Source organism: Acartia tonsa, chromosome 5 (assembly GCF_053477335.1).
Source record: "Acartia tonsa isolate MP-2025a chromosome 5, ASM5347733v1, whole genome shotgun sequence".
NCBI classification, from domain to species: Eukaryota; Metazoa; Arthropoda; class Copepoda; order Calanoida; family Acartiidae; genus Acartia; species Acartia tonsa.
The window spans coordinates 53765557-53827411 of record NC_137264.1 but is presented as its reverse complement, the minus strand read 5'-3'; the positions used below and the strand labels follow the sequence as shown (position 1 = coordinate 53827411).

Sequence of the window (61855 nt, the reverse complement as noted above, 5' to 3'; positions counted from 1 at the left end):
ACATACATATAGACAGACAGATAGACAAATGACAGATAGACAGACAGGCTGAAAAAGAGACATAATTACAGACAAACATATAGACAAAAAGACAGACAGAAAGTCAAGAAAATCTAAAAGGACAGACAGGCTGACAGACTGACTGAAAGACAATTAAATTGAGAGACAGACATCCTATCACTTTTATATAAAGATTATAATATTATTAATTTAAGGTTTGCATGGAGGGTGTTGGTATTCTGTTTGCTACTTCAAAGGTATTTATAAAGCTTTCTCGTATTCATTCGAATCCGGTGGATAGGAACCGGTTCTCATCCATACGAAAAAACTATGTCTAGCATCGTATATTTTCCAGCTTTCTACGAATATAAAAATGTACAATCATAAGATTAAAACAAGTTTTTTTAGCCCGTGCCTACGGCACCTAGGGGCTAAAAAACTGGTTTTAATCTTATAATTGTACATTCTATATCCGCGGAAAGCCGTTTATAATACGATGAAAGAAATAACTATTAAAATTTTTAGAGAAATTTTCTTGAAATTTATATTTGTCCAATAGATCTATAATCTATAGTATAGATGTATATACAGATAACTACCTGCCCCTAATTTCCAAGGACCTTTTTCGCCTGCTAGCAAATTATTTTCTGCTCCTTTGCTGTAAAAATATTTCCGACACTATTGTTTTTTTTTAAAGACCTAATTGGGAGTCAGCATAAGGTCCTTAGGGACATACAGTTATTTAATCCCCCTTCCCCCTTTAGTGTTTACTTTTAATATTTGTCCTGAACGGTTTAGAACATGCTTTATTTCCGCAAAATACGAACCGTTTTTGTTCACGAAAATTATAAAACATATATTTGTGTTTCCGTGGTCAATTGTTCGCAAAACAAAACTAAAATATATATCAATTCAAGGCTTTCTGCTATATTTCCTATGGGATAAAACCAGTTTTAAAACATGAAAGAAAAATGCTATTTTTCAACCACAACAAAGCTATTAATATCATTTTGTTTTGATCAAGAGAATGTAGTTCAGTGAGAACGTCTGATTAGAGTCACTTTGATATTAGAGTAGCATTTGACTCAAATTAATTATATTCCAGTATACTTCGAAACCAATTAATATCCTCTTAGCCGTACAGAAAAATTATGTGTAGCATAGTATTACTGACAATTTACCACGAATGTTAAAATAAAAAACATAAAAATAATACCAACTTGTTTTAGTCCTTATCCGCGGAAAGTTGTCTATAATACGATGCAATAAATAACTATTATTGCCTTCTAGTGGCTACGTATCAATTCTGACGTCATAAAAATGAGGGGTGAGGAGAGGAGAAGTGGGTGTGAAAACCCCTAAAAAGAGATGGAATCAATCATTTTTATGACTCCACATTGAGCTACTTTCTTCGTCTTCATTTTTCCTTTTTTTTAGTTTTTCATTCGATTGGACCATATTCGCAAGTGCTTCACCCAAAAGGACGGAATCTTTATTTTGGAAGAATTCAGTAAGTATTGTTAAAAGCGAAGATTTTCTATAATTAGGGTCGGTCTGTCCGTCCATCCGTAACGGTTAGATCTTTTTGTTAATTTGGGCATGTTAGAATTGTTCTGTGTCCCTATTCATATAATTTTTAAAAGCGAAGCTTTTCTATAATTAGGGTCGGTCCGTCCGTCCGTCCGTACGTCCGTCACAGAGAGTTAGCTCTTTTCGTTAATTTAAACAGGTTAGAATTGTCCTATCGATTCCAAACTTTTCATGGTAACTCCTATAGTAGTTAGGTACAATTTAGAAAGCGTAGCAACTCTATAAACAATACCAGAATGTCCGGCCGTACGTCAATTTTAAACATGTCGATTTTTAGCTTTTTTGACAACAAATTTTTGTATGTTAAAAAAGATACTTCTGATTTTTTGAAAACTGATTCTGTTATAAGCGATGCAATTATAGCTATAATCAAATCCTAAAAATTATAGTATGCCTTTTTCTCGTATTCTTTCGAATACGATGGATAGGAACCGGTTTTCATCCATACGAAAAAACTATGTCTAGCATCGTATTATATCCAGCTTTCTACGAATATAGAAATGTACAATCATAAGATTAAAACTAGTTTTTTTAGCCCCGAGCCGTTTATAATACGATGCGAGAAATAACTATTACAGTATCCTATACTTATGCAGTTTTGTCACAAATTTATGTACATCTTCGTTTATACTTACAAATTAATGTTCTGCTTATTAAGTTCTAACACTCTACAAGAGTTATTGTTCGTTTGTCCTTCCTTTTGATTTTAGAGTTTCGCTTTTATGGATGTTGTCATCTTTGTTCTAGTTATTTATAGTAGCGACGCTACTTTATACATCACTTTGGTCTTTGATTATACAAAAGAAACGTTTCTCCACTCCTAATTCAGATAGGGGAAATATTACAAGTCCAATTATATTTCTGTAGGCAAAATAAGATCAAATTGACTGCTAAATCCCGAATGACGTCATTTTAGAATAATGGACTATTCTAATATGACGTCATTCGTGATACTTCGACCAAAAGCTTTTTGTCCCCTTTTTTATAGACACTATAAAATAGATTTTTTAGATCCAAAAACAAGAAAAATTTTCCAACGAAAGTACAAATCTCCAATGGTAAGTTAAATAAAATAGAAAATCTTTATTTTAATAGAATAGTTGTGTTTTATTTCATTTATTGGGTAATTTTTAATAATTTAAGTAAGGTTTTTTTTAGTAATTAGTAATTTAAATGATAAATCGTTTTACATCCCCAATAATGAGAAACATAATTACCCCTTAAATAAATTCAAATTATTGGTTGAAAAGTTTGGATATTGCTTTAGTTTGAACCATCCAATCAAGATGAAATAAAAGTGCCCAAAGTTTTTAATCCATGAAATGTTTATGAAACTTTGGTACCATATAATTTACAGTCCAATGTTCACTCCCTCCTCTCGTTTAAGTATTGGGTTATGTATGGCTAGTTCCCCGTATGGTTAAAGATTCTCACAGGGGCTGAAGACGAAGAAAGTCGCTCAATGTGACGTCATAAAAATGAGGAATTATCCATTTCTTTTTCGGGGGTTTTCTTTCCCACTACACCTCTCCTCATCCCTAATTTTTATGACGTCAGAATTTTTTTTAAGCGACTTGCTTCGTATTCCAGGGGCTATACTAATAATTTAGGAGGTTGGGGAAGGGGTAGAAATTCAAAGACGTCCAAGGGGGGGGGGTAAAGAGGTGATTACCCCCCCCCCCCCCCCCCAAGGAATTTTTAATCCTCCCCCAAATAAAAAAATGCCTCTATGCTATAATAATGATGTGCCGTTGGCACCCCCAAAATTTTTATTTTCAAATTTTTACCCCCTCCCCCCCCCAAATGAAAAAGCTTGGACGCCCCTGGGTAGAATCTTATTTGATATTGCCCAATAACTGAAATTTAAACAGTTAGGGAGTTGAATCCATTTTTATAAAAGCAGAAACATAATCTATGATTATGGTTTTGACCCTGTAAAACTGTAATCTACCCTTCCACTTTCCCCTCTCTTGGTGAAAATATCTTCAACGCCTATACGATTTTTGAAATGTAAGATTCCAATTTTGCCTCTCTTGGTGAAGATATCTTCAACGCCGATACGATTTTTGAAATGTAAGATTCCACTTTCAATAGGGGCGAAACTGGAATCATGGTTTACATTTTTAATATCTATGTTTCTGTAATCTTCAATTACTTTTTTAACATCGACATAATAGAAATGTACTATACTATTTTAAAATTATGTCAATTGTGAAAAAAGCATAGATTTTATATATAATTTAAACATTGTTGTATATTCTTAATTAAATAAATGAAACATACAAAGAGCGTATATAAAAGATGTTTTGTTTATTTTAAAAAAGTACTTTAAAAATCCTATCAAATGAGTATTCAAAATTATTTTAAGAAAGTTGTTTATTAATTAATTCAATTGTATATATTTGTAATTTTTTTGTTCATTTTTTTTTCATCTTAATATTTCCCTAGTAAGCACTAAGAGGTTAATTGCTTATCTAATTGTGCATTTTTGTGGTAAGTTACTGATCAATTACTGAACAATTTGGTCTGATTTGTGAGTTAAAAGTGGATGGAGTAAATAAATCCTCAGACATTTATAGTAAAAGTTGCTTGTATCAGTTGAAGTGAAGAAAAAGAAGGAGGAGTAATAAGGGAGGGGGGGGGGAAGTTCTGACACATCTGCTTAATCCTGGTGTATAGGCTTTATCTTTGGACTGAGAGAATAGGTTATTAGATTTTATGTTAAATTTCTTATAAGCAATTGATGAAAATTTTTGCATATTTAGATTATATTGGCCAAATCTTCAACTTTCGTCATAAACTGCTTACAGGAAAGAAGGGATTATGGGGGGGGGGGGGAGAGTTCTGACACATTTGCATAAACCTGGTGTATAGGCTTTATCTTTGGACTGAGAGGATAGGTTATTAGGGATAAAATCATTTTTATATGATGAATTTCCTCCAGATTAAAAATTTTTTGGATAGGCCTCCAGGTTCCGGAGCTCCAGGCCTCCAGGTGGTCTCTGTATAGGTAAAGATTAAAAATAAGATTTTTTTTGAAGAGTTAGAGGTTAACTTATAAAACAAAATATGCTTCTTTTTGATTGTTATTCACATATTTTGTCTCATAAGCTGACAGCTAACTCTTAAAAAAAATTTTTTTTTCATTTTTACCTGTAGAGAGACCACCTGGAGGCCTGGAGCTCCAGAACCTGGAGGCCTATCCAAAAAATCTTAAATCTGGGATAATCCCTCTAACAAAACCGGTAATTTTTTCAGTTTTTTGAAGAAAATAAATTGGGAAAATATTAATATTTTCTAATAAAACCAAGATCCTTAGAAAGCTTATGGAAAAGACTAACAGGTTATCCTAGGCCTTTTAGAAGTTTGATATAATTGGACTCAAAGTCGACAGACATTTTCTTTAAAAATAAAATTCTAATTTTTTCATAAAAAAAACACTGTCCTACCCACTTTTTGGCCTAGTTCTTAAAAAGCCCATATTGAATTTTGGAAAACCTAAAAATTAACCTTAGAATCAAATTCAAATTTTTTTTCAAAAATGAAAATGCCCCGCCACAAACTCTGGTTATTTTTGAAAAAACTATTAACTCTTTTTTAAAGCTCTTAACCGATTTGAAAAGTATGGAGAATTCTTAGTTAAAAAGATTTTTACGGATTAAAAAAATATTTTTTTGTCAAACGTTGAGACCCTAAAACTACCCTTAAAGGAGGCCTGCAAGAAATACCACGCCTTATTTGCTAAAAGACTACCACAAGTAGACCCAATACCCCAAATTTAAAGTCTTCAGCTTCAATAACAAAAAAGTTCTAGGCATTTCAAAATAGCATATTATGTACAATGAAAATTTTGAAAGATTTCCAATGCTCATAAAAGAAAAAAACAATATTCAATTATGTCGCCTAGACATAAAATTATAACTTTATCTTTGTCAGAAACTTAGATTGCCGGTAACTGATTACATTTTTAAAATAAAAACCCCAAATTTCATAGTCAAAATCTATGAAAAAAATTCGATTTAAATTGCATTTGTAAACAAAAATCATAGTGGAAACAAAGGGGTAAACTAATACAAGCTCAGCTGTGATTGGTTGCTTAGCTGATTCAGCCTTCTGATTGGCTACAGTACACTCGGTACAACCCAAGTTAAACTTATTTTTTTTTAATGATTTTGACTATAAAAATGGGTATTTTTATTGTAAAAATATAATTAGTTACTGGCAATCTAAATTTATGACAAAAATAAGCTTATAATTTTGTTTCTAGGCCACATAGTTCAATTTCAAAATATCTACATTAGCACTGAAATTCTTTCAAAAGTTTCGTAGTACATAAAATGTCATTTTAAAATGCCTAGAACTTTTTTGTTATAGAAGCTGAAGGCTTAAAATTTGGGGTATTGGGTGTACTTGTGGCAGTCTTTCAGCAGTTAAAGCGTGGTATTTCTTGCAGGCTTCCTTTAAAATTAAACTCACAAAATTTTCATTAATTTAATAACAAACAAATTTGTTTTGTTGTTGTTGTCAAAAAAGATCTATTAGTAAAACGGGGTAATAAAAATATCAGACTCCTGACTCCCATGCCGAACCAGGCTTATATAGGGCGTAAAAAAACGATAAAAAAATCATATAAAAAATAATAATTTAAATAAAACGAATTCACAAATAGATGTACTTGTCAATAAACTTTAGATTTCACGAAAAAAATCAGTGACTTTACTATAAAAACAAAAAAGTTAGATGGGGTATTTTGAATTTTCATGATTTTCAAACTTTGTTGAGCTATACCGGCAAACGGAAGTAAGCAAAACTGCCTGCTCCAGGGGGAAATGAAAGCCAGGGTAGTAGAGGGGGGATTCATACTGAGAATGATGCAATTATGAAGCTGGAAACCGTTTTTTTTTACATTTTATGTAACCGGGTTTTAATACCCGGTTTGTCACTAATGGGTTAATGTGAAATCAATGCAGCAGTTGTGATTTGACTTGAATTTGGTTAACTTTTTTTGTGTTTTATTTGTTTTCCTTTTGATCTTAAACATTAAACTGTTTTTAACCTAGTTTTGAATGGGAGGTCAAAAATTTACTAGGACACCTATAGAATCAGACTGCAGAGCCCAAATTTGAATTAAGTCCCCAATAAACTTTTTTTGGGGGATTTAAAAATTAATTTTTAGTGTTGCTCTAGTCATTTTGACCGGAGCAAAAGTTCTTTTTTTACTTCGGGTAATATTGTGGCTTACAGAACATTTTTATATAATTCACTTTATGTTAATACAATAAAAAAACATTACTCTGTTCATTAGAAATAATTTTTTTTCCAAAACAATTAATTTCATTGAAAAATCTAACATTTACAATAAAACAAATAATTCTGAAGTCTAACCAATAAGAAGTCTTGTTTTATTTCAATTCTTTACAATTCAAAAAAAGAGTGTTTTCACAAAGTGACTCATTTCCAATGTAGTTAATAATTTTTATTCAATTAAAATGAAAAGAATGAAAACCATACACATAAAAGTTACATACTTTTTAAAATTATTTTAAAAAATAAGTTTGAATAATCTTATTTTATATCACATTTGTATATGTGACAAAAATAAATTTGTTGTATTGCATAAACGTTTGTTGTCATTTAACCCTTTACAGCCATTTTTTATGTTTTTAATATACATGTTAATGTTAATTCATTGATATATTATAAAGAATTAATTTTTTAATTAATTAATTTAGATGAAATCAAAAGGCCTAATTTTACTCTATACCAGAATACAAGATTTATGAAGCAAAACACTCTAAAAGCTACGAATTTTACCCCAATAAAAAAAAGACCTTTTGCTCTGGTCAAAAATTTTTAAATCCCCCCAAAAAAGTTTATTGGGGACTTAATTCAAATTTAGGCTCTGCAGTCCGATTCTACTGTTGTCATAGTATATTTTTATATATGTTTTAAAAATAGGTTAAAAACAGTTTAAAGGGCAAATTTAGGTTGAATATGATATGGGCTCAAAAAAACCGTGCCATTCCATAGATTATAAATAACTTAAAGATATTTACATATTTAATTGTATAAGTCTGTTATAGCTTAAAACCTGGACATGTAATTTTATCTAATTAGTATGGTTCCCTAAGAACTCCAAACATCCTAGCATCACAAAAGGATTCTTAGGAAGGTTGAATTAAAAAGCTTTTGTTAAATGAAATGTGGAAACGAGTTATCAATGTATTTTTTTGTAACTTGGATTTTACTTCCTTAACAATATTCCCCACCAAAGTATAAAGTATATGATTTTTTTTATAAAAAAACCTTTAAGAGAAAAATTTTATTTCATGTCAGTATGAAAATTATATTGTAATTGTTATAATTAATTTAAAGGGGACAAAAATGATAGGTGAACATTGTTTCTTTTTTCTTATATTTTTTCTGGAGAAATTGTGCAACCGATTTATGTGTCTTCGTTTGTGTGTGTGTTGAAAAATGCGTACTTTAGGGTATTTATATCATCCAGAATTAATCAATGATCTTTGTACAGAAAAGAAACTTTAAAACGTATTATTTACCCTAGTCAATACTCCTGACGCACAAATATGCAAAATATTTTTACGCTTTTTAAAAATTGAATAAAATAGTATGTAATCTAAAAAAATAAACATTTAAATTGTCATTTAAGATGCATGCCAATGTAATAGTCAATCAAACTTAAGCAAAATAGTCAAAAAAAAGTCTTAGAAAAGATAAAAAAGCCAATTTTGTTGTTCATTTTTATATGTTGAAGTGAACACAAAAATTGCAATATCTACTTAATTTTTTTTTTAATATTAAAATTTGGCATAGATATTCTAAAAGTATAGAATTGCACCTAAATTGTAAGCCCATATCATATTCAACCTATATTTGCCCTTTAATGTATAGAATTCTTTACTTATTAAGAATTGAGAAAATTTAGAGACACCATCTCTAAATCAGCCAATAGAATAACTGCAGAAGAATAATAAGGCTAAGTTATTGGTAGAAATGTGTAAAAATTTTGACAGGAAAAAGATAAAATTTGCATTTCTTAAGACAAAGATAGCTTTTAGAAAGCATATGGTTGAAAAATTCCTTTGCTGTATTACTGGAATGATTCATAAATAACAAAAAATAAACAAAGGTGTTTATCTGCTAGAATTTCTCTTTTCAGTTGATGGATTATAGGACCAGTTTGACCAAATCGATATCCTTTTTCAATTGTGCTAATATATGACTCTACAGGTTATCTGATTCTTGACTGTAGGATAGATATTTCTATAATTTTCTATATATTTCTAATAAACTGCTAAGTAACAAATTGTAATTAATCTGTTTCAATGAGAATTTTTGAATTAAATTCATTAATAAATGGAAGACCAACTATTAAAGGAACCCTGCAAGAAATACCTCTCTTTAACTGCTGAAAGCCTGCCATAAGTAGACCCAATACAAAAAATTTGAAGCCTCTAGCTTCAAAAACAAAAAAGTTAAAGAAATTTCAAAATGATTATTTTAGTACAATGAAAATTTTGAAAGTTTTTCATTGCTAATAATAAAATTTTAATTATTAAAATACGTCATCTGGAAGCAAAATTAATAGCTTATCTTTGTCAAAAACTTAGACTGCCAGTAACTGATAATATTTTTACAATAAAAATACCCTTTTTTATAGTCAAAATGTCTTTTAAAAAATTATGTTTAAATTGCGTTTGAAAGCATAAAATCATAGCGGGAAAAAATAAAACTAATGCAAGTAATACAGATACTCAGCTGTGATTGGTTGTTCAGCGGACTTAGCATGGACTCAGACTTCTGATTGGCTAGAAATCCTAAAGGCTGGCATTCTCACACTACATTACTCTCAATAAAATGCAAATTAAACTGAATGTTTTTTAATGATTTTGACTATAAAAAAAAGTGTTTTTATTGTAAAAATGTTATCAGTTACTGGCATCCTAATTTTCTGCCAAAAATAAGCTTATAATTTTTTAGGCGACGTATTTTAATAATGAAAATTTTATTATAAGCAATAAAAAACTTTCAAAATTTTCATTGAACTTAAAATAATATTTTGAAATGTCTATAACTTTTTTCTTTTTGAAGCTTGAGGCTTCAAATTTTTTGTACTGGGTCTACTTGTGACAGTCTTGCAGGCTTCCTACAAAATTAAACTCACAAAATTTTCATTAATTTAATAACAAACAAATTTGCTTCTATGTTTTTTTCTGTCATTGAAAGGAACATGGAGATTTTTTTTTATTATCTTTTCTGCCTCCCCCTTTACACTCAATCCCCCCCTACTATTACCCTTGCCACTGTATATCTGGATGGGGCAAGGGAGGATAGGTTAAAGGGAGTGTGAACGTAAAAATTTCTCTTCTGATTATCAAATCTTAACATTTACTAAGCACATTTCACTACACTGATCAACCAAAATTGTCCTATTCACAAAAATAACCAGAAATAATGCCTTGATTTTATGGTATTTTGAGAAGGAAAAAGGAAAAAACAGGGAAAATCTGAACGTTTTTGTTTCTTATAATGTTTGTAGGGATATTTAACTTGTCATATATAGTTGAAACAATTTACTTACTGTTAAGGATTTATTTTATGCTATAAAATTGCCAATTCGTTTTTTTATAACGTAGTAATTAGGTAATAAAGACATATTTTAAATTGGTATTATTGACAAAAAAAATACCTCACTGTCTACAAAGGGTTGAATCTCATAGGTTATATAAAATAATAATATCCTTTTTTATTGTGTTGAACAATAAATAACCCACTTTGGAGAATTAGTTTACACTTTTGTCAGACTGTTTATAAAGAAATATTGCATCTTTATTATTTACAAATTTGTAATTAAAGGTGGGCGAGAGATGGGCCATTTAAAGTTAATTGGATACTAATAAAAAACCTGTTTCTGGCTTTGTTATTGTATTTGGTTTTCAATAAAAAAATATTGCTTATTTTATCAATTTCTAAGTAACTATACATTGGATTAAAGCAAGGATTATGTTAAAAGTCATCTTAACTGTTAGGAAAAATCTAGAACTATGTGAAAAAGTTTAATTTTAGCTATAATGGGAGAAAAAAGCAATTTAATGCACATTTTATATAATACGGAAAATTTCTTCCTTTCCCGTACCTTATAAAAATTGTCGGAAAAAGCCGTTTTTTAAGCAAACAAAAGCGCGTTTTGCTCTATCTGTGAGATATTATGAATGAGATAATGTTAAGATTTGATATTAAGATGAGAAAAATTTTTGAGAAAATTAGATTTTAAAACTTCAAGTTCAATTTTCACCCCCTAGGAGTTGCCGCATAATCATGTCAAGAAAAGCAAATATTATTTATTTTAAATTTTGAACAACTTTGCTTTTATGAAGTTCTTCTTAAAACCTCTCTATATATGATTTATTTTAGGCTGAATTTTCGTGACCTTTGCAAAGCAAGTGATAAAAATGGCCATTTATTAACTCCCTTTAGGAGTGGTTTTATGAAGAACTTTATAAAAGCAAAGTTGTTCAAAATTTAGAATAAATAATATTTGCTTTTCTTGTCATGATTATGCGGCAACTCCTAGGGGGTGAAAATTGAACTTGAAATTTTCAAATCTAATTTTCTCAAAAAGCCCCCGCTGAAATATTTTGGTTTTACCTGAAATCATCATGGTTTTATGTCTATTTTCAACATGCATAGGTCACAGGGCTCGGCACTTACTTTTGTCTTGATTTAATTCTAGCCCACAGTGAAAACTTAATGTAATGAAAAGCTTTCACTTAAGCAAAGCTAACAAATAAAATTATGAAACATATCAGGGTTCTAAAGAGATAAGACAATGGCCGATAGATTAATGCACATCCATAATGATGACGCACTAAATGACCCCTTCTGTAGATAAAAATTAGTGGTTCCAACGTTTATAAATACAATTTAATCAACCAATCAAAGCCAATGAATAAGAAAACGTTATTGTAAAACTTTGAGTACTATTGTAATAAGCAGTCAATTGTCTCCTTCCTCTCTGGATACAAATATACTAACTAAGAAAGAATAAAATGCGATTGTACTCTAAAATTCACTTTTCTACCTGTCCGTCATTCTGTCCATGATTTTTTTTGATTTTACAGTATGGCTACGAAACCAATTAATATCCGCTGGATCAGACCCGTCTAATCCATACTTGAAACCATGTATTGTAATGTATTATAGACATTTTTCTACAAATTGTAAAGTAAAAAGTTGTAATATGAACACCAGTTTTGTTAGACTGGACCTTCGCCCCTTAGGGACTAACAAAACTGGAAAAACAGATGCAATAAACAACTAATCTTGGCTGTTTAGTTTTGACAATGCCAGTTTTCATCAACCAATTAAGATTAAATAAAAGTAAACAAATTTATAAATCCAACAAATGTTTATAAACCTTTGGGTACTACTGAAATTTGAACCCTCCCTTATTTTGCTGAGAGTGAAGTTAACATATTAAAAAGACATAGTTATAGAAACCTGCAAACCATAAGAGTTATTTTTTTAGACATACATTAGACTTCTACCAACCCTTTTTGTAGAAAACGTCGCTTAAAAGCAATAACATTTTGTATGTATCTTATAAATTTATATTGTTATAACTCTTAATATAAAAAGCTTTGTCAAATGTTTTAAATGAACATTCAGGACTTTCTGATAACGATTACAGGGTGCTACTGTCCTTCTCATTCTGTTTTCTCATGTTATTATAGACAGAATTTATTTAATTTTTCGTCTATTTTTCCCTCTCTGTAGACAACTTTTATTGTACCCAGGGAGGTAGGGAACATTGGACTGAAATTACCTTTTTAGCTGGTTCAAAACCTCTAGGTACTTTAATTCAAGTTTATCGCCACCAGGGATCTAATGGGTTTAAGACAATAGCTGATAAATGGATGTACATTCCCAAAAATACCCCTACTGTAATTTGCTATCAGTGGTTGAAAAGTTTTGACACTATACTGAATAAACTAACCAATTAGAATTTAGTAAAAGTCCCGAAAGATGTTAAGCAAACAAAAATGAAAACGTTATTGTAAAACTTTGGGAACTAGCAGAGAGAGAGGTGGACAATGGACTGTTTATTACACTAGTCCCCAAAGTTTTACGATAACGTTTTCTTATTGGCTGGCTTAACAACTTTGGGGACTTTTATTGGATTTTGAATGGTTATGTTATTAAGTACTAGCGGCTTTGCCCCTAGCCTCGAGGAGCTTTGCCCCATGTGGTAATTTTTAAAAAAAAATTTAAAAAATTTTTTTAAAAATAAAAATTCTGGTGCTGCGCCCATAATTTCTGGGCATCACCATAATTTTTTTTTGGGGGGGGGATTTTCATTTTTAGGGGGGTTGGGGTTGTCCCACCCCCCCAAGAAAATAGCTTAAAACCACAACCCTGAAGAGTAGAATCGGATCGGTTCAGTTGTTACCGAGATCTTAAGGGACAGACGAATGGTCGGACAGACAGACAGAAAGACATCGTTTTACTTTGTATTATAGATAGTAGTGGTTAAACCAACCAATCAAAATTCAGTAAAAGTCCCCAAAGTTGTTAAGCCAACGAATAAGAAAATTTATGTTTTGAGATTTCTAATACAAAATTTACTTTAAGATAAACATTTTCTGAAAAAATTGTTCTAGCTTCAAAAATAAGGAAATTACATTCATTTAACATTTTAATTAACCTTAAAAAATAAAGTTGTTAAATGAAAGGGTGAAGTAAAGGAAAAATGACTTTGTCTCACTTAAAGTCGGAAATTTATTATTTAACAGGGAACATGCACAATTTTTTGCCATCTAACTCTAATAGGAGCTGAGATGATATGTGGAGGGGGGGGGAGCATTGAACGATTAAGGTTCGGAAATGGGCCTGATTGTTAAGTGTTAGCAACCTTTATTTTTAGGTCCTTTTTTTCTTAAAAACTTTAAACTAATAAAAATATAAAAAAAACTATTTAATATGTACCATTTCTACTATGTCGATTTAAATATATAATATGTTATCTTGAATGTATCATTCCAGTTTTGTCTCTATTGAAAGTAGAATGATACATTACTATTATGTCGATATAAATAAGGAAATCAATGTTTATGAATACGCTGATATGTAAACATGAATGTATGATTTCAGTTTCGCCTCTATTAAAAGTAGAATCTTACATTTCAAAAATCGTATCGGCGTTGAAGATATCTTCACCAAGAGAGGGGAAAGTGGAAGGGTAGATTACAGTTTTACAGGGTCAAAACCATAATCATAGATTATGTTTCTGCTTTTATAAAAATGGATTCAACTCCCTAACTGTTAAAAACCTTATTAATTGTGTTTTATTGTGATGTACTATGTTTATTAAAATGGACGAGTTTTGGGGAATATTTTTCAGAGATTTAAATTAAGCGATAATATTTATATGAACTATTGTACAATATATGTACTTATAGTTAGATACATAAATGAACTATTGTACAGTGCTATTTTTAGTGGTATTACACCAAAATATATCTATTAAATTTTGAATCAAGATTCTTAATTCATTAATATTTATTTTGAAGAATTAATAACTCTAAAACATTAGCTTACCATTACACAGTAATTCAATTGTGTATCTGACTGTTTTATGTCATATGTAATACCCAGAGATGGTTTCTTAAAAAAGAATGCCGCGTTTTTTCGACATTTTTTCGACATTGATAGATTGAACGAAGACGATATCGTTAGACAGAGTATACAACTTAAGAATTCAAAATTTTAAAATTATTATTTAGCCATTGTATAACTCGCTTTTGTTGGTACGGCCTTCATAGAAGAAAAACAAATTATCTTCAATCTATTTTTGCTGCATATGAATTAATGCATCTTTTTAGAGCTGTATTAGACCTTTACAAATGGCTAAAATAATAATTTTAAAATTTTGAATTCCTAAGTTGTATACTCTGTATAACGATATCGTCTTCGTTCAATCAATCAATGTCTGAAAAATGTCGAAAAAACGCGGCATTCTTTTTTAAGAACCCATCTCAGAGATTAAGAGATGGGACAATGGACAAGAGAATATGGTTCCCCCTGCATCCCAAAAGAAAAATTCATTCTCACATAAACAACCCCTTAAATAGTGGATGTAAATATTCTTCTTTTCTCCCTGAGGTAGTTATTTATTTTCCTGAGGTAGTCATTTATTTCCCTGAGGTAGTCATTTTTTTCCCTGAGGTAGTCATTTATTTCCCTGAGGTAGTCATTTTTTTCCCTGAGTTAGTCATTTATTTCCCTGAGGTAGTCATTTTTTTCCCTGAGGTAGTCTTTTTTTCCCCTGAGGTAGTCATTTTTTTCCCCGAGCATGGCAACAGGTGAACAGAATCTCAGTTTTGCACCACAAGCCTCGATGGCATCCGGTGAACAGAAGCTCAGTTCTGCACCACAAGCCTCGCACGACTGAAGTTCCCATGTCTATACAGTCATATTTATATGAAAATCTGAGAAAATATTTTTAGAAGATTTTTGAATTTTTTTTGAAGATTTTCAATTTTTTTGGAAGATTTTAGAATTTTTATTAATTACTAAAAGAAAGCATAATTACCTTAGGGAGAAAAATGAAAATTTAAACTAAAAATTAAACCACATTTTAGCATAAAAATGAGTTTTTGTTTAAATGAGAATGATATGCCTATCCAGTTTTTTGTTTAGGAATGAATGCCCCATTCTTTAAAATATTAAAACTATTGGGAGAAACTTATTTTACCTTTCTAACCTTTTTTTTTATATATTCTGGGGGTAAGAATCTTTTCTAGTCCATTGTCCTCTACCCCTCTCTCTCTATCTGACTATAGTACCGATGACTAGTAATAAAATGCCGTTTTTCGCGGTCGGACTCGGTCATGCGTCATATTGGAAGGGTGACGCAAATTTCAGATATCAGTTTTCGCTATTTGATTTACTATTTTTTTCTATAAGATAAACGCGATGCTTGCAAGATTATTTAATTTGCTATAAAGATAAGTTTAATTCTCAAATCGCGAAATCTGAGAAATGTAATTTGCGTCACCCTTCCAACATGACGCATGACCGCGTACTACCGGGAGAAACAGCATATTATTACTGGTCATCATAGCACCAATGTAGAATTGTTTCCTCACATACACAGCACTTTTGGTCAGTTGAATTTGAATTGCCGAATATGTACTCGGTTTTCTCGGTGTTTCCTCATCCTAAATCAATATTTACTACTAGCTAAAAAAAATCCCAACTTGGTAGTTTAAAGCTTTTTTAGCTAGTAGTAAATATTAAGCTAGGATGAGGAAACACCGAGGAAACTGTGTACACATTCGGAAATTCAAATTCAACTGACTGCACTTTAATGTAAACTGTTGTAAGCCCTGTGATTTAAAGGGATAAGAAAATGAAAGATACATCAATCTTTCTAAGTTAAAATTTGTTTTAAATAAACATTGATGATTGATCTGTCCCCTTCAAATTCAAACTTAAAAGTAGCAAAGGTACTCTATGATATACTTTTACTCTAAATTATTGGTGGCGAGGTTTGGACACTTCTAATTAGGAATCAAACAATAAAAAAGCTCGGGTATAGTCCATGGCAACGCCTCTTAATGGGCCTTCCGTCGTATTTTCACAGTAGCTATTCATAGGTAGGTTAAGTGATTGCCCCGCAGGATTAAGCAATTGACCCCGCACGATGTTGTACGTATTGGTGCAAAAAATGGGGACAATTTTTAAATTGATTTGACGGGGCTGTTTATTTACGTCACAAGTGAGGGGAAAGATAAGGGAAGGAAGAAAGAACCCCCCTAAAAAAGAGATGGGGGTATGACGTCACACGCCAAAACAATTTGAAATTTGTCCCCATTTTTTGCACCAATACGTACAGCATCACCTCGCACATGAAAAAGAAAATCATATACAACTAAAAAAACAGTTTAAAGAAATATTTGTATCTTAAATATAAAAAAAGTTTGAATGTTTATTTGTTACTTTGTTACAAATGATCTTGCTAACCGCCTGGCTACTTTGATTCTACTCTTCGGGAAAGCTATGTATTGATCCTGGTAAAGTTTTCATCTATTGTGGGGGTAGGATAGGTCAATTCTCCTAAGAGAAATATCCCCTGAATTTGAAGGTTGGATTGAATAAACCCTTAAACCTCAAGTAGCGAATCCCCTATAGGCTCGGGGCAAAGCCACACGTAGTACAGTTAACCTGTAATATTTAGAGAGCACCTGACGTAATGTTTTGCCCTAATTATCACATCGCACACACAATTATAATAGGGTTTGGCCGGAATCTTTTTTGGCCGGATATTCAGTTCCACCCGGATATCTGGCTAATTTTCAATTTCCGGCTAATTACCGGATATCCGGCCGGATAACCTGATATACGCCCTTAAAAATCAGCCAGACATCTGGTATCCGAATATTTTCAATATCCGATATCCGGCCAAACCCTAAATTATGATATTAAATCAAAAAGCTGTCCTAAAATCTAATAAAATAGGTCATTAAAATTCTCAATAATTATCTGGAATCTTGAGGGATAAGACAATGGACGATGAATTAAAGTTTATTCCCAATATTTATTGAAATTATTTGAAATCTGCCTCAAATTTTAAGGATTTTTTATAAAATTTGTTTTTTTGTATAATTCTTTATCTAAAAGCGGAAATACAATTTGAGTTAATTAATTTTGACATCTGTGATTGGTAGATTTAAAACTATCTGCGCTTTGATTGGAGAAGCTTAAGTGTCGTACATCATTCAACCAATTAGAGCGCTGGTAGTTTTCAATCCACCTATCACCGATGTCAAAATTGATTAACTTAAATTGTATTTGATTCAGATTTCAAATCTACCTCAAACATTAAAATTCTTTATAAAAACTTAAAAACTTATATATCTTATTGTACACAGCTTGTTTGAATAATACAATAAAAGTACCCATAGGTTTATTCCAGCAATAAAGTTTTGGGGAACAGTGTATTTTGCAGTCAAATATCCCAGGGGGGGGGGGAGGGGACATTTGGCTGACACTGAACAACAAACTTTAAAAATGTTTAATCTTAAGTACTTTTATTGCTTTTTGATAGGTTGGTTTAACAAGTTAAGTGTCCAAACGTTTTAACTACAGAAGGGGAATTTTGAGTATCATCATTGGGGTTTTACATCATTTTTATATCGGCCATTGTCTTATCCCTTTCGATCCCAAAAAAGTATCTCCTTTAGCCTTGGTACTTCTTAAGTATGCCTTAAAAGATTTAATTTATTTTTTAGAACAGCTATTTAAAACTCGTATTGGGTAGAAAAAATTAAAAGAACAGCCTAAAAAAATACAAATTAGACAAAAATACATAAAAACATATGATATGATATGAGTCTAATAAATACTACAGGGATCGTCAAATCCATTTTCAGCAGCTATATAAATATTACGAGTTTTCACTGAAAGTACCTTGTTGAGTACCGATACCACTTTAGATTCGGTTAGGTTAGGTTATACTGGGTAATGGGTAGCCCCGCATGGTTGGGACATTGAATGAATAGGCCCAACAGGGTAAGGACCGTTCGCCGGTTAAGGCATAAGAAAAAACACATGTGCAAAACAGACACTTCAAGTAAAAACACCAAATATTAAAAGCGTAGCTACTCTAATTTTGATAAACTGTATGTTCAACCAAGCGTCTGACAGTTGTCAACCGTCAAGAAAATGTCTACATTTCTTCAAGTTTTTTTTATAAATTTTGGTAATAAAATAATAATTTCTGAAATATAGTTCTAATACAGCTAGGTGTCATATTTCGTTAATATTGACAATTCGTAACATCGACTCATTAGGGGCGTTTAGTCGTATTTTCACAGTAGCTTTTGTTAGGTTAGTTTAGGTTAGGTATATGTTAATGATTGCCCCGCAGGGTTAAAGCCCCCCTCAGTGGCTAGAAAAAGGAGAAAAGCTACTGTGAAAATATCACTTAACGCCCCTTTAGAGGCGATGCCACGAAACCGACATTACCATTTTTTTTTATATAAATGTATAAGTTGAAGTATATTTGAAGTATTGTTAGCTTGTTTTTTGCTGCGCCAGTTATGTACGTAAATTCCTTTTTTTTTTATCAAAAGTTCACCAAGCAATGTAAGATGACGAACCCTGCCACTATAAAATGGAAAAACTAAAATGTCTCTGCTTTTTTAGGCCATCCAAATTGCTATTAGCCTGCATCGTGTCATTTCTGTACTATTGGCGCTCAGATACTAGTATCATAAAGTAATTATATTGTAGCTGCTCTACTTTTCAAACATTTTGTGGATTTATAAGCTGTTTCAGTCAACAATAATGCGAGGGGGGGGGGGAGGTTTTCGTTAGTTTTTTAGTACTATATTATAAACTAGCGGATACGCCCCTTTGAATTTGATAACCCAATCTATTATTTCAGATTTTAAAAGAAAAAGTAAAAAAAAAAAATTTCTAGGGGCGATTTCTCTTGGGAGGGTGGTGGTATCCTCCCCCAAAAAAGTCATAAACCTTACCGGACCTACCTATGATAAGATACCCTATTAAGGAGAACCCGATCGGTTCGCGGTTAGCGAGATCCTTCGGTACACACAGACAAACAGACAGAAAGACATCCTGTTACTTTATTACATGAATTATTGGTTGGTAGTCTTGGGAAAAACTACCCCCCCCCCCCCCGCCAAATATTTCAAATAAAGGGGGTTATCTGTTCCCATCAGACACTTTAAATCGTTATTTTTTTTAATTTTCATGAAATAGCTTATAATATCATACAAAATATAGATTTCAATTTTTGCGATAGTCTTTTCTTGCTTTAGTTAGGGAATGCTGTAAATAGTTTTGCTTTTATAATTTAATTGAAATTTTTAATATTTAATAGTAGATTTTTTTTTATAAATTTACTAATGTATTAAATTTTAGTTCAATTTAATCCTTTGTAGAAAAATTAAGCATGATATAAATTTTGCATGAAATATTAAATGTTCATTTTAATAAGAAATATATTAAGACCGTCATTTTTTTCACAATATTCCGTAAAATTGGATACAAGCTTCCAGTCAAATGCGCTTATTTGGTCAAGCTGTTCTTAATTATGCGATTAATTAAACTATGAGTGCCGTCTGACCTAATAAGCGCATTTGACTGGAAGCTAGCACTTAATTTTACGGATTATTGCGAGAAAAATGACGCTCTTTTTTAAATAATCATTCTGTATGATAGTTTAATTAAGATAGTTCAAACTGTTATTTAAAACAAGGATGACAATATCTTTAATTAGCGAAGTAGCATGACATGACAGACCGGCAGATCGAATGATTTTTGAACTAGATACTCTTTGGTAAAGAATCACAAAAAAATAGCCGTCTATCTTAAACAAAAGCCGAGAAATTCATATTGACATAGGGTTACGGACTTTGACTGACGGACAGACAGACAAAAAGAATTAAAAAGTAGCTTTACAGTCATTAAACTAGAAATCCTTCTGAAGCAAAATTAAATAATAAATTTTACCCTAGACCACATTTGTTTTAAAATTTTTAAAATTATGTTTGTAATCTAAAAATCCGTTTAAATATCTTTTTTAAAAAGGATCTTGCTAACCACTGAACCGATTTGGTTCTCCTTTACATGGTAGCTTCTCATGGGTCCTTGGAATTTTAGAACTAATATGGGGGAGTGTACAACCACCATCCCAAGAGAAATCGCCCACAGAAAAAATAACTCTCCCCAAATAACATTTAAAAAAAACATATCTTTTTATTCTGCAATTAAAAGTGGGTGGGCCCCCCCCACCCAGCCTAAAGGGACCCTAGAGGCCTCTAGGGGCGTAGCCGCTATTAGTATATTAGACAAACTCTATAACTTGGACGGAAGGATAGTGTATAAAAATTATATAAAGAAATAAGTTTTATTGAGAATTTATGTAAATTTCTTTTAAAATCTAATTCTTCTTTATGTTATTTGACATTTAGTCTTTTTCCTAATAATATTTTTTTTATCATGGCTTTCCCTTTATTTGAATATTTTAATTCTTCATAATTTTATACGATTTTTTTCAATTTAAATCAGGGTTTTTTGGCTTGATTTTAATGTTTAGAGGATCGGATTTCATAAATGAGGACGTCCAAGCTTTCTAATTTGGTAGGCAGAAAGGGGGGGGGTTACAAATTGATATAAAAGGAGATTATTAGACTTTAGGGGGTATACAAAATTTACCATTGCACCTTTTACAAAAAAATACTTATGGGGTAAAATTTAAATTGGGGATTAAATACTCCCCTAAATATTTTTTTTAAGGTGGGGTGTAGAGTTTTATCATAGGTAAACACCCCTTTTATCCCCTCCCCTCTCTAGTTGGATGTCCTTTCTAAAACCAATTATTTGAATTGATTAAAATCATTGATTTTTTATCCTAGTAACTTATCTTTTTTTCTTCAGTATCTTATTCGTTTTTATAAAACAACCTTTTTTTATATAGATTTCAAACAACGAAAATTACTTTTTAAACCTTTATTTCATATTTTAGGCGGATCAGATTTGTTATGCAGTTTTGTGTGTCTTCTCCTATGTAGCTGCCGGCCAGAACCGCAAGAAACCAGCTGCCACTGGCGCTGGTACGGCCACCAGTCGAAACAGAACAAAGAAACGCAGCGCTCCTATCGGCGACGGCTCTACCGCAACGTTGGCGGCCAACGGCGGCAGCGGCGGGCAAATGAATGCCGGCGGATCTAGATCAGCTGTGGTGTCGCCGCAAAGTCATAGTTCAACTGAAGTTTTAAGAAAGTGAAAATCTTGAAGTGTAAATCAATTCAGGGACCTAAAGGGATAAGACAATGGCCGATATATTAATGTACATCCCCAATGATCATACGCAAAATTACCCCTTCTGTTGATTAAAATCAGTCGTTGAAACATTTGAACACTCAACTTAATGAATCAACCAATCAAAATTTACTAAAAGTTCCAAATTTATTAAGCCATCGAATAAGAAAATGTTATCATAAAACTTTGGGGACTACTGTAATAAACAACCTATTGTCCCATATTTCTTTCGAATCAATTACACAATATGATTTAACAAAATTTTTTCAAGGGAAAATTTAAAAGAAAAATAAATAAATAGTCTACAGGGAGGGAGGGGATATTGGACTAAAAAGTATACTGGTACTCAAATTTTGTTGTTTACAAAAAAGATAATTTTGTTTATCATTATTAGGGACGTGCAACAATTTATCATCCATTGTCTTATCCCTTGGTATTCCTGTCAATAGTAGACTATTATACAAGGGTCAGTATTTAAGCTTTGTTTAAAACAGGTTTTTTCTATCTATAATACAAAGTAGAACGATGTCTGTCTGTCTGTTTGTTTGTAGCGAAGGATCTCGCTAACCGCTGAACCGATCGGGTTCTCCTTTACAGGGTAGCTTCTCATAGGTCCTGGGAAGGTTTATATCTATTTTCTTGGGGGGTGGGACACCCCTACCCCCCCCCCCCAAAAAAAAGGAAAATTACCCCATCCCCCCAAGAAATAATTTTTTTTTAAATTTTCTTTGAAATCTAAAACACGAAAATTTAGTTTGATAAAACCTCTTGGGGCAAAGCCCCTAGTGCCTAGAGGCTAGGGGCGAAGCCGCTAGTATAAAAAAATCTAGCAATTTATATGATGTTTATTTTAAAATATTGAAAATCTAAGAATCGAATGTTATTTCTAAAAAAATATTTATTTTTCTATCATTTCTGATCGAAATATTGTATTCTGAAAAAAATGTATTTAATATTTATTTTGTATATTTTAAAAGCAAACTCTCGTACTTTAAATTGTATTTTTAATGTCCTTAAATGAAGCTTATTTGAAATCTAGCTATTTATGTATTATATTATGTTTTTATTTACCCTTAAATCTTTAATTTTTAAAAACTTAAATTATGTAGTTTCTTTTAAACCAATAAAACATTTTAAATTTGATTGTTTTCTGAAGAAAGAAAAGTTTCAAGAAAATATAGAGGAACAAAATAGTACATTTAAATATTTTTACAATTTTTAAATAATCGAAAGTTTTTAGGCCTACCAATGAGATAGCATGTTTGGTTACCAGTATTAACTAACAGTCCATTGTACCTTCCCCCCATGGAAAATAGTAATTAGAAATTGTTGAATCTATTCTAAATATCAAGCTAGTAAAAGTGGCTGTCTCAAATTATGAATTAACCAATGAGAGGCCACTATAAATTTTACCATTGGTGAATTACAGTGTATACTAGCCTCTTATTGGTTAATTATTTTTCGACGTCATAATCTGAGTCAGCCACTACTAGCTTCCTATAAATATATCAGATATTTTGAAAAAATTAAGATTTTAAATAAAAATGGTATAATCCCACTAATTGTTATAGGACCGTTTTACACCCCCTCAAAAAAGCTTTTTCTAAATTATTTGCTTATAGTCAAAGACACTCAAAATTAGGGAGACTCAAAATAACAACCTCCCAGTCATCGAAATCCATAATACCCTGTTTTCATAAAGCTAAGCCACTACTGAGACCATTAATACCTGCGGAACTACCCCTCAACCAACCTTACCTAATTTAATACTAAAAAAACATCAATGTTTGATATTTGATAGGAATACCACCTCTTATTTACATGTTTTAAATTAGGAGGTTAAGGGTTATGTCCCCCCCCCCCCCACAAACATTTTATGAGGGGGTCAAAGGTGGTTCATTATATTTTTTACTGGAAACTGCTAGCAAAAGAAGTTTAAGATAATATTGGGTTCAACTTTCAAATAGAAATTAAATCTGAAAACTTTTTTTTACAAGTAAAAGAAACAAGTTTACTTTTGTATCGCGGGTACAAACTGGGATCTAAAGAGATAGAACAATGGCATACAAATTGGTGTACAATGTACATCTATCTCTCTCTCTCTCTCTGATCGCTGGCACTTACTAGTTGATTGCAGATTTAAATATACAGGGCTAGTTCAATGGACTTTAATTTGCTTTTTAAATCTTTTATGATTTATATGTATTTTGAAATTGTACTTTATTAAAGGCTTTTTGTTAAAAATTTATGCAGTGTTTTATCATATTTTTTGCTATTTGTAAATTTTTATTGCTTTCTTGTTAAATTTTGTTATGATTCTGTGAACCAGTTGTGGCTTATAGAGGAGCTTTGCATAGTCAGTTTTTTTATAATATTATCCATAGTAAGCTTTTTTTGTCTGTAGCGAAGGATCTCGCTAATCGCTGAATCCTCCTTTACAGTAAAGCTTCTTATTGGTCCTGGGATGGTTTTATGCTATTTTATTTTTATGAAAAAAAGTCTGAGTATGGTTTTATGCTATTTTTCTGCCCTTCCATGTCCCCTAGAATATTGAGCTTCTGGATGCTAAGGGGCGCAACTGCTAGAAGTTAATATTTCAGTATAGCTTCTGATCCGGTTGATTTCAGTTGGATTAGAACTGCAGTTAAGAGTCTTACTTAAAAATCAGGTTTAGTATCGTATTATAGACAATTTTCCACGAAAAGTAAAATATAAATAATCATGGAATTGATATTAGTTTTGTGGACCCTTGGGTCTAAAAAAACTGGAACGAATCTTTTTCATTTTAAAATCCGCGGAAAGCTCTGTAATTGTATAATATGATTCGATAACATATATTTATCGTATCGTATTATAGACAGCTTTCGCTTTAATTAAAATGAAAAAAACTAAGATTAAAACCTCAAAACTAATATTAATTTTATGAATTTATTTTAATATTTACAAAAAAATTCTGTAATACGATGTTATACATGGTTTTTCAGTACGGCTGAGAACTGGTTCTAATCCAGCGGATATTAATCGGTTTCGAAGCCATACTGAAAAAATGAAATAATTACACACACTATGCTTCTGCGCAGATAAAGTTTGATAATTAAACTTATAAGTTTTGTAGTTAAGACAAGTTTAAACTAGGGTTGGGCCGGATATCCGGTCTGGCTGGTTATCCGGCCGGAAATTAAAACTATCCGGTTACATTATATTTGGCTGATTTTTGACGCCGGATAGCAGGTTATCCGGCCGGATTGAACCTTGGCCAGATATCCGGCCCAACCCTAGTTTAAACCAACCAATCAAGATGCAACAAAAAAGCATATAGTGTTTGTTGATAAAACTTTGGGTACCAATTAAACGGTTCAATGTCCCATCCCTCTCTGGTTATTTAAAATTAGGGTTGGGCCGGAAATCTGGCCAGCGTTCGATTTCCGGCAATTTACCGGATAACCGGATATCCAGCGTCAGAAATCAGCCGGATATCATGTAACCGGATAGTTTTAATATCCAGTATCCGGCTGGATATTGAAAACGACCGGATATCCAGCCCAACCCTATTTAAAATACAATGGGTTTATGATTTTCTTTTTAAACAATATAACTATGAATTAACTTTGCTTGTTTAGAAGCCTGGAGTGAATTATATCATTATGTATTATGGTTTATGTTTAATATAAATAATTTAGTTTAATAATTTTAGTTTCCGATTTTGTACGTATCACCTTCATCCTATATCAATATTTAAAACCAGCTGAAAAAGCTTCCAAAAAATTTCAAATTTTGAATAATTAAAATTTTGAATGTATATTGTATAATAAGTCGTCTTATTATTTATTTTAAATTAATGATGATGCAGCTGAAAATAGTTTTTATAGTTGTGTTATCTGTCGTACAACTTCGGAAATTAGGGAACAAATGGGAAATCAATTTTCAGTTGATCTGTATTATAACTATAAAGTCATATTTATATATAAATCATATCATTATTAAGAGTTTTTCTAACCAAATATGTTTTTAAAAGTATTTTTTATGATAATTATGTCTATTACATGTCGACATAAAATATGTAAATTCGACAATGAGTCATCACTTGATCTCATTTCCAGTATGGCTTTGAAACCGATTAATATCCGTTAGAAAAAAAGGTTCTGTGCCATAATTAAAACCATGTACAGCGTTGTATTTATAAAAAGTTGTTCAGTAAAAATAATATTAAAGTTATAGAATTGATTCAGGTTTTGTTGGTCGGGGCCTTCGGCTTCTCGGAGCCAACAAAAATGTAAACAATTCTATAATTTTACATTTTACTCTCTGTGGAAAACTGTCTATCATACTATGCTAGAAATAACTAATAAATAATATTTGTTTAGAAATACTTATTACATGTTAATCATCATATCAATCAATCAATCAACTATTATAAATTATAATTATTATATATTTAGTAAATATATGAAGAGTTTATCTATAAAGTATATATGCTCTTAATTATATAATATAAAATATTATATATTATTAAATAAATATATAAGAAACAAAGATTTTTTTATTTAATTGCATCTACTACCCTGGAGGCCTCTAGGGGAACTTATGCAAAGGGGAGGGGGTTTAGTCGAACCTCGACTTTTAAAATTAGTTTCAAATTAATATAAAAATTTAATTTTTGTTGGGGGGGGGGGGGGGCATTCTTTATCTAGAGGCGCTTTCTCTCGGAAGGGTGGTGGTACCTTTCTTTAAAATAGTTATATACCACACATGGCCATCCTGTTACTTCTAAAATGATTTAAAAATAAACACGAAACCTTTGCAATGTTAGCTTATATGAAAATCACGCAACCTTTCACAGAAGAAAAGTATAATAATAATAATTTTTAACTTATGTAAAATTTTCTTACCAGGATGTCCAAAGATGACCCCCCCCCCCCCCCCCCTCAAACCCCCACAAACAAATTAGACACCCCTAAAATTTATGGAATTGCATTTGAATACGTCTGAAACCTTTAAAATCCATCATTTTTCCTCTCCCCCGTAGCTGTCTTAACATGTCAGAGCTCTATTTATTTTCCATTTTTTTCACTAAACTAAAAAAACATAACTATTTATCTCTCTTAGCTTAAATACACTGTCTGAATCAAGTAGCTTTTGATAGGTTTTTTTTAGGTAAGGTTAGATGATTGCCCCGCATGGTTAGGTAATTGGCCCTGCAGGGTTAGAGACCGCCGCAGAGGATAGGAGAAAAGCTACTGTGAAAATACGCCGAAACGCCCCTTAAGAGGCGTTGCCACAAAAGGGACAATACCCAAAGTTTTTTTTCCATGAAAACATTTTCAGGAGGTTGCAATGGAGGCTATGATGGATGAACTGTATGGTTATAGAACAAATGTAACAGTAACACTCTGTGATAATTATTATGTCTATTATCTAAATGAAGCACCAAGCTGCAACTTTAGATGCTGTGGAATGTAGATTTATGTTAAGTGAAGCTTTTTACAGTGTCTATAAAAAATGACATAATACTCGGCCTACCATTCGTCAATTAAAGTGTATACTGGCCTGCAAATGGTAATCTTGTCTGTGTATTGGCCTATCATTGGTCATTTGTATTGTATGACATCATTTTTTATAGGCATTATAAAGCAGGAATAAGTTATAACTAACAAGGGAATTAAATCTAAAATAATATTTGGGGGGCAAATGGAGAGGTCGTCAATTTTACGATGTGTTGCCCCCCAACGACAGCTGAAAAACACGTATAGGTTTCGTGATTTTTTTCCGAATTAATTGCGTTATTGGTATGAGCTGATTATAAAGAGCTTATTGTTAGGTGTACATTAAACGTGAATGTTACATAAAAGCATTTTCTACCATGTAGTTTTTAGTAGCGAAGCTGATATAGTATTCCAAAAGTCAGTCTGTTTGTCCGTCAGTGACACATAGGGGGAAACGTGATTTTTTTTTATCTCCCAGATACATGGCTGAAAGTTTTTGTCAACATTCCCATCAATAAGGAGCATAATTAATCAACTATAAAACCATGGTGGTCGGACCGATTTTTAGCAGGTTTTTGGTTACTTTCATATTTTTCACTTAGTTTTCTATATCTGGTGTTTTTGGTCTGATTTTTAAAGTTTAACATAATATATACCTATAACTATATAACTATAAAAAAATATATAAAGGTTTCGTGATTTTTTTCAATAAATCTTTTTTTGTTTTACCAAACGCTCTTTAAATCTCCTTTTCCGTATTCCTGTACATAGTTTAATGGGCTTCGCTATACTTATGGAGGTTGTCATCACCTTGTTACGTCCTATAACATTCTATTTTTTTAAAACTAATTTTAAATTGCTGTTTCCATTAAAATAAATTATTTTTTATATAAAAAATTGTTAATATTTATTATCAAATAAACCTAAAATCAATGTATCGTATTGTATTAAAAAAATTGAGCCGGGTTTTTAGCCCCTCAGGGGCAGTAAAAAAAGAAATAATTTTATAATTTTAATTAACTGCTCATAATACGATGCAATAATAAACAACTCTGACACTAAGTTACAAATAACAATACATAACATTGAAAAACTATAAAATGGATATATTAATCCAAACTTTTTATTAAACTAGCTGTGGAAAGCTGTTTATATTACGATGCAATTATAAAGTCTTGACACACAAGTAACAAATGACACAATAGATTACATTAAAATTATCAAATGGATATATCATCAAGAATGACATTATATAAAGCAGGGGCGTACAAGTTTTTTTATTTAGGGGGAGGGGGTAAAATTTTGAAAATAAAAATTTTGGGAATGCCTACGGCACCCCCAAGCTCATTTTTTAATCACCCCCCCCCCCCCCCTTGGACGTCTATGATATAAAGTGAAGCTTAACAAGGCAGACAGACAAACAAACGTTGAAAATAAGGTTTTATATTTTTGTTAAATACCGATTAATATTATTGGTATGGACTTTTTACTTATTAGACTTTATTATACACTAGCGGTTTTGCCCCTAGCCTCTAGGGGCTTTGCCCCAAGAGGTGATAAAAAAAAATAAGGCGAAATTCGTAAAAGGACCAAGGAAATCTTCAGCAAAAAAAATGCGGGGGATTTTTTTTGTTTTTTTTTGGGGGGGGGGGTAGGGGGTGTCTCACCCCCCAAGAAAAATAGCCTAAAACCACCACAGGACCAGTAGGTATATTCCCTGAAGAGTATAATCCGATTGGTTCAGTGGTTACCGAGATCTTAAGAGACAGACAGACGGACAGACATCAAGCTACTTTGTATTATAGATATTACATACTTTGACTTTTACAGTGTGCCTGTTTGAAGAATAACTATTTCAATAACTTAGAAATAGACTCTCTGTAATGATAAAAAGAGTTGCTACACTTAATAAATTGTACCTGACTGTAGCAGGAATCCTCATGGAAATCTATATGAACATAATAACATAGCTAAATTAACTATCAATAGCCTTGTCCAAAAGCTTCGACTCTAAAAATTTTAAATGCTTTAAAATTTCATCAAATTAGTTCTAACGAAAAGTTATACATATATATAGTTTTATAAGGTACTAGCGGCTACGCCCCTAGAAGCCTCTAGGGGCACTCAACGCTCGACCTCATCTCATTTTAAATTTGGGTTTTAATAGAGTAAAAAATGTATTTTTTTTTTGGGTGGGGGCGGTAAGGGGGGTGAAGACACACTCCCCAAAAATAGTTTAAAACCTTCCCAGGACCTATACGAAGCTTCGTTGTAAAGGAGAACAATATCGGTTCAGCGGTTAGCGAGATCCTTCTGGACAGACAAAAAACGCTTCCTACTTTATATAACACTAGCGGCTTCGCCCCTAGCCTCTAGTGGCTTTGCCCCAAGAGGTAATTAAAAAAATAAGGTAGTACATGTGGTGGATCTTCATCTTATAATTATACATCAAAAAAAAAAAATTTGGATCCTCATCTTCTTCAAACTGTATATCAATTATACATAAAAAAAAAAAATTTGGATCCTCATCTTCTTCAAACTATATATCATCAAAAAAAAGAAAATAGCTTAAAACCACCACAGGACCAATAGGTATATACCCTGAAGAGTAGAATCCAATCGGTTCAGTGGTTACCGAGATCTTAAGGGACGGACGGACAGACAGACGGACAGACAGACATCGTTCTACTTTGTATTATAGAAGATCAAATTTGCTCTCCATTCTTTCACATTTAAATTTTACATAAAAACAAGCATGACAACATCCAGAAATAGCAAAGCACAAGAAAATTAAAATGGTAAAAATTTGAACGAAAATCCGCTTATGTCACTAATGTGTACCACACATTGTTAATTGTTAACTTAAAGGCATCTCCATATCAGTTTTGAAATTAATAGAATGATTTTATACCTATACATGTACTAAATAAAGAAAAAATCTCTTATCAACTGTCAATTTAGGTTATACTATAGAAGACAATTACAATTATTCTGAATTTAGAAACAATAGAGATATAACTTCTAGAAGAAGCCAAGGATTAATTTTGATTGATTAAATTTTGAAGCTACAAAGCTTAGAATCTCATCACAAGAAATAACCCAATAGATGGGTAAAAGTAATAAAGAAAAATCCAACTAAACTCCAGTACCATACAAAATTTTACACGTTGTGCTATGGTGTTGGCTGAAAAAAATACTCATAATTATTAGCAATATTGTAAATATGAAGGCCAAAGGCCCGACTGATGTTAGATGATGTTTTTCTGTTGGTTGGCTATTTTCAGTATCTGATGTGCCGCCTCTGTTATTCTCCCATCTGAAATATAAATTTGCATATTTGCAATGTATATTTTAAGAGTTGAATGATAAAGATTTGTATGTCTTTCTTAGACAAACACTAAATGAGGAGTGCGCTACTCATTACCATGCACAGTTATTTTTTTCCCAAGCAAATATCTAACATATAAAGACTATTAGCTGTTGGGGCTGGGGTACAGATAGTTCCTTGGGTTACATATATACAAAAATTTTTAGAGATCCAGCTATGAGTGGTACTGAAAATGCAAGAGGTAAGGCCAACAACTCATGATTAAGAGAAAGCATTCTGTAGGGAAATAACTCAAACAGGGTCCTAATTATTTGAAATTCAGCCATTGCTGTTACAGGATAGAGTCCAAGGTTTATTTCCAGCCGGATTCCAGTAGCAGGATTTGTTACCATTGGTATCCCAGTCCTCCTTTTCATAGATACAATTTGACAACAAATAATTATTCAGTTCAAATGTAACAAATTGTTGAAGTGTTGGTTGGATCTAAGAAAAGTTTTACAATGTAATTAAAGGGACTGTGAACGTAATTTTTTCTTATCTTAATATCAAATCTTAACATTATCTCATTCATAATATCTCACAGATAGAGCAAAACGCGCTTTTGTTTGCTTAAAAAACGGCTTTTTCCGACGATTTTTATAAGGTAAAGGGAAAGGAAGAAATTTTCCGTATTATATAAAATGTGCATTAAATTGCTTTTTTCTCCCATTATAGCTAAAATTAAACTTTTTCACATAGTTCTTGATTTTCCCTACCAGTTAAGCTGACTTTTAACATAATCCTTGCTTTAAACCAATGTATAGTTACTTAGAAATTGATAAAATAAGCAATATTTTTTATTGAAAACCAAATACAATAACAAAGCTATAAACAGGTTTTTTTATTAGTATCCAATTAACTTTAGATGGCCCATCTCTCGCCCACCTTTAATTACAAATTTGTAAATAATAAAGACGCAATATTTCTTTATAAACAGTCTGATAAAAGTGTATTTATTGTTCAACACAATAAAAAAGGATATTATTATTTTAAATAACCTATGAGATTCAACCCTTTGTAGACAGTGAGGTATTTTTTTGTCATGAATACGAATTTAAAATAGGTCTTTATTACCTAATTACTACGTTATAAAAAAACTAATTGGCAATTTTATATCATAAAATAAATTCTTAACAGTAAGTAACTTGTTTCAACTATATATGACAAGTTAAATATTCCTACAAACATTATAAGAAACAAAAACGTTCAGATTTTCCTTGTTTTTTCCTTTTTCCCTCCCAAAATACCATAAAATCAAGGCATTATTCCTGGATATTTTTGTTAATAGGACGTTTTTGGTTGTTCAGTGTAGTGAAATGTGCTTAGAAAATGTTGATAATCAGATGAGAAATTTTTACGTTCACACTCCCTTTAAGACCAAAATTAATTAAACCAACTATTTGCTATTATGCCTGAAATATGGCAAGAATTATAAGAGAAGGTGAGTACCTTTCAACCTAAACAGGATGCAACTTATCTATTGTCAATAGTTAGACTTTCCAGACAAGGTTATACAATCAAAGGTTTATTGTCAGCTAACTATTAGATGAATAGAGTGCAATGGAGAGTTGATACAAAATTAATGTTCTTAAATGATATAGTGCAAGACATGGATTTTTTTCAGTTTATATTAACTGGAGAAAAAAACCTTAAAGTTAAGGGCCGCTAGTGTAGTATAACAGGATATTTTGTAGTCATATTTTAATAAGCAATTATATACTTATAAAACTGTTTGATATTATAATACAAAAGTAGTAGGATGCAGGGATCTAAAAGGATAAGACAATGGTAGATAAATTTATGTAGACCCCCAAGGGTGATACACAAAATTACTACTTGTAAATTACTACTTCTAGTTTAAGTTTTATCAGACGAACGTTAACTATTATAGAGTGCCAGGACTGAATTTACAAAGTATAAGTATATAAGTTTTGACAAATGTATACGTATATTTGTTACAAAACTTCTTAAATACAGAATATTGTTTTAGGACATACTGACATTTTTAGGTATTGATTATAGAGATGCTTCGCTTATAATATTGTACATTATTGAAATAGGAATTAGTACTCCAAAAATCAGATCAATCGGATGATTATATTGTACAAAAAATGGTTGTTAAAAAAGTAAAATTTAAACATGTTTAAAATGGACGTAAGGACATTCTGGTAACGATCATAGAGTTGCTACGCTTCCTAAATCGTACCTAATTACTACAGGAATCATCATGCAAAGTTTGAAATGGATAGGACAATTCTAACATGCCAAAATTAACGAAAAAAGCTATTCATCACGTACAGACGTACAGACATACATTCGTTGTTAATCAAAGACCCAATTGAAAGTCTGGACAGGGTCCTTGGAACGGGTATATACAGTTAGCTAACCCCTTCCCCCTCTAGTGTTTCACTCTAATATATCTATGTGTTTTACTCTAATATTATAATTTGCATAATTATTGTTGATTTATTTATGCAATAATTCTTTAGAAAATATCTTTTATAAATTACTCCATATTGCAATATAAACAAGGATGACGAAATTCAACAAATCAGAGGTCCCCAAAGCTGTTAAGCTGAAAAATCAAACAACGGTATTTTAAAACTTTGGGGACTAGTATAATAAACAGCACATTGTCCCCTTCCTCTCTCCCTCTCTCTCTCTCTCTCTCTCTCTCTCTCTCTCTCTCTCTCTCTCTCTCTCTCTCTCTCTCTCTCTCTCTCTCTCTCTCTGTTACGGACGAATAACGGACATTCTAAAATTTGGAGAAACGCATTATTTTGCCGCCAAAATTGCCGCCATGTACCAATCTCCTCCCCTTCGCGCCAAACTGAAAACCTTCCCATTTAGTGGATAATTGCTCCTACTTCCCCCCACCAATTATAACTTCCCTTTTAATAGAAAACCTTCTTCTTTCCTATTTAAAGCTTTCCCTTTTCTAAGACTACATCTAGAGGGGGTATGCCTTGGCTGCTTGTGTGGGGGGTCAGTTTTAAGTTCCATCCCAGTCCAAGTGGTTTGATTGTTCGATAATATTTTGTTGAAATAAAACCTACTACAGGTGTAAAAAACATAAACATTGGAAGAAAAAAAACGTGAATTATAATTTTTTTTTAAAAATGTGTTGATGTTTGTTAAAATTAGCAAAAAGAGTGTAAAAAAATGAAGCAGTCGTCAGCGGCTAACAGCAGCTCGGAAGCGGTTGGCAGTTTAGCGGCTATGAAGCCTGTGAACAGCTTACCTAAACCCAACCCATCAGTGTCCAACAAAGGACTTGTAATTGTACAGGTATGTTGATAAATTGATCTATATCTCAATGATGATACACAAAAATGCCCCTTTTTTATAGATCACAATTTGTGGTTGAAATGTTTACACACTTAATATAGTAAAGTAACCAATCAAAATTTAATAAAAGTCCCCAAAGATGATTAGCTGAAGAAAACGTAATTATAAAATTTTGGGGACTAGTGTAATAAACAGTCCATTGTCCTCTCCCTTCCTGGGTATGTTCCAGAGCTGGATCTTTAAATCATTTCAATGTTGCGCACCCCGATTTAGCGCACCATTGAAATGATTTAAAGATCCAGCTCAGTAATAGGTAAATAGAAGACAAAATAAATCTTCTCCAAAAAAAAGTGAAAATGTAGAAATCTTCTTTGGTAGCTTTGGGAAGTACAAATAAGCATAGCAGTCCTTAATGATTTTTATTCAAATATATATATCTTTGGCTAATTAGGTTCTTTAAAATATAAAAAAATGGTATTTTTTTGGGTGTCTTCATAATTACCCCCCTTATCCCATTATAGAAGTGTCTAAAGGAGAGAAGGAGAGTCAATGATAAATTTCACTGAAAAGAATTTTTGAAAATTTCTTCTCCCTAAAAGATTATTATTGTTCTTATTTCTATTAAAGAATTAGCAAAATTAGCTCCATAAAATTTGAATGAAATTATTGTAAAATCAAAGGAATCAAATCAAATCTCAATATTAATTTTTTTTTGGTCAACAAGCTTGATATGAAAATTAATAAATAGCCTAAAACCACCTCGGAAAGCTCTCCTAAAAAACATCCTATATTTTATCAATTAATTTATTAATTTGACATAAGATTAATAGTTTAATGTTTTTTTTTACAAATTTGACTAAGATATTCATAGTTACTTGTTTTTATTTAGGTTGAAAATGATCGTCAAGATGATTCAAACCCTGGTAAGCTATTACCAGTGTACGACAGCGTACTAAAATCCAACGTACAACAGACCTACAGTACAATAAGTACACTACCGTACACATCCCAAGAATTTATAGGCAGTCACCCGACTAGACCACCAACTATATCTTTATCAGATGACATCAGCCCGGCTACAATGGTGAATCCAAGCAGCTGTTCACCAATAATGATCAACCAATCAGGGCTCACCACACTGCCCACCCAGCTTATGATTGGTCAGAATTCAGTGTCCCCCCTTCCCCTAGTGCTCAGCCCTGCGCAACAGCAACAGGGCGGGGGAGTTGATGGCGCGCATTTTTCAGCCACCAACATAAGCCATGCTCAGTTCATGCAGAGCATTCACAGCAACCAGGTGATAACACTGACAAGTCCACTGGGCACCAGCACTGGTCTTGTCGCCTGTACCAGTCCCAACGGTCATATGACCACTCTGGAGAATTGTCAAATAATTTCAGTGACCTCGGCTTCGCCCCTACACGAGGACAGTGTTGGAAACGGCATGAACCAATCCCCAAGATTGTTAACCCTATCAGGAACCCCTTTACAAGTACACCAATCCCAACTAAACATTCACCCCGAAAATTTAAGCCTTAAGGGCATTCAGGCAGCTAATGTGACTATGGCTGGCAACTGTCAGCCTGCTGCAGGGGGAGTACCGGCCACAGTCATGGCCAAGGAGGATATTTTGGCGTCTGCCACGCACCAGCTCATCCATGGATACCCACCTCTCCTACTTGAGGATGAGGAGGAGGACGTTGATGAGGAATATGAGGTTAGTTTCATCTTCATGGGATCAAGTGTATTTTACCAAAAACATTGAGCCGGCACCATCCAATATCCTTACTTTTTAATAAAAAACGATATCTTTTCAATTGTTTCATAGTTATCTAATCCCAGACATGTTTGAGAGTTTTTCATTGACTAATTCTATTATTTCTTTTTTATCAAAGTCCATGTTTTTGTTCAGTTTCTTTCTTTGGTCTGATTTCAGGGTCATTTTTAATAACATTTAAAAAAGAATTACAAATTTTACATTTATACGGATACCTAGTAAATTTAATTCATTCCAAAACTTTATTTTGAAGTCTATAATAGTTGTAAATTGCTGTTCTTGTCCTTGTTTGATGACCCCAAACTTCTAAACAGCATTACATCCAGACACTCAGACCATGTATAGATTTCAATAGGTCAGCAGAATCACCACTAAAAAATTATCTATCTAACTTAAATAACACCTGAGAAATTCACGCTTCCCTTATGACATTTTATACAAACTTGCTTATGGATATTTGAAGTTATAGAGTAGCTTTAACTAGGATTTAGTTTATTATTTTTAATGGTTTTTAATAGGCTCTATAAAAATGACGTTATACTGGCCTACCATTGGTTAATTAAAATGTATATTGGTAATTTAGTCCGTGTATTGGCCTATCAATGGTCATTTGTATTGTATACATCATTTTTTTCTAGGCACTATAAAGATCTTCGTTAAAAATCCAATTTTGATTTTCTCGTTCAGAAAAGATTTATATGTAAAACTCATTTAAAACAAGGATGACAACATTCATAAAAGCGAAGCTCTGAAACGATATGTCAAACGAACATTAACTTTTGTTAAGTGTCAGAACTGAATATACAAAATATGAAAATATAAGGTTTGACATACGTAACTATCTCGGACGGACGGACCGACCCTAATTATAGAAAACATTTTTGTTGACATTAGAAAAAACGCTGTCTATCTATAATAACAGCTGAGAAATTTACATTTCAAACAAACTTGTTTAAGAACAAATGGCTAATGTAGTAATAGTTAGAACAAAAATTTAGTGAACCGCATATTTTTTCCTAGCTAATGGGTTAAACTACATTTATTTAGCATATATTTGAAATAAATTCAATTATCTACCACGTAGTTTTTAAGATATCAAGACTTGAAAGTTGTCTTTTTGTGATATATGCAATTTAAAAAGACGATTTTCAAGTTTTGATATTTTAAAAACTACGCGGTAGAAAATTTAAATTTTTCAAATATATGCCATATAAATGTAGTTTAACCATTTAACCAGGATAAAATATGCGGTTCACTAAATTGAGTTTAAATGCATTTTGTGAAACTACCCCTTTGAAGATTTTGAACAATATTTTGACAAATTTTTGCGCATTTACTTTATTTCGGTATCATATGATCAATCATACTGTAGAGAAGTTTTCATATTAATTGGATTTAGTTTATTACTTTAAAATGTTTATTTTTAAAAGCGAAGCTTTTCTATAATTAGGGTCGGTCCGTACGTCCGTCCGTCCGAGATAGATAGCTTTTATTCGTTAATTTAAGCAGGTTAGAATTGTCCTATCGATTTCAAATTTTGCATGATGATTCCTGTAGTAGTTAGGTATGATTTAGAAAGCGTAGCAACTCTATAATCATTACCAGAATGTCCGTACGTCCATTTTAAACATGTTGATTTTTCTACTTTTTTAACAACAAATTTTTATGTGATCTAGTTATCCGTTTGATCTGATTTTTTGTATATTGATTCATGGGACAACAAAGAACAATAGTATAAGCGAAGCAACTCTATAATCAAGTCCTAGAAATGTAAGTATGTCCAGAAACATTATCCCGTATCAAGCAGTTTTTGAACAAATTTACTTACAATTTTGCTTCGACTGTTTCGATTCTTTTATATTCTGATTATTCAGTTCAGACACTATACAAGTGTTAATGTCCGTTTGTCCTACCGTTTCAGTGCTTCGCTTTTATGGATGTTGTCATCCTTGTTTTTCTCTAGGATGGTGAGTTTATACCTGAAGATCACGACGAAGGGTATCGAACCAACAGCTCCACAGGCGGCTCTCCCTCTTCCTCCATTCACTCGCCCGACCCGGCGACGCCCAACACAACCTCCAGACACGTGCTGCAGCGAGGTCAGACCGTGCCAGGGAGCGGTCAACACATTGTGACCCAGGGCAATGGGGGGCTGCAAGGGGTGGTGGTGGGGGGTCCTGATGGCGTGGGGGAGGATGAAGGGGGCAATCTGATGTGGTTGGTGGATTTTAAACTGGATTTCTTCAATGATATTGAGAAGACAAACGAAAAAGGTAAATTTAATCATGAAAAAAAAACATTACAGTAAAAATCGAGAAATTGTTGGGGTTGTCTAACGTTGTGTCATAATAATGACGTTGAAACTGTTGTAAGAATATGCGGTTGTGATGATTTTACAATATGATATATTTGCGGATTTTTTTGTAAATTTTGATTGGTTGGTTAACTAAGTTGATAGTTCAAATGTTTCAACCACTAATTTAATCTACAGAGAGGGGGTAATTTTGTGTATCATTATTGGGGATGTACATCAATATATCGGCCATTGTCTTATACCCTGGAGAGAATGCTAAACTTAAAGTTTTACTGTAACGCGCAAATATACAAGAATCAAAGAGAATTTGCATTTAAAGTTATTTTTGTGAAAAAATTGTTTTGTTCATTCTAAGCTATTGACTATTGACTGTTTATTACTCTAGTCCCCAAAGTTTTATAATAACATTTTCTGATTCGTTGGCTTAACAAATTTGGGGACTTTTAATATTGATTAGTTGCTTATTAAGTTGAGCATCCAAACGTTTAAACTACTATTTGTAATCTACAGAAGGGGTGTTTTATTTTGTGTATTAACATTAGGTTCTACATCAATTTTACGGCCATTGTCTTATACCAAATTTCCAAATTGTGATGAAAAAAAATGTTTATAAATATAATGCATTGCATTTATTGGAAATTAATCTTTTTACTCATATCTTAAACGGTAATTTTCATTTAATTTCCAACATCCTCTAAATTGGGAGTGGACATTGGGATGTTTATTACACTAGTCCCCAAAGTCTATAAGGTTATTGGTTTAACAACTTTGGTGACTTTCATTGAATTTTCATTGGTTGGTTCATTAGTTGCGTAGCCAAACGTTTCAACCACCAACTATGATCTACAGAAGGGGTAATTTTGTGTTTCATTATAAGGGATGTACATCAATTTATCGGTCATTGTCTTATACCTTTATATTCCTGCAAGCAAGCATAGTTCTAAATTACATCAATAAAATAGCAAGCAAATTTTATTACAATAATTATATCTCGTTGTTTAATGAGTGTGAAGCACAGCTACTCTATAAATAGGATATTATATACGTCTGTACGTCCTATTTAAAAAAGAAATTTATTCGGATCATGGAAAGAAAACGAAGAAGCGGGCTTCGTCGTATTTCCATAGTACCCCTTCTCCTATTTTTTGCGCCCAGCGGGAAGACCCTAACCCTGCGGGAAAATCATCAACTTTTATTTAACCTAACCTAAAATAACCTATCAAAAGCTACTGTGAAAATACGACGAAACCCACTACTTCGCTTTCTTTCTATGATCTATTTAGACTACTATTACTATTGATGTATTTACATAACACCATTTTACTGTTATTTTTCTTTATTTTTAAAAAATTTGTTCTTGCTGCGCTAATTATGGATGATATTATTCTAGTTTATGGTATAACTATGCGTCTATCATAAACATTAAGCAATTATCCTCTGATAATAAATAAATTTAGGAATATAATATAACATGTTATGTCGGTGGAATTGTTGTCCTATCGATTTAAAACTCACTTAATGTTAGATTTTTTTACTTTAAAAGCTATATTGTGGTGATTAGACTAAGCATAGTAAGGGAAGGGGAGGGACATTGGCGTAAATCTTTAAACTTTTATTTAACCTTAACTTTGAAATCAATAGTTTTTTAATCTACTGAATTAGGTTAATTATGTTCATTCAATGTCTATTGTCTTATCCCTTTAGATCCCTGAGCAAATCTTGTCAATATTTTTCAGGGGTAGCCAGTCTAACCAACAATTCTCTAAAAAAATCACGAAACCTTATCTGGTGATATAGTTTGTTTTTGTCATGTAAGTGAAGAGGGGGGTGGGAAAGAAGGGGAGGAAAAGGGGAAGGGGGGTGTGTGGAAATTTTCCTTTAAAGTTGCTTGTCAGAATATCATTCCCTTGTCCCTTTTGCAGTTATTTCATAAACCTAAAACTACAAACATTACCCTATATGATAGGGGTGCAGTCGCTTGCAGTTGTTTTTAAAAAGACAAATGGCTTAATTGAAATAGATAGATAATTAAACACATTATTATTTGTTACTTATTAACTATTAATCTTTTTTAAACAACAAATGAATATTGTTATATTACAAGGATGACAACATCCATTTATAGCGAAGCACATAAAGAATTTTCATCTTTAATTTAACGTTCATATCAAAACTAACGAATGTATATAGAGAGAACTGCAGAGCAGATTACTATCGTTACGGAGAATCTTCACGAAACATTTCAGAAGCTTATAGTCTGACGGACAGAGTAAGTTGTAGAATCTTCATAAAAAAAATATTTTTTTTCAATTTATATTAAGTTTTCTCTCTTAACGTTTTGACTTACAGATAATTCTAATTATATAGTAGCTTTGCTTTTAAAAATATTTTCAGTATATTAATAATAAATGTATTTCCCTAATGAATTAATAATGATTTTATATTTGATTGTCTAAACAAGATTGACCCCATCTGTAGCTTTAGCTATGGCTTGCATGGTTAGATTACGTCGATTTTTTTACTCTTTTAGAGCTTTTCTTCAAGGCTAATTTTTTAGTTGGTTCAAACCGCTCCTTATCCACTAGGGGGAAAAAAGCACGGTTTAAGGTACGGGGGGAAAGTTGCTCAAAAAAGTATGTGACGTCATAAAAATGAGGGAGATGAGAGAAAAAGTGGGAAAGATTACGCTTAAAAAAGAGATGGATAATCCCTTATTTTTATGACGTCACATGCGATTTTTTGAGCGTTTTTCTCCCCATAATGGTTGAAGTAACACAGAAACGTTTTTTTGGGCTATATTGATGTGTAAAAATGTAAAAAGTTTAAATTCAAATTAAACTTTTGACGTTTTATTTTCGTTTCTGTGAACAATTTTCATCATCCTATGCAAGACATGAATTTATATTCTCCGTTGTTGACTGGTTTTCATTTACTGGAAAATTTGTAAGCATATGAACCTTTTTATAAAGAATGATGTCCTATTGGCCTACCATTGGTCATTTAAAATGTTTACTGGCCTACAGTTGGTAATTTATTCTGTGTAGTGGTCTATCATTTGTCATTTGTATTGAATGACTTCATTTTCATAAAGGCACAATAAACAGCTTTTAAGTATCGTTGCGGCCTAATAGGTAGAACATCCTGCTTGCTAAATGATAAATGATATATTCAACACCAGATTATAACAAATTAATTTTTAATAGCGCAGGGATAAGACAATGAACGATAAATTGATGTACATCCCCAATGATCACCTACAAAATAATTCCCTTCTGTAGATTACATCATCTAGTTGTTAAAAACGTTTTGGCAATTAAATTAATGAACCAACCAATCAAAATTCAATAAAAGTCCCCAAAGTTGAAGAATACGAAAACGTTATAATAAAACTTTGAGGACTATAGCAATAAACAGCCCAATATCCTCTCCTTCTCCGTATTTAACACCAGATTATGAGTAGCGCAGATAAGCTATAAATATGGTTTGCCCGTCCTTACGTCCGTTTGTTTGACATAAAATTAAAATTTCTCCCCTAATACGACAATTAAATAATAAATTGCAGTATATCCCCAATGATGAGAAACAAAATCAACCCTTCTGTAGATTATCATTATTTATTGGAAAGCTTGGACAGTATACTGAATAGTAGTATGATGTGTGTATTTGTGTCTAGTAAGTTCTCGTAAACGACTGGAACAAACTGTCTACAATTTTCTGTGAAGCTTGCTATGTTCGAGGCTGGGTTTTAGGCTATTTATTTATGGGAAGGAGGGGAGTTTAAGTATCCAACAAAACTAAAAATGTTTTAAATCTTAAAACATAATTAAATAACCGGGTGTCTGGAGGGGGGAGCTTACGACCTTACCCCCACCCCTCCCCCCCTTTTGAATGAAACCACTAGTTTAATTAATTTTATTACTTAACCTATAATTAATCATATTTACATCTCTAGCTACTACATGTGTGAATACAAAAGACATTAATATCGTACAGTGTAGTGGTGTGACGTCACTTCCACATATTCGCATAGTGCTGTTTTCTCCCATTTAATTAGGACTTTTATTTAGCCGTTATGATCTTCCTAATAGAGTTCCTTTTATTAACTAATTTTCTTATATGGCCGGGATGGTTTTAGGCTGTTTCATAGGAAAAGGGAGAAATATCCAGGAATCTAAAGGGATAAGACAATGGACGATATATTAATGTACATTCCCAATGATAATTCACAAAATTACCCTTTCAGTAAATTACAATTTGTTGTTTAAAACGTTTGGACACTCAACTTAATAAACCAACCAATCAAAAATCGAAAAAAGTCCCCAAAGTTGATAAGCTAACGTTGCTATGAAACTTTGGGGGCCAGTGTAATAAACAGCCCGATGTCCACTTCCACCCTGCCCGGAAGGGAAAGCACACCTGCAAAAATGTATTACACTCCACAGTAAAAACTAATTTGCCTAATTGAAAAAAGGAAATTACAAATGTTATTATGCATAAATAATTATATTCATAAATGGCGCAGCAATATGCCTTTAGTTTATATGTGTGAACCTTTTGATTGTATGATATTTGTCTTAAAATAAATCATCAAATATTCAACAGTATATTATATGACTCTTCAAGTTTGAAGAAAATTATCTTTAAAAATCCTTCAATAACAAATTAAGAATAAATACGCAATTTCCTTGACTAATTTTCCTAATTATAGAGAAGCCTCTCTACTAAATATTATAAAAGTATGTTAATTAAAATAGATTTTTATACAGGAAAAATAAGTAGTTTTTTTTACATTTCTGATTAATTAATAGAATAATGTTAATTGTTGATTTTAATAACTATGATTTTCTTTGAATATTGAACTTTTTTTTTGATTCAACAACAAAATGTCTAACTCTAATGCTTATAATACTCTTGTAAAAATTGTGTCATTATTAGAATATTGTTATTTGGTTGATATATTCTAGAAGTATCTTCGATCTGAAAGGGCAGACCATAGGTAGGTTTTGGGCTATTTTAGGCATGTCAACCCTTCATAAAAAACCAACATCTCACAACGAAAATTATCCTTTTCTTTTAAAACAATTAAACATCTTTCAGATTTTTTTGCTTTTTTTAGAACTACCCATGCGACCCGTCCAATTAGTGCAACCTTCCCAACAACAACAGTTGGCAACAACAACCACCACTACAACAACAGTCCTGCAACAGCCGCCGCCAACCGCCATCCACCAACAGCGCCCAGAAAATCTGGCCATGCAGCACCAAACCGCCGCTTTGACGTTATCAATAGACACGGATAGCTCAAATAACCCGCCGCCAAGCCAGTGTATGATCCCACAGGCGAAACCAGATAATATGCCAGCCGCTGCCGCTAATACATTGTTAACGGTTGTCGGCGGCGGCGGAGGCGGTGTCACAACTATGTTAGGCAACCAGGCGGCGGTCAGCAATGCCGCCGTTGCGCCGACGGTTATTTCGTCGCCGATGCAACGAGAAGAAATGGGGGAGAGGAGTGAGGCAAAGCCCAATTATACATACACAGATCTTATTACTCTGGCTTTAAAGGTGAGATTTATGTTTGTCTCATTGTCAATTATATAGAATAAAATTATTGGTTAAAAAGTTTGGACACGCTAGTTTGTATCAACCAATCAAAAACTAAAGTCAATGATCAAGTCCTTAAAATGTTAAGTCAAGATTAAGAGAATGGTTTATCCAGCATGGCATCGAAACAGACTAATATCCGCTGGATTAAAACCGGAACTCGGCAACTCGGCCTGAGTGAAAAATCAGTTATAGCATCGTATGAAAGACAATTTTTTACGAATATTAAAATGAAAATCATATACTTAATACCAATTGGTTAGCACCGACCATTAAAATGGAAGTTTTAATCTTATAATCTTTCATTTTAATATCCTCGGCAAGCTATTTATGATAAATAACTATTAAAAAAACTTTTTAAAAAGTAAATAGGTTTTCAAATTTAAAAGATTTATTAAAAAATCTTTCACTTACTCGGACTTTATATAGTTGTGATAAACGTATTATAGAATTGCTGTTTTTTTTATTACACTAGTCCCCAAAGTTTTATAATAATGTTTTCTTATTCATTGGCTTAAAAACTTTGGGGACTTTTATTGAATTTTGATTAGTTGGCTCATGAAGTTGAATGTCAATACGTTTCAACCACTAATTGTAATCTAATGAAGAAGTTATTTTGTGAATCATCATTGGGGATGTACATCAATTTATCGGCCCTTATTCCTTTATATCTTTGGATAAAAATTTGAATAATTCTAATTTAATAATTATTTAGGATAAAGAAGCCCTGACAGTTTCTGGAATTTATCAATGGATTTCGTAAGTTTTTATTATCAACAGGATGTCTATGTGTCTGTGTGAGTGTGGCGAAGGATCTCGCTAACAGCTGAACAGTTCGACTCACCCCCCCCCCCCCCCTCCCAATAAACAGCCCAATATCCCCTTCCTCCCTGCTTTAACTCACTTTGCTAAACTATTCTTTCTAATAATTCTATATTCATGAGCTTTGCCACTTATGGATGTTGTAATCCTAGTAAGTTGTGACTATTTGCAGTTAGAAAGAGAGGACAATGGATTGTTTATTACACCAGTCCCCAAAGTTTTTTAATAACGTTTTCTTATTCGTTGGGGACTTTAGTTAATGTTTGATTGGTTTATTCATTAAGTTGAGTGTTCAAACGTCTAATTTTAATGTACAGAAGAGTTAGTTTTGTGTATCATCATTGGTGATATACATCAATCTAACGGCATTTGTCTTATCCCTTTAGATCCCTGATAATTTGACATCGGAAAAATGATTTCGTTTTGTGTAACATATCAATTTAATAGCAATTATGATAGCATAACTATTATGGACAATTATAATCATACGTAGCGCAGCAAAACCAATTTGATAACATTTATAGTTACCAGCTTCTAGGCGATCTGTTTAAAAGGGGTAAAAAGGAAGCAGATAAATAGCTTAAAACCATCTAAAGTTTTGAATCTAACACTAAAACAATACACGGCACTAGTGTTGAAAAGAGAATATCCACAAAAAAAAACACACAGCTCAAAAGTAGCAATATATCTAATCCTTGTCAATCTTCTATGGTCTTTTTTGTTTGTTTTAAAATAAATAGCCTAAAACCATCCCGGGAGCAATGTGAAGCTTCCCTAAAAAAGGAGAACGCAATCTTAAGCTTTAGACAAATAAGAGCTTTTATATACCATAATTTTCATTTAGAAATGCCCAGTAATTTTTCATACGTAAATTTGACAGAAATATATTTTAGATTGATGGACGTATTGACGAATAAATTATAGAGTAGCTTTGTTGCATCTAATAAATACATTATATGATTGCAACATCGTGTGAAAGGAGCTAATCATTTTTACGTAAATTTTTACGTTGAGTAAAAGGATGCTCGATTATTTATATTTTTTCCCCTACAAAATGGCTTCGAAACCGATTAATATCAGCTGAAAAAGAGCCGATTTTATGCCATACTGAAAAATCATGTATCGTATCGTACTATATCCAGTTTTCTATTAATATAAAAAAGTACAATCATAAGATTAAAACCTGTTTTGTTAGCCCATGCCTTCGGCATCTCGGGGCTAAAAAACTGATTTTAATCTTTTAATTGTACATTTGCTGTTATTAATACGATGCGATAAATAACTATTACAGATTTAGTCGGCGATTTTTGATTTTTGTACACATCAAATTACACAAAAAAAAACAGTATATTCCTTAAATAGTTTGTATAAACCTATCAAAATTTAAAAAGTCCTAGTAAGTAATAGGACGTACGTCTGTTCTGTTTCGTTGGACCAATAAGGATTTCTTCTGCAGTAAAGCTTCTTATAGGTCCAGGGAAGGTTTATACAAATTTATACTACCACCCTCCCTGGAGAAAAATCCACCCCCCCCCCCTAAAAAAAATAATTAAAATTTTACTTTTTTTCTTTCTAAAAGATATTCGTCATTCACCACTACCCCCACCCTAATTTAATTTTCATTAGGGGTCTCTAGGGGCATATTGATAAAGTAAAAGCTGAACTCGAAGAGTTTGCCTTTAATTGATCTTTTGGTTTGGCTAAAATTACACCCTTCCATACTTGGTAAGTTGTGACATCAAACATTTTCAACAATTTTCATGTAATTTATCATAATCAACTATACTGACTCATATATACACACACACCAGGAAGGGTGGGGATATTGGACTGTAAATTACACTGGTACCCAAAGTATTATAACATTTTTATCGTATTCGTTGACTAAAAAACTTTGGGTACTTTTATATTGAATTGTTATTTATTAGTTCCAAATTTAGTTTCAAAACTTTTTAACCAATGGTTGTGATGTACAGAAGGGGTAATTTTGTTTATTATCATTGGGGATGTACACTAATTTATCGTCCATTGTCTTATCCCTGCACACACACACACACACAGACAAACACACACACACACACACACACACACACATACACACACGCACACATATATTAAATAACCCTTTAAAAGCACATAAGTTATAATTTTAATGTTATTGTCAATGGCGCCCTTAGCGTCTAAAGCATATCACCCAATGGCCTAAAACCATTCTAGGACCTATGTGAAGCTAACCTTAAATAGAGTATTCTATTGGTTTTAGATATTACCGAGATCTTAACGGTAGAACAAATAAATAGGATAAGAAATAAATTTAGATTTTCAATAAAATCAAATGATTAGTGTAGGTCAAAAATACATAAATTCAAAACCGTTTTTAAAAGCGAAGCTTTTTTATAATTAGGGTCGGTCCGTCCGTAACGGATAGCTTTTTTCGCTAATTTAGGCATGTTAGAATTGTCCTATTGATTTCAAACTTTGCATGGTGATTCCTGTAGTAGTTAGGTACGATTTAGAAAGCGTAGCAACTCTATAATCATTACCAGAATGTCCGTACATCCATTTTAAACATATGATCTATATTTTTATATGATCTAATAATCTGATTGATCTGATTTTTGGCATAATGTTTCCTGGGACAACAAAGTACAATATTATAAGCGAAGCAACTCTATAATCAAGTCCTAAAAATGTAAGTATGTCCAAAAACATTATTCTGTATCAAGCAGTTTCTCAACAATTTTACTTACAATTTTGCTTCGACATTTTTACATTTATATTCTGATCATTCAGTTCTGACACTATACAAGTGTTAGTGTCCGTTTGTCCTACCTTTTCAGTGCTTCGCTTTTATGGATGTTGACATCCTTGTTTATTAAATAAACCGCTGGACCGATTGAGGTTACCAGTTCTCAAGAGAATACTTTGTGTGATAGCGCTGATATTGTTATGGTTTGACTTTGCTAAAATTAGTAGCATGTTTTTGCTCCGCTTTCTATGAACATATTAGTCCAAGTTATATAAACAAGGATGATAATATCCAACAAAGTGAAACGGTATGACAAACGAGCATTAACTTTTGAAAATTGTCAAAACTGAATAAGCAAAATATAAATGTATAAGTTTTGACAAAATTGTACGTAAATTTATTGCAAAAAGGTTAAATACAGGATACTGTTTAAAGGACATACCTAGCTGTTTAGGACGGACTTACGGACGAACCAACCTTAATCATGAAAAAGCTTCGCTTTTAAAAATTTGTATGAAAATATTATTACTGTTCAGATTAATGCTCATAATTTAGTATATAATGACTTATTACATACATAATACATATAACCAAGGAAAAGGGATAGTACATGTGAAGAAACTATTTGCTGCCTTTTGAATATATTTTCTTTGTTTGTCACTAATTACAGCATGCTCTTATAAAATAGCAGATCGGAAAATACATTTTTTAAATTACAGTAAATTTTGATTATATTTTCGATTGGCATATCCTATTATATAAAGTAGTAAGCTTTTTTAAGTCTCTAGCGAAGGATCTCGCTAACTACTGAACCGATATGGTTTTCCTTTACAGTGAAGCTTTTTGAAGGTCCTAAGATGGTTTTAGGCTATTTTATTTTTAAAAACAAGTGTGGGTATTGTTTTAGGCTTTTTTTAAAAAAGTGTTTAAAGATAATAATAGAAATTGAATTTAATCCCCAAGTAAATATCAAGACACATAACTTCATTTAGATAATATGCCAGTTTTTCCAAATGCTTCGCCCCTAGCCTCTAGGGGCTTTGCCCCAAGAGATGTTAAAAAAAATTAAGGTGAAATTCGTAAAAGGACCAGGGAAATCTTCAGAAGAAAAAAAAGGACCAAGGAAATCTTCTGCAAAAAAAAACTAAAAAAAAGGACCAAGGAAATAATCTGCAAAAAAAAATGGGGGGTGGAAATTTATTTTCATTTTTTGGGGGGTTGGGGGTGTCCCACCCCCCTAAGAAAATAGCTTAAAACCACCACAGGACCGATAAGTATATACCCTGAAGAGTAGAATCCAATCGGTTCAGTGGTTACCAAGATCTTAAGCTTCAGACGGACGGACGGACGGACGGACGGACAGACAGACAGACAGACAGACAGACAGACAGACAGACAGACAGACAGACAGACATCATGCTACTTTGTATTATAGATAATGTCGATATTTTACTTATAAATGTTGATAGTTATCCCTTATCCATGCTAATGACATATTACATCCATGCATGTTAATAAAATACATGTAAACAAGTCACGCATTTAGGGGGCAGACAATTAGCCTAAAACCATCCATTAAACCTTTTATCTATAAATAAAATAGCCTTAAACCACCCCGTGACCTCTGTTAACATATTCTGAATTGTAGAATTAATTTAGTTCAGTTGGTAGAACAACAAACAAAACAAAAAATTACTACTTTATATTATAGGATTTATTATTTATTTTCTTTATTATAGCAATACAGACTGTCTGTACATCCATTCCAAGAACGTCCCAGGGGGGGGGGTATACAGTAGTGATTACCCCCCCCCCCTCCCCTCATTTTAAATTAACCCCCCCAAAAAAAAAATTTACCCCGGGAGTAAATTTTTGGAGGGGGGGGTAAAAAATTACCCCTGCCAACAGATTTCAGGGGGGTAATCCCCCCCCCCCCAAATAAAAAGCTTGGACGCCCCTGATTTATTCAACGCATAATAGTTATTGTTGCACAACTTATGATCATAATTGTTCTTATTTGACATCAAGTATTAATCCTTTAATTCCTGACTGAATGAGCTAGTATGAGCTACGAGCATAAAATAATGTTTATATCAACCGCAGAAACCAATTTACTGACGCATGGGAAAAATAATCAAGGATTTGTCATTTTTTCGGTCTTTTAATAAACTTTTTTTTGTTTGTGAGTTTGTCACGTAGTTCCTTGCTTTTCATGTGACTTTTTAGTCTTTAGTCATGGAGGGAGGGAACATTGGGCTGTTTATTAAAATAGTTCCCAAGATTTTGTTAGAACATTTTCTTATTCGTTGGCTCAACAACTTTGGGGACTTTGAGAGATTTTTATTGGTTGGTTTATATAGTTGAGTTTCCAAACGCTCCAACAATTAATTGTAATCTACAAAAAAATTATTTTGTGTATCATAAATTGGGATGTATTGTACATCAATTTATCGGACATTGTCTTATCCCTTTAGATTCCTGCGCTTTAGTCCGTCCGTTATAGTCTGTCTGTAAAAGTTTCGTGAAACTGTCAATAGAATAAACTCAGAAGATGACGTCATACGATAAAATAACCAATGATAGGCCAGCATAAATTTTACCATTGGTCAGTTACAGTGTATACTGGCCTCTCATTGGCTATTCTATCGTATGACGTCATAAACTGTTGAGGGACTCTGGCATTCTGGGAAGAAAAGGACATTCGACTGCAAATTACATTGGTACTCAAAGTTTTAAAACGATGTTATTATTATCCGTTGGTTTAAAGACCTTAAGTATTGAATTTGATTTGTTGCTTACAAAATAGTATTGTCTCAAAAAAATATAATCTACAAAAGGGGTATTTTTTTAATCGTCACTGGGGGTGTTTTATAATTTATCATCCATTGTCTTATCCCTAAATATCCCGGCCTAATGGTATTACTCATGTACCGATGCAACCCTAGAAATGCACATTTTTTTGCTCAGTTTATACAGCATTCCCTCTACACATTCATTCGCGCCTGACATAGCAGTAGTTTGTATCATTTGTAACGTATACTTTTTATTTCAGTGAGAAGTTTCCGTATTTCAAGGCAGAAGATGACCGCTGGAAGAACAGCGTGCGCCACAACCTCAGCATGAACCCGCATTTCCGCAAGGGTAACAAGTCTAAACAGGGCGCCGGCCATGTTTGGGTCCTTGCTGACGACGGCATTGACTGTCTGCAGCCGGGGGAGCCGCTAAAACTGATCACCAACGAAGACGAGGCCTCAGAGGCTGTTAGAAACATTCTCAACCGCACAGAGGCGGATTTAAATCGGCAGTCAGCTGCTAAACAACAAGCAAAGAATAAATCTGGAAATGGCGCCAATAGAACACAACAACAACAGTTGGACAGTGACAGTCTTCAGAAGTCAGCTGAGGAAATTTTGGCGGGTTTAAAGAGACCAACAGCTGTGGAACCGGTTCTGTCGTCAGGAACAAAGAGACCGCCACATTTAGAAAATATCATGGCGTCAGGAATAAAAAGGGCTTCTTCTGCCATTCATTTGAAAGGTGAAATTATGTTTTGTCATTATTTTCTTGATTCCCTTTCTTTAGCATAAAATTGTTATTTGACATCACATTTACTAATTATAAGATGAGATTACCTACATTTTCCGGGTTTTTTATTATCTAATATTATATTAACATAATTTTAATAAAAACTGCTTTAAATCTAATTGTTTAATTATTCCAGGTATAACATCAGAGTATGAGCCCAGTGCAAAGAAGATGCACACCAGCCCCCAACAGGCCCAGCTAGTCAACTATGAGGACGCCACCCGAGTCCTCCACCTGTCCTCCCTACCCCTAAACCTGACCTCTAGCATGCCCCTGCACGTGGGCTCTACCTGCAGCCTGACTCAAGTGACCGCCAGCCAACTCAACTCCGCCCCAGTAACACCAACGACCCTGTGTGGCGGGGTGACTATCTCAGCCCCACTAGCTGCGTCCCCATCGCCTTTGTCACTCATTTCATCAGCTCCCCTGCAATTAACCTCCACCCCCACAAATCTAAACCTAATGCAATCAATTACCCATTCGAATTCGCCAGGACCGGTTCAGCAGGTGGCCGGGCACAGTTTGCAGGTGTCTGTGGATGAGCTGCATCACCACCAGCCACAGCCACAGCAGCAGCAGCATCATGCTGGTGTGGATGGTCTGCAGTATCATCATCATCAAGTGGATCAACATGGTAATCCGGTTTATGCACAGCTAGAACAGGTATATGATAATAAATTATGGAGATACGAAAAGTGTCATGTGTGACGTCATAAAAATACGTCTAAAAAGGAAGAATTAGAGGAGAAGAGGGAGGCAAAACCTCTAAAAAAGATATGGATTCAGGCGGATTTTTATGACGTCATACATGGCACTTTTCGTAACACCTTGATAATTGTTTATTTACATTGATTAAATCTTGGTTGGTTACCACAGATTATTAAAACAGAAATGTTTTTTGTTTGTCCTTATTGGGGGTGTAAAATGCACCAATTTATTACTTAGGACATCGAGAAATCAGCCTTTTTTATGTATGGTAGTATTAAAAAAGCATGATACAGATTTCATGGTAAAATCAGACATCCTGTGGATTTTTTTGGCTCGTGGTCAAAACATAAAAATATTCATCACATCCGCATAATGTTGCATTTTCGGAAAAATATAAGAGGGGTTGTTTGATGATGAAAGAAAAGCAGAGAGAAAGAGAGAGGGTATAATGAGATGTTTATTACACTAGTCCCAAAAGTTTATAATAACGTTTTCTTATTCGTTGACTTAATACCATTGGGGACTCGAGTGAATTTTGATTGGTTGGTTAATTAAGTTCAAACGTTTTAGCCACTAAATGTAATCTACAGAAGGGGTAGTTTTGTGTATCGTAATTGGGGATGTACTTCAATTTAACAGCCTTGTCTTATCCCTTTAGATCCCTGAAAGAAAAGACAAAGATCAGTTTGTGCTGTTGTAATAATTTGCAGAGATGGATTTTTGAGAAAGAATGCCGCGTTTTTCCGACATTTTTTAGACATTGATTGATTGAACGAAGACGATATCGTCTTCGTTCAATCAATCATTATTATGTAAATGCCAACAGAGTATACAACTAAAGAATTCATAATTTTCAAATTAATATTTTAGTCATTTGTATAATGTCTAATACAGCTCTAAAAAGATGCATTAATTACTATGCAGCAAAAATAGATTTAAGATAATTTGTTTTTCTTCTATTAAAGCCGTACCAACAAAAGCGAAATAATTAAATAAATAGTTGTATACTCTGTTTATTCGACATGTCTAAAAAATGTCAAAAAAACGCGGCATTCTTTTTCAAAAACCCATCTCAGGGGTGTTAAAGAAGAAGACAATAGACTATAAATTAATATAAATTCCCAATGATAGTAAACAAAATTACCCCTTTTTGTAGAATAAAATTATTGGTCAAAAAGTTTGTCAAAATTCAATAAAAGTACCCAAATTTTTTAAGCTTACGAATAAAATAACTTATGGTACCAATATAATTTATATACAGTTCAATATCCCCTCCTACCCTGCAATCTGTGCGGTAGTGAACATACACCAACAAAATTATTTCATGATGATATGTTTTCAAATATATATCTGCTCTCAAAAAAAATACATTTCCTCTAAAACTCATTAAAACACAGATTTTTTTGTAGCGAAGCTTCTTTATTATAGACGTTGGTATTTTTTTGTTAACTTACTTTCGTATCCTTCGTCCTTATATATAATGTATTAGATTTATTTATATAGATGGTCAAACACATAAATCCGTCAACTTAAATAAATTTCTAGCAGACAAATTTTTTATACTAGTCACTTAGGATGCAACCCCATATTAAAGGGTAACAAAATTAAGAAATTAAGGTTCAATGATTCAATTAATACTCAATAATGTAGTCGGATTGTGTTGCCATTTAGCATTTAAGGGAGTGTGTTTCTAAATCTATCCACCCATAGGAAAATAGCTTAAAACCAATTTATTAGTTGACATTCACACTTAAGAATAAATTGATTCTTGTTTTGTTATCTAAATTTGAGAAGGGGTAGTTTTTACTATTTTGCTCCTTGTCATATGAAAATTATTATGTTTTGACTTTTGATTAAATATTGATAAAACAAATGAATGAGAGAGAGAGAGAGAGAAAGAGAGAGAGAGAGAGAGAGAGAGAGAGAGAGAGAGAGAGAGAGAGAGAGAGAGAGAGAGAGAGAGAGAAATAGATAGATATTGAGAATATAAATGGAAAAACAAGGGTAGCAATTGATTGCAGCTTTGCCTCAAAGGATTGTCTGTTTTAATTTCATCTTTTATAAAACAAATGAATGAGAGAGAGAGAGAGAGAGAGAGAGAGGGAGAGAGAGAGAAAGAGAGAGAGAGAGAAAGAGAAATAGATAGATATTGAGAATTTAAATGGAAAAACAAGGGTAGCAATTGATTGCAGCTTTGCCTCAAAGGATTGTCTGTTTTAATTTTAGCTTTTATAAAAAAGTGAATGAGAGAGAGAGAGAGAGAGAGAGAGAGAGAGAGAGAGGGAGAGAGAGAGAGAGAGAGAGAGTGAGTGAGAGAGAGAAAAAGATAGATATTGAGAATATAAAAGGAAAAACAAGGGTAGCAATTGATTGCAGCTTTGCCTCAAAGGATTGTCTGTTTTAATTTTATCTTTTATAAAACAAATGAATGAGAGAGAGAGAGAGAGAGAGAGAGAGAGAGAGAGAGAGAGAGAGAGAGAGAGAGAGACAAAGAAAGAAAGAGAGAGAGAGAAAGAGAGAGAGAGAGAAAGAGAAAGAGAAATAGATAGATATTGAGAATTTAAATGGAAAAACAAGGGTAGCAATTGATTGCAGCTTTGCCTCAAAGGATTGTCTGTTGAATTTTTTTCTTTTAATCTAAAACAACATATATAGTGCCTATAAAAAATGACGTCATGCAATACAAATGACCAATGGTAGGCCAATACACAGGCTAAATTACCAATAGCAGGACAGTATACATTTAAATTGACAAAATATAGGCCAGTAGGACGTCATTTTTTATAACCACTGTTAAAAGCTTTCAGTTTCAGTAAAACAATCCTTTTTTACATAAAAAATGTTTTAGTACAGTCTTTTTAAATGCCTTACACGAGTAGTAGTAGAATACAGGGATATAAAGGGATAAGACAATGGACGATAATTTGATGTTCATAGCTAGTTAAGCTCATATTTTGTATATTTAAATTATTGGTTGAAAAGTTTGGGCACCGCTATTTTGAACCAACCAATAATAAATCCTATTATATAAAGTAGTAAACGTTTTTTGTCTGTCCCAAAGGATCTCGCTAACCGCTGAACCGATATTGTTCTCCTTTACAGTGAAGCTTTTTATAGGCCCTTGGAAGGTTTATAACTATTTTGAGAGGGTTCTACACCCCCCAACCCCAAAAAATATTTTTTTTAACTCTTTTGAAACTCAAAAATTAAAATTGGATAAGGTCAACTTTTCCCCCCTTCTACCAGTGCCCCTAGAGGCTTCTAGGGGGCGTAGCCGCTAGTATTTAATAAAGTACCAAAACTATTGATGCAATCAATTAAGAAAGAGTATTTATAAAACATTGGGTACCATTATAATTTACAGTCCATTATCCCCACCCTCCCCTGAGTAGACGAGGGTTGAACATTTAGAGGCATGATAACTCTATCCCTTTAAAAGCCCCACACGGCTATCTAATTATATACCCGCTACCGGAAGAGGGCGGAGTTACGAGGGAAGGGGGGAGGGGTGGGTGGTCATTGGTCATTGGTCATGCTTCTGGGGTGCAGTAATAATAAAGTAAATACTGATAATAAAGGGAAAGGACAATGGAAAATTAATAAACTTTCTCCCCCACGCTTATGTATTTTTTGTAGCATGTATTCTTTATAAAATGTAAACCAAAAAGCTAAGTATTATTATGTTTAGATTAGATTAGATTTATTATTCTTGGGTGTACATACATAGAAAAAAAAACTACAATAATAAATGAATTAAATGAATATTATATACATTTATAAATACAGTCAAATTTTATTGATATGGTTAATTTATAAAAATATTTTCTTCCCAAATGGCAGTTTCCTAAAAACTAGGAGTATGCAGTAATGTGTATTCACACATTGTTTTCATACAGGCCATATAAATAAGACGAGTTTAAACTGAACATAAAAACTTTCTGGATTGCTACACTTTCTAAATTGTTCCTAACTGCTACAGGAATCATCATGCAAAGTTTAAATTCGATAGGAACATTTTAACATGCCTAAATGAACGATAGAAGAAAAGCCCCACTTTTTAAAATCCGCCAGTTTTCAAAATGGCAAGAACAAGAACGTGTGAATTTGTGAACTTAGGGGGAGCGGAGAGGGAATAATAATAATACACACAAAGGAGGGTGAGAGAATAGCAAATAATTTCCCAGTTAGTTGAATGTTTAATCCCCCCCCCGCAAAGATTTTCCATATATTTTTGTTTGCTACTAATTTGATGAAAGTTAACATAATTAAAAAGTTCTTCCTTGTTAATTGACCGATTTATTGAATGATTCCTTTTTAGGAGGGGAGGGGGGCTGTTAAATTTGTTACGATATTGCTAGAAGTATAAAGACAGTAATAAACATCATTCCTTAATAAAAATAGTTGTAAGGGTGCCATGCAGGGGGAATTTTATGATCACTTTACATTGGTGTTCAATCATTTACGCATGTTATCACACCTTTGGCTTATCAACTTTGGGGTCTTTAATTGAATTTTGATTGGTTGATTCATTAAGTTAAGTGTTTCAATCACTAATTTTAATCCACAGAAGGGGTAATTTTGTTTATCATCATTGGGGATGTACAATGTACTATCGTCCAGTGTTTTATCCCGTTAGATCCCAGAACAATATGCGGGTCTGATGCACAGAGAAGTTGATAAATATGCGGAAGTGAAAGCACTCCCACACACTTTATTCAATAGGGGTTGCATTGTTTGTTGGGGGGGGGGGGTAATAAAAGTGTGCCTACCAACCACCATAAGGTATGGGAAGACAGTCGGGGAGGGGGGGGGGGGGGGTTATTGAGGGTAGGGTGAGATATATTGGACCATAGGGAATTTAATTCCCCCCCCCCCAGCCACTTGAATTAAAAGTTGCATGTTTTGAAAAATACAGGGAGGGGAAAGATAATGACAATAAAATAAATCAACAACCCTTTCTTACTCCAGATATTTTACTACCTACTAAAGAACTTTTCAAACTAAGAATTGTGGGGGATGGGGGTTAATTATTCGTCCATTGTGGCATCCCTGGAACCCTGTATGATATGATGACATAATTCAGATTCTTGTACATAACACTCCCCAATAGATATAATATAATACTCTCTAAATCAGCCAATAGTAAAAAAACTGGAGGAACAATACGGCCATATTGATGGTTAGTGTACAGTTTTCATACGAAAGGGCAGTTAATTTACATATGTTCGAAAATTTGAAGTTTTTTTTTGCGCTATTCATAGAAAAAATGTTTTTTTTATCAATCAAATTTGTTTTATTAACTTTAAATTAATTAACTCGATTTCTAATGTTAAATTAATACAGATTGAAGAATTTTAACTCTATTTATATACACAGTGCTTTGGAGGGGACCTTCTTAAACCAATCCACCTGCCTTAATCACCCACCCCCCCCCCTTCACCGCAACCCCCATAAGACTTGATATATTTATGGTTTGCATCATTCTGTCAGAACTACCCCCCCCCCCCTCCACAAAATTTTAACCAAAGTTATATTTATACATTTCCGACAAGTGTAATAGCAAAAACATATTCTACTGCTCAGTACTTTAAAGCATTTACATTACATTTTAAAACTTTTCAACACATTAGAATTTTTTTAATGCTTTCTCTTTCATTTGTAAGGCTCCAAGAGCCTCTAAAACAAAGATTTCCAAGAAGCTCATGAGTGTGTAATTTTTTTTTAATATGGCATATCTTTGACAATTTTCATTGTATTTTAAAATTTATTAGATTATTTTTGTAGAAATTGTAGAAAGAGAAGCTTTTGTGTAATTATCTTAATTTTAAACAGTTATTTTGACATAATTTTTTGATATAGCAACTCCTTAGACGATTAGGTATGTCAATCAACTTTATTATGAAATCTCAAAGCGTTATTAAATACCTCTTATTTACATAATATTTTTATCCAGTTTTCAAAATAATATTCTGTTATTTAGTTAATATTAAAAGTCTCTCTATGTTTGTCAATGTCCGTTTGTCTGCAAAGAATTGCTTTTATGGAAATGGGTTTTCTTGTTATTTAACAATTTATTTATTTATTTGCCTGACTATTAAATGATCCCAGGAAGAAAGGGGAAAATGAACTGTTGATTACAGTAGTCCCCAAAGTTTTGTAATAACGTTTTCTTATTTGCTGTCTTATCAACTTTGGGGACTTTAGTAAAATTTGATTTGTTGGTTCATTAGGTTGAGTGTTCTAACGTTTTGACCACTAATTTTTAATCTACAGAAGGGTTATTATATGTATCATCACTGGGGATGTACATCAATTTCTTGGCCATTGTCTTATCCCTTTATATCCCTGAATTGATTATCTGCTTAAGGTTTATTAGCCATGCCAGTTAATAAACTATAAAAGAACAATTATGTATTTGAGTAGAGCAGCAATAAAAAGGTAGATAATTACATAAACATGACGTTTAGACGGCCTGTCTGTGGGCAAATGCAACTCATAAAGTAGCTGCGCTACTAATAAAGGAAAAGTCATAAAAAAAACATCAAATATTTTCCTTTTTTTCTAAAACAAAAATACCTTTATTTTCCCCTTTATGAAAAAAAAGGCAAAATATTGTGTTTGAAAAGTAATAAAAAATATGTTATTGATAAAGAAGTTAATCATGTAACAGAACAGTTAAGTATTATATAGTAAAATAATGATAATATATTAAAATGGTTTTAAAAGCATATTTTAATCTGTCATCCTGTGAGTTTTTCTATGTGTCTGTCTGTACCAAAGGATCTTTCTAACCACTGAACCGATATGGTTCTCATTTACAATTTAGCTCCTTATAGGTCCTGGGAAGGTTAATAACATTTTTTGGGAGGGGTACCACCACCTTCCCAAAGGAAATCGCTCCTAGAAATACTTGATCCCCTTATAATTTTCATTTTACTTTTGTCTGTGAGTTTTCTGTGTGTCTGTCTGTACCGAAGGATCTTACTAACTGATGTATTAATAATTTGATATGGTTCTCATTTACAAAGTAGCTCCTCGTAGATCCGGGGAAGAATTATAACTATTTTGATGGAGGGTAACACAACCGTCCCAAGAAAAATCGCCCTTAAAAATTTCCCTAAAAAACTAAAATTGAAAATGTGAGGGGGGGGGCAATTTTTACATAATTTAACGAACTGGCATAAAATAGTAATAGAGTAGCTACAGTTCTAAAAGCTTTACATTTGTTGATACATTTTTAAGCTTCCTGACACCTTTAATAAAATTGGTACCCAAAAAGGAAACTCAAATCACGATTCTTCCTCTAACAGCATCATTTTTTATTAGTGGGGTTGGCCACAAATCAAAATGTGTATTTAGAAAAAAAAGCATTTTCGCCTCATGAAACGTCAGTGATTTCCTGTGTATAGTAGCTAAGCTACTATATAATTAGAAATGTCTGTTCGTCCGTCCGTCTGTAAGTAAACAGTAAGCTATGCTAAAGATGAAATACTAGTCCCCAAAATTTTAAAATAACTTTGATTGGTTGGTTCATTAAGCTGAGTGTTTCAATGTTTCAACCACTAAGTTTAATCTATAATTGTTGGGGAATGTACACAAATTTATCGGCCATTGTCTTATCCTTGTAAATACCTGGGTTCTGCTATTTTATTTATCAACATGTCAATGAGAACAAATAGGAGCATTGAATGTCCATAATACTTAAACATAAATACAGTATGTAAACACATGCATTTTCACATTTTTTTTTAGAGTTTTTTTTGTAGTAAAGCTATTCTATAAGTTGAACGTGAGGTACATCTAATTACAAAGTGCTGTTGCTGCTCTACTGATGTACGAAAAAAAACTTTTATTAAACATTTTTTTTTCATTAAAAAAAGTTACACATTTTTTACAGTGTACACCAAAAAAAACTTCACATGGTAATAACACTTGAGATAGATGTATAACATTGATAATGTCAAATGGAATTATTGTTTTCATATATAAATAACTTAAGGGGCGTGCAGGATGGGATAACCCCCCCCCCCCGTATTATGCGTGAACAACTCCAGTGCACATTACCGAAGAAGCTTATAGTGTCTATAAAAAAAAGACGTCATTTGATAGGCCAGTGTACAGTAGACTATAAAAGTTGGAAAGATTTTTAATCAATATAATAGATTTGAAATCTGCATAAAATTTTAAGGATTTTTTATAAAATTCATTTTTTATATAATTCTTTATTTAAAGGCGCAAATACAAATTAAGTTAAATAATTTTGAGATCTGTGATTGGTGGATTGAAAACTATCTGCGCTCTGATTGAAGAAGCTTAAGTGACGTACATCATTCAACCAATTAGAGCGTAGGTAGTTTCCAATCCAGCTATCCTATTGGTCAAAATTTATTAACCTAAATCGTATTTGCGCCTTTAAATAAAGAATTAAATAAAAAACGAATTTTATAAAAAAATCCTTAAAATTTTATGCAGATTTCAAATCTATTATATTGATTAAAAATCTTTAAAACTTTTATAGTCTAGTGTACAGTTTACCATTGGTCAATTAAAATGTAAACTGGCCTATCATTGGTCATTTGTTTTATATTGTCATTTTTTATAGGCACTATAAGTTGTTTCACATAACCCTATGTTTAGAATTTCTAGGGGTATTGTTGCACACCCATCCACGAAATCTAAGTAATCATGAGGTGGGGTATACACATACTCTCCCTCCCCCCCCCCCCAACCAACCAAACCTGTGCACGCATCTAAATATTTCTCATACCCTCAATGACATATTGGGAAAAAAATTAAAACGCTGAATGACTCTTGAAACACTTATTGATGGGAAAAATAAAACAAATGTAGATTTAATCAAATGACTTTATTTGAATTGCTCAGGAAAGGAGGGGATATTGGACTGTTTATTACACCAGTCCCCAAAGTTTTTATAATAACGTTATGTTATTCGTTGGCTTAGCAAAGTTCTTTGGGAACTTTTATAGACTTTTGATTCGTCGATTCATTTAGTGTCAAATTATTTCAACCGCTGATTGTAATCTAAAGACGGTGTATTTTTGTGTGTTGTCATCGGCCATTGCATTGTCTTATCCCTTTTTTAAAATAAAAGTGGTCATAGTTGACAAATAATCGAGACACCTTTATTCAAATAGCACCAATATGCAGGGATCGTAGGGGATAAGACAATGAACGATAAATTAGTGTACACATCCAATAATAATATACAAAATTACCTCTCATGTTGTAGATTAGAAATTTTGGTTTGGCCCGTAGGTGGGGCCGATTTATCTTTGGAAGGTGTTGGTAAAAAGTTATAAACCTTTCCTGGACCTATGAGAATCTGCACTGTAAAGGAGAACAATATCGGGGTTCAATATCATTAACAAACAGACACACAAACTAACACACATCCTGTTACTTTTAAATAAGGATTATTAAGATGGATTTGCATTTAAGATTTAACATACATAACATAACATTTATTTAATTGTAGCATAAGCAAAACAAAATAATAATTATCAACTCTAACATTATCTAATACTAAGAGATGTAGATAGTTGTCGGTAAAGGCTTTTAAATTAAATTTATTTGATTAAAAGATAGTATAAAATAGTAGAATAGTTATTTCTTTCATCGTTTTATAAACGGCTTTCCGCGGATATAGAATGTACAATTATAAGATTAAAACCAGTTTTTTTAGCCCCGAGATGCCGCAAAACTGGTGTTAATCTTATGATTGTACATTTCTATAATCGTAGAAAACTGGATATAATACGATGCTAGACATAGTTTTTTCGTATTGATGAGAACCGGTTCCTGTCCACCGGATTCGAATGAATACGAGACATATAATTTTCTGATTATTTCAGATTGGAGAGGGTGTGTACCACTATGCAGACTACAGCCTGGACTATTCTGATGCCGACAACCTGGAGAGGGCCCTGGGTATCGACTTCCAGGGGGTCGTGCAACGGGAGCTCAGCGCTAAGTAAAGAACAAATACTCTAATCTAATACTCTATGCTGTAACTTAGCAGTGCTTGGCAGCCGCCATTTTTTTACCTGTCCAGCGACGGATAGTTGGATTACAGACCTGAATGCCTTTTGCAGCGGATAGAGTATTAACTAGGCGGCTTAAATTTGGTTAAATTTGCAGCAACCAGCCGCTATTTTTGTGACAGCTGCTTACCTCCCAAAAGTGGATCTTCTAATAGTTACTGCGCATCGCTAGCGGCTGCTACATTGACTGCACACGGCCGCGGCTGTCCCAAAACCCGCTGCGATTTAACTCTTAGACTTCAAATGTGTGATTAATTTTAGACTTTGTTAATTCAAACAAGTTTATATAGTGATAAAATAATTCAGATAAAAAATCTTGAAAAATAATGTAATTTTTTTCTTTTTTTTCAAAGAATCTCATCATTTCTTAAGTTTTTAATGATTGTATAAAAGTACCTTAAAATTTTATAAATAAAACTTAATTAATTCATAAAGTTAAAAACAAAAATTTTGTAAAAATTAAAATATTGTATTAATGGTATTGTACATATAGATTGTTTAAACTAGATTTTGATTAAGTTTTGAAGTTGTTTATAGTGACAATAAAAAATGACGTCATACTGGCCTACCATTGGTGAATTAAAATGTATTCTGGCCTGCCATCGGTAATTTAGTCTTTGTATTGGCCTATCAAT

General features: G+C 32.6%; 2 protein-coding genes across 4 annotated transcripts in view; both read left to right on the top strand.

Annotated features, from left to right (window-relative positions):
- LOC145319854 (MAP kinase-activating death domain protein-like) overlaps positions 1-22845 on the top strand; it is a 70033-nt gene extending 47188 nt beyond the window's left edge. For 2 of the 3 annotated variants that reach the window (XM_080162255.1, XM_080162256.1), the window contains 4 exons: positions 216-257; positions 1438-1510; positions 2602-2648; positions 21167-22142. In XM_080162255.1, coding sequence (XP_080018381.1) covers positions 216-257; positions 1438-1510; positions 2602-2648; positions 21167-21427 — 423 coding nt within the window. In that variant the 3' untranslated portion in view covers positions 21428-22142. Of the gene's footprint in view, positions 1-215; positions 258-1437; positions 1511-2601; positions 2649-18819; positions 18892-21166 lie in introns of all 3 variants that reach the window. The other variant, XM_080162257.1, reaches the window with a different exon arrangement.
- A 10528-nt stretch (positions 22846-33373) lies between these two features.
- LOC145319853 (uncharacterized) lies at positions 33374-61278 on the top strand. The gene is made up of 8 exons (XM_080162254.1): positions 33374-33600; positions 34490-35317; positions 37341-37650; positions 42808-43256; positions 44011-44054; positions 49919-50403; positions 50588-51114; positions 61032-61278. The coding sequence occupies exons 1-8, from the start codon at positions 33475-33477 to the stop codon at positions 61152-61154; spliced, it is 2892 nt and encodes a 963-aa protein (XP_080018380.1). The 5' UTR covers positions 33374-33474; the 3' UTR covers positions 61155-61278.
- Positions 61279-61855: the final 577 nt, after the last annotated feature.

Excerpts from the sequence above, each read along its gene's own strand:
- LOC145319853 (XM_080162254.1), top strand. The coding sequence starts at position 33,475 with ATGAAGCAGTCGTCAGCGGCTAACAGCAGCTCGGAAGCGGTTGGCAGT. Across the intron at positions 37,651-42,807 it reads TGAGAAGACAAACGAAAAAG|AACTACCCATGCGACCCGTC; the intron begins GTAAATTTAATC and ends TGCTTTTTTTAG. Across the intron at positions 51,115-61,031 it reads TTTATGCACAGCTAGAACAG|ATTGGAGAGGGTGTGTACCA; the intron begins GTATATGATAAT and ends TGATTATTTCAG.